General features: G+C 30.7%; 5 protein-coding genes and 1 pseudogene across 12 annotated transcripts in view; 2 read left to right on the forward strand and 4 right to left on the reverse strand.

Moving 5' to 3' along the window:
* Nucleotides 1–1,104: 1,104 nt before the first annotated feature.
* Nucleotides 1,105–4,188, reverse strand: LOC123207698 (annotated as a pseudogene).
* Nucleotides 4,189–8,311: 4,123 nt separating this feature from the next.
* LOC123207700 (protein TRANSPARENT TESTA 9-like) lies at nt 8,312–29,934 on the reverse strand. Of its 8 annotated transcripts, none has more exons than XM_044625174.1 (21): nt 29,684–29,919; nt 29,076–29,127; nt 28,914–28,990; nt 28,694–28,827; nt 28,334–28,430; nt 28,058–28,115; nt 26,934–27,042; nt 26,705–26,825; nt 26,413–26,602; nt 25,002–25,342; nt 24,411–24,505; nt 24,216–24,271; nt 23,043–23,105; nt 22,721–22,861; nt 21,761–21,866; nt 21,521–21,595; nt 21,383–21,435; nt 20,577–20,733; nt 20,306–20,472; nt 10,315–10,627; nt 8,312–8,597 (listed from the first exon to the last, which is right to left on the reverse strand). In XM_044625174.1, the coding sequence occupies exons 1-20, from the start codon at nt 29,734–29,736 to the stop codon at nt 10,346–10,348; spliced, it is 2,427 nt and encodes an 808-aa protein (XP_044481109.1). In that variant the 5' UTR covers nt 29,737–29,919; the 3' UTR covers nt 8,312–8,597; nt 10,315–10,345. The 8 variants fall into 8 exon arrangements, 6 of the variants coding, with proteins under 6 accessions (XP_044481109.1, XP_044481107.1, XP_044481108.1 ...); XM_044625172.1 differs by having other exon boundaries at nt 8,312–8,644; nt 29,684–29,918; XM_044625173.1 differs by lacking the exon at nt 8,312–8,597 and adding an exon at nt 8,890–9,175 and having other exon boundaries at nt 29,684–29,918.
* A 10,171-nt stretch (nt 29,935–40,105) lies between these two features.
* On the reverse strand, nt 40,106–41,789 carry LOC123207695 (probable aspartyl protease At4g16563). The gene has a single exon (XM_044625168.1). The coding sequence runs from the start codon at nt 41,763–41,765 to the stop codon at nt 40,374–40,376; it is 1,392 nt and encodes a 463-aa protein (XP_044481103.1). The 5' UTR covers nt 41,766–41,789; the 3' UTR covers nt 40,106–40,373.
* Nucleotides 41,790–54,225: 12,436 nt separating this feature from the next.
* On the forward strand, nt 54,226–56,817 carry LOC123207702 (cytokinin riboside 5'-monophosphate phosphoribohydrolase LOG7-like). Its single transcript, XM_044625179.1, has 7 exons — nt 54,226–54,360; nt 55,008–55,105; nt 55,617–55,647; nt 56,019–56,118; nt 56,202–56,272; nt 56,362–56,505; nt 56,601–56,817. Exons 1-7 carry the CDS (start codon nt 54,226–54,228, stop codon nt 56,703–56,705), a joined length of 684 nt encoding a protein of 227 aa, XP_044481114.1. The 3' UTR covers nt 56,706–56,817.
* A 2,526-nt stretch (nt 56,818–59,343) lies between these two features.
* LOC123207696 (2-Cys peroxiredoxin BAS1, chloroplastic-like) lies at nt 59,344–62,810 on the reverse strand. Its single transcript, XM_044625169.1, has 7 exons — nt 62,486–62,810; nt 62,003–62,077; nt 61,766–61,847; nt 61,597–61,676; nt 60,536–60,661; nt 59,708–59,821; nt 59,344–59,620 (listed from the first exon to the last, which is right to left on the reverse strand). The coding sequence occupies exons 1-7, from the start codon at nt 62,693–62,695 to the stop codon at nt 59,504–59,506; spliced, it is 804 nt and encodes a 267-aa protein (XP_044481104.1). The 5' UTR covers nt 62,696–62,810; the 3' UTR covers nt 59,344–59,503.
* An 8,416-nt stretch (nt 62,811–71,226) lies between these two features.
* Nucleotides 71,227–72,089, forward strand: part of LOC123207697 (transcription factor E2FA-like) — a 5,624-nt gene continuing 4,761 nt past the window's right edge. Inside the window, 2 exon segments of the mRNA XM_044625170.1 lie at nt 71,227–71,414; nt 71,417–71,589. Coding sequence (XP_044481105.1) covers nt 71,366–71,414; nt 71,417–71,589 — 222 coding nt within the window. The 5' untranslated portion in view covers nt 71,227–71,365.

Raw genomic sequence — 72,089 nt, forward strand, 5'->3', positions numbered from 1 at the left:
TCTAGGGCATCGAATGTTAAAATTTAATCGTATCACATAGTAGAATGTACAAATTAGAGAATTTAAACTAAGAATAATTCTTTCGTTAGAACTTTTGGATTATATATTAAATAATTGGATTTAAGTTATAAAATTATTAATATAATCTTGATCAAATTAAAGTCGCCCTAATTAAAGAATGCCTCTATGAACTAATTAGCTTAGGTTATTATATTCTGATTATGTATATATTCCAGATAGCCTAATCTCATCGAAGGAGAAAACTAGCTTTTCTCAAGAACTCTGAACTTCTTTACTTTTATTCAAGGGAATTAGAAATGATTACTTTGCAGTTCAGCTTAAAAGATATTCTACTTGGAAGCATCTCATTTGTTCTCCATTATCAAATTTATGTTGGACTTTTCAATCCCTATCTATGTGAAAAAACCTAAATTTATTTTATATAAAATATCCGACCCACTGTATTCATAAATTAAGGTAAAATAAGGTTCAACATAACAAAGTAATTGATAAATAACACACAAAAATTAGAATACCATAAAAAAAGAAGAGGTTTTTGCTGTCACATAGTTTTATCAAGAATGAGAGAGTTTGATTTTGGTCTTGCTAGTATAATTGCTTGCTTCCCAACAATTTGTTCTTACAGTATTTTAATTTCTTGTTGAGGCCATGACCGATTCATTCAAAGGAACACAACAAAGAAAATTCATATCCCACTCAGAAAAGCCGAGGAAGATTTAGTAGAAAAAGTATTCTAAAATTGCTAATTATTACATGCATGGTGATGGGGGAGGCAGTATTATGACTAGGAAAAAACAAATAATGTTATATGTATATATTTTTTAGTGTACAAATAAACATATAGGTTATATGTTGTTATGTGATTAAACAATAAAAATATTTACATATAGTTTTATTAAAAAACAATTTATTACAATTCTTTTCATTATTCTTGTAATATTACTTCATGGATCAAGAATTTCTCGAACTTTTATCTAAAAAAATACAAATAAAAATAGTCATACGAGACATGATTTTTGCCTAACTTTTTCCATTTAATAAAAATCATAATTTATTATAGAGTTGGTCTATGATGTTGAAATTTGATTTTTATAGATCTTGCTTTCTTAAATAAAAGAGAATAAGACTAGATACAGAGAGTGGAAATTTCTTCCTTAAACTGAAGGCCTTGATCGAAATGCCTGAGAATCTAAAAGCCTAAAGTGAATAAATGTAAACAACTACTAATTACAATTTGAAAATAATCCGTTTATCCGCGGATTCAAGAAGTCCCATATCGTCAATTGACTGATCCACAGTGCTATCTTCTTCAATGCAAATGTTCAAATCCAACGACACAGAAGGGCTTGTCTCCTCTGGCGTAGTGCCTTTGTCTTCATCAGAGCTGTCTGATTTTTGCCTCACGGGAGGAGAACACGCTCTTGATCTCGAACTGAAACTTTCGCAGCTTAGTATGATAATGGCATCACAAAGGCCAACTTCATCACCATTAGAATTCTTTATTCTTCCTCTTTCAATCGCCCTTTTGAATCCCTTTTTAGAACAATAATCCGCCTGTTCAACATCCTCAATGAAGAAGACTCGATGCGGATTAAATAACACTGCTTGGGCGAATCTCTCGATGTAGCTGCAACTTTGCTCATCTCTTGACCTTTTATTTCTACTATCTTCAGTGGAGTCGGCTTTGGTAGAAGAGAAACTACTCAAGGCAATCAAAACGAAGTTTAACTGGGAGCCGAAAACAAGCCGAGCTAGTTCTTTAGCGATCTTCTCTTTTGCTTCCATATTAACACCTTGAAAGAGCAGCCAAGTTTCTTCTTTGATCTCACTTTGATCTCTAAAATTTCCTCTTCTTTTTAACATACCGGACCTGCATTTCAAGACTGTTGTCACAATTTCAGGAATTATATCCTTTTGCTGCGGCACCTTCTTCTCCAATGCATTGCATAGAGTTGTTACGTTTTCGGCGTTTAACTCCTTGAAATTCTGCACATATTCCCCATTACATCGCTTAAACATGCCGAGTTTGGAGTGGAATTAGGGTTGGAAGAAAGGGTCTGTTTGAAATCCTGATGAAGCTCTGGAATGTACATTCGAAAACGGGGTTCAGGTGTACTTTTGTTAAAAGTTTCAGAAAACCAGAGATGGTGTTCCCTCCACGAGTCCTTGGGTTCAACAACAGTAGTACTCCAATCATGGCGAGTCCAATGAGAATTAGGGAATTGGTGGTTTTCATATGAGAAGCCAGAACTAGATGAAGAATGTGAAACAGAAGAGATAGCGAGGGTTGTGCTTTCAGAAAAGTAAGGTAATTTGTGAATTGAATTGCAAATTGAGTTCCACTTTTTACAAAGGTCTCTCACTGCAGAAGAGTCCTAATTATAAAAGAAAAACAAAATATCAAGAAAAAAGTTTAGTTTAACTTTTGTATATTATTTAGACCTTATATAATGATGAAAGAAGAATATATATGATTATAATTACCTTATCATTGTTATTATTGCTAAGTGTTTTGTTATCATCCTTGTATTGTTGAAGCCATGCAGGAAGGCTTGAAGTTGCAGACTCAATATTGCCATTGCTGCTTTGTAAACCTCGAGCTTCAATCTCAAATTTTGCCGAACAATCTGCACAGCAAGTGAGTTTCTTCTCTTGATCTCCACTTTCAGTTCTGTTACTTGAGGACTGACTTTGCACATCACTGTATGGAAAACCAAAAAAAAAAAAAAGATGAAATTAATTAAAATGATTATGGGAAATTAATCTTTCTCTCCTTTCAAGGAAAGGATTTGTTAATATATATATATATATATATATATATATATACACACACACAGAGATATTGTTAGTTTATAAAAAGCAAAAAGAAAAAAAAAATTCAGAAAGAGAATACTCTACATTTAGAGTGTAACATATAGAAAAAGGCTACAATTATATAGAAACTTTTACAAAAATTGTTTGGTTTTTTGTACCTGTCAGTGATGAGACTCAAGCGTAAACTTCCTGCAGGAATTGTTAAAGGATAAAGACCCCAGACAGTTTCAAGAGATGGATGGCTGGATGTCCATCTCATGTAAGTTTGGAAAGTGGCAGTCCCCATAAGCCAAAACCTTCCATTCTGTCCAATTCCACAAACCAATTTCCCAATTTCCATAATTATGTGCTTTAAAGAACAATAATGCCCACTTCCTTGTTCACTTGCACTAGCCTTATAATCAACCCATTCAAGATCTCCCAAATTCAAAACAACTCCTCTCCCAATATAGCTCCTGACTAGACTCTTGATTTCTTCAACTTTTTTTTCAACTTCTACTCTATTTTGATGCCTAAAAGAAGAAAGAGAAAGCGGTATAAATTTCACATCTCTGAAAGCCTCGGGAACATCTCCTTTATCAACTTTCTCCATCACTCCTCTAAAAACACCCTCGACACTAGCAAGACACTCTCCCACAATCACAAAATTTCTTCTTCTTTTGTTCATCAAATTCTCTATAACATACATCACGTCCTCATTCCTAATTGAATCTATCACCTTGGGTTTAGTCATAACTTTTGTTCCAATTTGAGCTACAGGAGGAGCAAACTGAGGAGAGAGGGCCAACACATTACTTTCCTTAGACTTGTTATTACTACTTACAGGACTATTTTGAGAACATATTTCTAATGATACAGCTTGTTCAACATTGGTTTTTACTTGCGTACTAGAGAAACCGGCTTCCCTCATGACTCTACTCACACTCGGATCATCTAAAATAGAGATAATAAGTTGTTCTAATGGTATCTTTACAGCTAAAAGTGGTTGCTGCTGGTTCTCAACCGAGCCGCGCCTTTGATGAGCCTGCGCTCTCTTAAAGGCGGCAACCAAAGCGTTAGAGATGGTGGGGTATTGAGAGTGAGCTCCCAACATGGGGGTGGACGTCGAGGAGGGGAGGCGATTAAGCGCAACGTTGAAGCAGAGCTCTAGGGCTTTGCATTGAAGTGGATGAGAGCGAGATTGAAGGCAAGCAGTTCTGAGAAGTCCAGTCGAAGCAGAAAGCATGGTGTTTGCTACATGAAGTGGGGTAACTTGGACGTGGCCTCGGCGTCTCGCCAGCATTACCGCTTGTTTTACGACACTCGCAGCCTCAGCTGTCAGGCTTGTTGCACCGTGCAGCCGTCTGCTCTCATGTTTCACCAACTTATTGTAACCTAAATCTAGTGAAAAAGAAAATTAACTTTATGGTGATTAGAGGGATCAAGGAAGATGATGTTGAAGGGATTTTTTCAGGATCATAAGAGCTATATATGAAGTAGTAGCGCTGAAGTAGTATGAATCTGAGAAGAGGTTTGTGTGTTAACTAAGAGTAAGATTCTGATAATTTGGTCGAGGAGGGAGGGGGAGAGAGAGAGAGAGAAGAGAGTGGAAATATATGCAAGGTGGGCTAATACTTTTCTTGTAGGTTGGGTAAATTTTGAGTCCAAAGTCGATTTTGTAGTGGAAAGTGGAGTGCATGTGCTGACAAGCAGGACGAATGCACCAGAATCAAAGGCAACTCAGCTTTGCATATCTCAAATTTGATAAAAGATACGGGTTTCCTTAGTGGGACTCTCTTTTTATGCAAACTCTTAAATAAAAATTAAGGTGACCTTGCTACATGAAGACCAAATCTACATTACTTAATTTTTCTTTATTTATTTATTTATTTTTTATTCCTAGTTATTGCTGATATAGTTTCCATGTAGATTACTTATTTCTTTGTATATAGTCTCATTGAGTTGTATATGAGTGTATACAATTCCTTTAAATATATGAGCAACCACAAACTTTCAACCCTTTGCTTTCTTTACATAGTATCAGAGCGGGGTTGGTTGCTTTTGTAAATCAAATGGCTGAAGTAAGCTTCATGGAAAAGACAACTGCTCCATCCAAGAACAAGAAGTCACTCCATTATCAGTTGAGTGGCTTACATAAGTCAGGTAACTGACTAGTGTTACTCACTCAAGGGAAAAAATTAGTCAACATAGAGGACAACTGTGGTGAATGCCCTCATAACAAAGCAACAAAGAAATGTGTTTGTCAATGGAAACCTTTCCAAGCCTAATATAGGAGACCCAAATGAAGAAAAGTGGGTCACTTGTAATAGATACTTAATTCTCTTAATGACGAATTACATGACTTGTAGTATATCAAGACACAGCCCAAGCTATGTAGAGAGAGCTGGAAAAGAGAATCTCACAGGTTAGTGGTCCAAGAATTTAAGAACTAAAGCGAGAGGTTGCAAACATGCGCTAAAGCGACATGACCATTTTGGTTTATTACCCCAACATGAAGAGCTTATGGGAGCAACTCATCACTTTCTCCAAACCACAAAAACTAAAATGTACCAGTTGTACTTGTGCAGTAATTACACAAGAAAATGAGGAAAAGCTTCATCAATTTTTAATGAGATTAAACAAAGCCTATGTGATGATTCAGTCTAATCTTTTGATGTGAAGTGAAACATCTAACGGCTAAAATAATCTCAAAGTGGTGAATAGAATTTATAAAAATTTAAAACATAAATTATAAATACAAACAACAATAATTATAAGCACAAAAATAATAGAGATAGGAAAAGAAAGTGTTCAAAATTTATAATGGTTTAAAGCTTTTCGGCACAAACAACTTATGTTATGTTTACTTCTTCAAGCAAACATACCACACCCACAGATTTGTACTAAGAGTATTGTTGTCATTTCTTACTTTGGATTTGAATTGTGCATATTTACTAATTGTCGGAGGCCTTGTATAGTTGTGCACATTAGGAGTGCATGCCTATACATGATCAGTGCAAGGCATGATGGTCATTTCATGCATGATGCATGAAGTGTTTAAATATTGAAGGATATATAGTCGTGCATAGTAAAGATGCATGTCTATATAGTCGATAGATAATAAACAATGCCAACTAGTTGCAATATACACTCATGCATATTAAAATGTATGACCATATATAGTGTTTAAATTTTGGATAAAAACATTTCTAATGATCGTAGGACATGATCTTTGCCATTAAAATGTTTGTACAACCACGCATGGAGGATGCACAATCGTGGGTGGTGTTATATGGCCAAAATAAAAAGAGGATAACATAATTTGATAGGGTTATTTCAGTTTTACATCTTCCAAAGCAAAAAGAATTATGAGAGAGGTTTTTGAGTGATTAGAAGTCGTCGGAGCAAAGAGTAGCGATATCAAAAACCAATGTAACCATGTAAAGGGTGAGCATCATCAAAAGTCAAGTAAGTATCGTGGTTGTTTTTAATTTTCAATTGGTTAAGTATGTTTGATTGCTTGGGTGATTTGCAAATATTGCTAGCCTTTTATTGATGATATTACATTGGATTAGAGTATATCCTTCATGTGCTAATGTAAACCACCATAGGAAGCATGCTAGACATATGAATTTCTAGGATATGCTTAGGATGTATATGATATGTAATATGGATGCATGTTGATAAAACAATTAATAGGGATAAAATCATAAATATAAGGACTAGAGATTTAATTTTTATGGAAATTGTGACTTTGTTTGGTTCACTAAAAAAATGTTAAAAATTTAGGACAAATGATGGTGCACAATCATACATACAGAGGTGCACAGTTGTACACACCCTAGGTAGAAGATGACCCTCTCATACATAGATGTACACCCATTAGTGTTATATAATAAGGTTATATACGATCATGCATTATGGGGTGTATGTGTGGACATGACATAAGAGAACAATCAACCATGAGTAGGAGTGCATGAGCTAAGTTTAGGGTTAATGGACTTAAATCAAAGTTAAACATTGTTAGTCAGAAAGTATGATGCATAGTTGTGACTCCAAAGAGTGTACATCTGTATATAGCCTTTTAGATGTATGGGCATGCATGGTTAGTCAAGACCATACACAGTAATAAAATAATAATTCTACCCTTATATTATGTGTTGGAATGGGGATAAGAAAATAAAATATATTTCCAAATGAGAGTTAGGAATTTAGCAAATAAAAAGTGTTCAACTGTGTAAAAGATGTTATAGACCTTTACTGAAGTAGATTCACATTGAATTTAGATAAGTTGGGAAAAGTGGAAAAGAAATTATTTACATCGAACTAGATATGTAAAAGCAATAAGATTGTAGTTAAATACTCATGAGATACATCATGTACTCAATGTCAAGATATATTAACATTTCATTTATATTTAGGTGTGTATGGTAAAGAGAATGGCACTAGTTTACTCCTAACGTGGTCAATGAGATGTTTCATATATGTGCCTGTGTTAGGTGCCATCCAAAGATGATTTTTACTTAGTAGTCTTATAGTTATGTATGCGTTAAAAAGGAGGAATTGCGATCAGATTCTTCGTGTAACTAGGGTATCAATGCTCAATCAACCCAAAGCTCGACTGACATTATGCTATGTTCAATAGTAGTAGTAAATATCTGGGATGTCATTTAATATACTTTCACAAGACATCCAAGAAGTTGAGATTAGGAGTTTGGTATCTAATCGATACCATGAACTTAGGACTAGTCATCCAAGATAATAATGCTTATGGAGTTAGGCATAAGCTATATCGTAGATTAGTCAAATGGCATCTAGGATGCCAAAAAACACTCGAGGCAGACAACATGTTACACAAGAATACTATGCAGCTTAGGAATGCTAATTAAGGTTATTATATTAATGGTGTCTAATAGATTACCTACTTACTAAATGTTGTAGCATTCATACGTTCCTCTATTTGTGATTTTGCTTGGCAGGCGAGTAGCAAGTATACAGGACGTTAGTGGTTTAGCTAGAGAAGTTTGCATGAGGAGGGGGATTTATGTCATTTTTTGTTCTCTTCTGGTTGTGTATTGGATTTTTAGTTGAGACCAAGTATGAAGTTATGGACATTTCATTTATGGATTTGGATTGTAATTCAAACGTACTGACAATATGATTTATGATTTATGCAAGAGGTTTATTTAGTATTTCATAGACACTTTTTTGCACGCATTTAAGTTTGAGTAGTATTATGTGCATAAACAATGATATATCACCATGTGATTGAGTAGTTTAAATTAAAGATAAATCAATATCTAATCACATGATGATATGTCATTGTTTTTACACAAAGTTATGCACATAGTTTTATTGATATATCATACTATGAGTTAAAGTTATTTCTATTGTATGAGTTTAAGTATAAATTTTAAGTCAACATGTATTTTCTAATCCATATTCCCTTTGAGAGCATGTACTTAGACAAGAGTATTACATTTATGGTATCAAATGATGATTTTGGAATACAAAAAGGTGATTTGATATCTTGATGCATATAGATACATATAGTTCCTCATTTATACTATGTACTCGTATGATTAGCAGGTGACAAGCAGAACCAAAAAAAAAAAAAACAGTGGAATAAATAATGAAAACATAGGACCCAAAGAGTTAGGCTTATAAATCACAAATAATCCAAAACCTTCAACTGTTTATTCTTCTTGAAGAGTGAACGTGAGAATAAGAGCAATCGGCTATATTTTTTCTCAGTCAAAAAGCTTCCATCTTTCTTTGTTGGCCTAAAAAGACATACAAATAATTTGAACAAATAAAGCAATCCCATTCCCTGTAATTGCCAAAAAAGAAGTGTTTGAACACCCAAAGAGAGAGAAGGGGAGGAGGAGAGAAAAGAAAAATATTTACACTTTACTTACAACACACCCTAACCCCTCATCACTATAAGGTTTTAACAACTTTGTTTAATTTAATCAAAGCATTAATTATATAACTGATTTAAAAGTTAAGTGATAATTATTATTAATTAAATTATAATGTGAGGATTTGGACATCACTAAAAGATGTGTGCCAAAGTGGAAGTTAATAGATCATCTTTCCTCTTCTTTCACTATCAAATCTTAAATTTTTTTTTTTCCATGGGAACCCATTGTACTGATCAGGGCACTTAACTATATAAAAATTTAAATTAATCAAAATTAGCTTCTTTTTGTTAAAGCAAAGCACTCCGTTTAAATATATTATATATATAATAGAAAAGTAAAATAATGGCATTATCTACTCAAAAGGGCCGCTCATTTTTTGCCTTTAACCTTCAGCTAAGCATCTTCCTTCTACGTGGCCATGTGGGTGAAAGCAATACCTTGAGAAGACGAACAAAATTCATTGTTTGTGAGAAAAAGAGAATAATATCACCTATTTATTTATTTATTTATCCAGACTTTAAAGGATTTACATATGGAGAGAAGAAAAGAAAGTTTGTCTAATTTTGACATGACAGCTTTGTTAATGTAAAGATGATGGAATTACGTACTGCACACTCCTTTTCTCGAAAGTTTAGATTATTTTATTTATAATTAGTATTAATTATTGGGGTTGGTTATCTCATTGATGATGTATATCAGTCGTGTTTTCTGTATTCACATTGTTTTAAGATTCTGTTTTGTCAAGTATGTGTTATTTTCTATTTTCCCTTTGAATTTCGTTTCAGTCCACTTAATTAGAGAAGCTCAAAGTATTGAATTGTCTAGTCAGATAACTACTTTTGAATGCACCTAGAGGTGTGCACAACGCAATTTATTACGGTTTCAAAATATTTTTAAAGAAAATTAAAAAATAGTTTAAAAAATTATAAATTATTTTAAATTTTGAATCAAACCAAATTAAATTAAAAAATACAATTTAAATTGATGAAAATATTCCAGTTTTACATATATATTATTTAATAAAATAACTTAAATTATATTTTTTTTAAAACATAGTATAAATATGTACAATAAATATGAAATTAAATACAATATATATTAAAAATAATAAAATAAATATTAAAAAATTATACATCTAATTACTTATTAAAAAACTCTTCTAAATATAATTATATATATGTATTTAAAAAAAAATATGATTCACTGTTTTGTTCGATTTAAAAATTATCCAAACCACACTCTAAACTAAAAATATATATATTATAATATTACTCAAAATTATTTTATCACTTCAAAATTATTCAATCAAATGTTATCATATCAAATTGTATAAATAAATTTGTATATATATAATACTACTCTAATATGAATGTGAATATTATTTCTTTAGCAAATAAAATAAATTCATTGCTCACAGAGTTACGCCTTTGCACTTGTTGATTAATTACAGAAACTTATTATTTTACATCTCTTCCTAATATATATTTTATTGTACAAAATGGTTTGGTAACAAAATTAAAAACAGGAAGAAATATAGAAATGAAAGAACTGAAAGTATAGTGGTCAGTAAACTAACCTATAACCCTTGCCCGGAGAGGTGAAGAGCATCATCCAGCTTGATTATCGAACAAATTTTCAAGATAATCATTTTGTAGGAAAGGAGAAAGTATGCTCTCAATCTGGGATCTTTGTTTACGAGTTTCTTCGAGTATCAACATGCGAGCAGCCTCACAAGCCTTGTTACTGGTAAAACCAAGTGTCCATCTCCCGTCTACTCCGGTGTCGGACTTCTTAGCATTGAAACCTCTAGTTTTACTTGCATTAGATCTTGGGACAAATTCTCTTACCCGAAGATGCAACCACATTGGATGGTCCTCGTCTATCTTTGGCTGTTTCAAGTGAAAAATAAAATGAAAATGTTACAACAGTGATTATATCTCTAACCATAAGACTTCCAAGAATATAACCTGAAATATTCAGCGGCTTAATTTTTTATATTCAGTGATGATACAATTTGAAATAAAACAAAAGAAAATATTACACATCTATGAGTTTCAGCGTATCATTTGACCATAACAGACCAACTTTATGAACAAAAGTGAATAATCATATAACCAAAAAAAAAGAAATCATAATGGCCTGCACATTGCTACATAATAGTTGAAAATTACTGTAGCACTCCTCTTGAATGTCAAAAAAAAAAACAAGGATCTTTAGTGGATATCTGAATGAATATTGGAGCTAAGAAAGTCAACTCTAAAATATGATTATCCTAAGTTGCTACTGCAGAGCCAGTCCCGTTTATGGATCTCTCTGATGGTCGCTTTGTTCCCAGGTTGTATCACTGGATTGCTGCTCTAAATAACTGAATTCTATTATGTGAGGGGAATCACAACACTCCTTAATTTCAAAATGCTACCATGCAGAAAATAAAGTTGATCCAGATTATCAACATCAACTACCGCAAAGTAATTCAACTTAAAAAAGATAAAATTCTTCTACAGGTAATTAGAAAATCAATTATGAAAAAGAAAATAAAAGACAATGGAAGAACGAGATGGAGATTGAAGAAATTTCGTGCAACATGAGAATTGCAAATGGAGTTATAAGCATATTTTCAAAATTAAGGGGGATCAACGAATATTTTGAAATTAATTAGAAGTGTTGGAATTTAATTTCAAAACATTACAATTTAACTAGTGAATGTCTTTTGATTTCTACAAAGACTTTACACATTCTAGTTTATCTCTAAGAATTCTTGTGATGAATGTGACACTTAGACTTTAATTCAACAGATTAATAGTTGTATCTTGAGTTTCCTAAGCACTAGTATAATAGGGTTCATTTTTTACCTTTGTATCAAAAGGGAACTCAACACAGACTCTCATGTATCAAGAGGGAGTTCAACGAAATCTCTAATGTATAATCTCCTTCATATAATTTGGTTATTTAGAGCTCTGCAGTAGCAACTCAGATCAATCATATTCTAATGTTATTTCAATAGATATTATCTGGTCGGATTGTTGATAGGATCAAGCTAACTATTATCTATGAAGTTTTAAACTGTTGTAGGTTTATCCTATTCTATTGTACTATTCACTTGTACTTGCTTTTCTACATAAGACCATGCAATGTTACATAAATAATGTATTAAAAAAACATGGAAAAAGAGAATACAAGTTTTTTCATGGTATTAGAACCAAGTTTTTTGTTAGGATTCCTTAATTTTAGGGAACTAAATCCTAATGTTAGGATTTCCTAATTTTAGAGATTTGACTTCTAATTTGATTTATCCTAATTATAATTGGAATATTATATTTCCTTTATTAGAATTTCCTAATTGATTAAGGATTAGAAATTCTATCTATATGTAATCTTTTGCTATTTTATCATTCTTCTGGCCCAAAAGAAAAATGGCGAAAAAAATGATGACAGGAAGAGCAGTCCCATCAGATCTTTCTCCACCATCCAATCCTACACATTTTGGATCTTCATCTGATCAATCGAAGATCCAATCCTTCCTAAATGTGCAAAGCATTGGTGATAGTCACACACACCATTCAGATATCGATCCATATGCAAAATGAGAAGAATTATAACCCATGGTCTCAATCCATGAAGCTTATTGCTGAAGGAAGAGGAAAGATGGGTTATCTTACCAATACTGCAAAGTCCCTGAAAGGATGATCAGAGGTATGAGAATGGGAGGTTGAAACAGAATGGTTATGGCCTAGCTAATTAACTCTGGTGGAGGAGATCAGCCAAGCTTATCTGCTTTCCCCTACAGCCAAAGACATTTAGGATATTGCCAAAGAAACATATTTTGATCTAGGTAATTTAGTACAATTATTTAGATCAAAGCTAAGGGAGATGAAGCAAGGTCCAGTATATGTAAATCGCTACTACAACTCTTTAACTAAGATATGCTAGGAATTAGATTTATTCTACGTGAGACAAAGTGGACTTGTTCACAGGACATTATAAAATACACAAAAATGCTTGAAAAAGAAAGGAGTTGCAGGGTTAAAATCAAGAGTTTGATGAAGTTAAAGGAAGAGTTTTAGGATAGGAGCCTTTTTCTTCTATTCGAGAGGTATTTGCTGAGGTAAGAAGAGAGGAACAGAAGGAGAGTCATGATGGTTGTCCAGGGCAGTGGTGGTTCAAGCACAATTCAGGAAGCAACATCATCTGCCCTGGGATCCAAAGGCTCAAAAAGACAACATAACAATGAGCAAAGAACTTTAAGAAAAGAAGGAAGAGAAAAGAGAAGTTGGTGTTATTATTGTCACTGGTCGAACCATAATAAAGCTAGATGTTGGAAACTTCATGGTCGACCCCAGAAGAATAACTAAAAGGTTTCATGTTGATACAGAAGAACAAACAAGTATAAGCCCTGTCCCATTTACACAACGGTAGTTGGATCATTTTAACATTTTTAATCAGACTAGTTCATGTCCTCTTGTAGAAGTTGATAGTTCACAAAAGGATCTGCATGTTAAAACTAAGTATAACAGTCCTTGGGTGATAAATTCAGGTATCTCAAATCATATGACAGGTAACTCTGGCATGTGTGTCTCCTATAGTTCAAGTTATAAAGTCTTAAAGATTAAGATGATTAATGGGTATCTATATAATATGGTTGGAAAGGAAACAATCCAACTATTAATATAATTGTATTGACCTCTGTTTTGCATGTTCCTAATTTGCCTATTCGGCTGTTTATCAACAAACTCACTGAAAAGTTGAACTGTGTAGCTAAGTTTTCTGATTGTTCTTGTGAATTTCAAGATCTATACTTTCACGGAGGCTGTTTTGCAATGAAAGAGAAAGAGAGGGTCAATACTACTTTGAGCATTCAGATCTGAAGGAAAAGCCCTGGAATCTAAAAGCCAAAACTAGCAAGTTTTATCTGATTCTAATAGGGCTATTCAGAATCACTCAATACTTGAGCTGACCTAATATCCAAACTGAAAAAACGGGTAATTGAATAACCAGTTTGGATATCGAGTTGTACATGTTCCTAAGCTAGTTTTAAAATTTGGTACAAATTTGACATTGTTGGAAATCAGTCACCCATTCCAAACCAATTCCCTAACATTGGCCAATTTTTTATTGAACAGTAAAACTAAAATCTCCAACTAGTAAAAGAAAACAGAAAAATTATATAATATGCTTTACAGTGAACACCTATTTGCACCCTAAAGGTTTTTTCCACTCAGCAACTTCACCAACTCTCATGTCCTGTTTTTCTCTAAGGCCTCCATCTTTATATTCATGGCAATTTTCCAATTCCTATCACCTAGTGACTCAGAGAAAGTCTTAGGTATGAGAATTGTGTCTAGGTTGGTCAGGAAAGCTTTCTGGTTAGGGGATAAGTGTTTGTAGGTCAGGAACAAGTGCAAAAGATGTTTGGTGCATGTTCTAATACCTAATCGAATGGAAATAGGAACATCTAAATCATTTCGATAGGGATTTTCACTTTCAATAGATTTGGGAGTAGTGTTTACCTCAACAGTTTTGGAATTAAAACCAAATTCAAGCGATTGAACCTACTCAGGTTGAGTAGTTGGTGCCTTTCTCCTTGAACACACTTGTAGTGGACAATTCATATCTGATTGTTTTTCCTTTATCAACTCTTGTGACTAAATATGAGAAATTGACTTAGAGAAAACTGGAACATTAAGAAACTTGGACTTAAGTAGAGTAGGAGATTCATAATGAGGTAAAGTAACAGTATGAGGCACAAAGAGAGTAGAGATTGAAATCGAAGAGATTGAAGAAAGGAACATGAATTGTCCTTCTCTTCCAAAAGTAATATATCCCCATAAAGAGGACTAGTCAAAAATGTTCATTTTCAACAAACATTACATTGATAGAAACATAGAAGTAATTTTTCTGAGGGTGACAACACTTTTAACTTTTTTTACTATAAGAGTAACCAACAAAGATGGATCTAGTTTGAGTATGGACATATATAAAGGACACACAACCAAAGATTTTAGGGACTAAACCATTGAAGATCCTAAAGGTAGGAAAGAATTTTGTAAGAGGTTGAATTTGACTTTAGGAATAAAGGCTTTTCGAGGGTAATTTGTATATAAGATGGTTAGCTGTCAAAACTAATGCCCCCCAATATTGTTTTAGAACATTATTCTGAAACAAAGTTGCTTTTGTAATGGCTAGAAAATGTATGTTTTTTTCTTTCAGCAGCTTCAATTCGTTAGGGTGTATTGACACATTACGACTCATGAATTATACCTTTTTTTAAAATAAAAAGCTAAAGACTGATTGAAGAAATCTTTTGCATTATTCAAACGAAATTTTTTAATTGCAAAATTTAATTGTTTGGATCATATTGTAGAAGAATGAAAAAACAGGTCATATAGTCTGCAGCTCTTGAGTCAACTATCCATGCATTTGGGTGGGTTATATCCAAAGCATTAAGTGCATGAGAAAATAAAGAAATACCTGTGAAGATCATAATACAACTACTTGTTTTGAGTGGTTTCTCAAATGACTCCAACAAACTTCTCAATTTTTCAATCTCTTCTCTATTGAATTCAACTATTCTTGAATATGCTTAAGGACCCTTTTTAGTCGTTTGATAAGTATTTGTCATGTCTATTTGTCCCTTCCCCTTTGATTGTCCATTGTTAAGAGATTTACCATAAAGTTTTCAACACTAGTCTATCATGTGACAAACCTTTTTACAATACTTGCACCATAAAGTGTCTTTATTGTCTAGCTTCAATGGGTCAGATTGCTTCTTGGATTCATCAGAATATCGATCTAAACCAAAAATTTTTGCATTTGATACCTTAGATGCCAAGGTTAAGCTTTACAGAATAGGTGACTTAAGCATTACTCCCTACTTACCTTCTTTAGCACGAACAATGGCAATGACTTCATTTAAAGAGGGAAACTTGATTTCTTAAGAATTTGTACTCGAAGTACATCTTAATTTGGAATCCTAACCAACAAGAAAATCATAGATTTTGTCCTATTCAACAAACCTTTTGAGGAGGGATGCATCATCACTTCACTTCATTTGAATTCACTTATAATAATTCATCTCATGTCATAATGTCTGCAAGAGATTAAACTACTTAGCAATCGAACGAGTTCCCTGTTTGGTAAATCTGGGCAATATCACAAACTTTTGGATATATAATTTTGATGGCCTCCCAAATCTCTTTGGTAGTACTCAGGAACAAAATAGTATCACTTATCTCTAACACCATCAAATTCCATAGCCAAAACATCACCATAGAGTCTTTTTCATCCTGAGCTAAAAATTTTGAATCCCCTTTTTTAGGTCCAATTCCAAGTGTATGACTCACTTTGCCTATTCACCTTACAAATGTGTGAACCAATTAAGACCATTTCAAATAGTTCTTTCTATTCAAACTATACGATGTCTAGATGTTTTACAACTCAGTGCTTTGAATTAAGACATCTCCTCCAACGAATGTAGTTGTCGTTGTTGTTTTCTATATGCTGCTAGTCAAGTTTGTGTTCGCATGGTTTTGTGCTTTTAAGAGTGATATGAGGAAGGGTATAGGTTTAAGATCAAGAGAAAAAAATGTCCAATCCCAGAGCAATGAACCTATGGCTCTTATACCATGAAGGGTAAATTAATCTCATTATTCTTTAGGAATAATCCTAGTTTATATACAATTGATAATATAAATATAAACTGGAAACTAGAAACTCATTGTGGAAACTAGGGACTAATTTGATTGACTTTCCTATTAAATTAGTAACAATGTACGGTTTCCTAAATAAGATGAAAAATTGTATTTCTCAACTGTTTTAGGTACCCATCCACAAAATTATCGCACTATTCACCGAAGTTTTAGTGTGGAAACTCCAAAACAAAGCAAAATATATAAACAAAAGCATAGACATCTACTAGAGATGTCTGGGGCTCTAATGTTAACTATGAATATGTCACACTATCTTTGGGGAAAGGTTGTCCTAACAGCCACTTATTTGATCAATTTGTTACCAACTTGAATGCTAAATTTTAGGACTCTAGTTACTGTTCTTACACATTGCAATCTTGATTACAAGTTTTTTAATTGTCGTCCTATTAAAAAATTTGGTTGCATTGTTTCTGTGCATCTTTCACCTCCTAATAGAAGAATTTGGATCCTAGGGCAGTCAAGTGTGTATTTGAGAGATATTCTCATACTTGCTAAGTGTTTTTGCCTTCATACTAAGAAGAATTTTGCATCTAATGATGTGACCTTTTTGGAGTCACAATTCTATTTTACCAAGACTCCTCTTCAATGGGAGAATTTAGGTGTAAAAGAGAATTTTTTTTTGGATATATCTACGTCTCTGTCAATCATCCCAAGTATACCAAATCCACATAATTATATTTCTTCTTTTGAAATAAATTCCACCATATTTGAATTGTATAAGGGTCTAAACACAGGAGGAAGGTTGACAATTTAAATCAACATGAGCTTAAAATTTATTCTAGAAGATCTAATGCTAACAGTGATAAACAACTCAATAACTCTCATTTCCAGTCCTCTGAATGAGGAGTAGAATTTATAGAGTCTTCACAATCATCTTAACCTACACTATCACTAGATACTATTCTATATAATGAAAAACCAGTGAGTGATGACAGTAGTTATCTCTCAATTGCCATTAGAAAAAGGGATCAGATTTTGTACATTACATCTTGTGTCTATGTATCCTATGACAAATTGTCACCATGTTTCCGTGTTTTGCTATGAATACCATTAAAAACTAGTGGTACCTTAGTATAGGAGGTATTCAGTGATTAGAAATGGAAGGAGGTTGAGCAAGAAGATATGAGGGCTTTGGAGAAATACGGAACATGAGAACTGGTCGGTAGAGTATAAAGCTAATGGATCTATTTAATGGTAAGACACGTCTAGTAGCTAAGAATTTCACAAAAACCTATGGTGTATACAATGAGGAGACAGTTTGCTATAATGGCTAAGTTGAATACAATCAGGGTGTTAATCTCTCTTGCAGCAAACTTAGATTGGTCTATACAGCAATTGGGTATAAAAAAACGTCTTCCTAAACCGTGATTGATCAGTGGAAGTATTCGATCTACCTCCTGGTTTTGCAGTGAATACAATCAATCAAGTAAATAGACTAAGTACTTATTTGGGTTAAAGCAATCTTCTCAGCTTGGTTAAAGAATTTTACTAAGACCACTAAGAGCTATGGCTTGTTCAAGGTCAAACTAATCACACCCTCTTCTTCAAACATAATGAGGGTAAGATTACTATCCTAATAGTCCATGCAGACAATATTATTTTTATGGGAGATGATCTCGGTGAAATAGTGTTGGTGAAATAAGTGCTTGTGAATGATTTCAAAATGATAAACCTAGGACATTTAAGGTCTTTCTGAGGAATGGAAGTGGGCCAGCAACAAGAAGGGTATTTATATATTAAAAAAAAAAAAAACATTCTGGATCTTCTATAGGTGATGGAATGTTACAGTGTAAACCTAGTGATACACCTATTGAGCATAATTTAAGGTTTGATAGTATTGATAGGAATGCATCCATGCAGAGAGTTAGGTTAGGTATCAAAGACTTCTTGTCAAATTATCTATCCTATAAAAGACAGAACGTAGCTTTTGTTGTGAGTGTTGTAAGTCAACACATGCACAATCCCTAGGAAATGCACTTGGAGGTTCTGTTTCGAATATTAGAATATTAAGGTACCTTAAGATGACTCTTGGTCAAGGTGTGTTTTTTGGAAAGAATCTTGACATTAGAATTAAGTATTCACTAATGCGGATTTGGCAGGGTCTGTGAGTGGTAGAGATCTACTTCAAGCTACTATATGTTTGTGTATGGTAATTTACTTACCTAGATTAGTAAAAAACAAGTTGTTGTGGCTAGAAGCGCTTTCTAGGCTGAATTTAGAGCTGCAACACAGAGAATCTGTGAAGTTTAGAAGACTTCTAACTGAGCTAAAAGCTGCGAGTGAGGAGCCTATAAAGCATTATTGTGATAATAAAACAACCAGTAGCATTGCACATAATCATGTGCATCATGATCGGACTAAACAAGTTGAAATAGATGGACACTTCATCAAGGAGAAACTAGAAAAGAAGATTTGTGAATATCTACTTTCCTACAAGTCAACAGATATATCATATCCTTACAAAGGGAGTACCTAGAAAAGTGTTTGAGCAACACTTCCAAGTTGGGAATGTTGGAGATTTATTCACCACTTTGAAGGGGAGTGTAAAAATTATCAAATCAGGTTGTTGATAGGATTGAGCTAGCTCTTATTTAGAAAGTTTCTTAAAATATTTTAGTTTTATCCTATTCTATGGTTATCTATTTAGATGTAGCTAGTTCATACAAGGCATTGCGATGTAACATAAATAATATGCAAAAAAAAAACACAAAACTATGAATATCATGCAAGTTGATATGGCCGAAAATCCTACAACGTCTAGAGGGCCAAACGATAGGCCAATAACATTTGCAAAATCAGAAATTGACCAAATCCAGACCATACAAAGTGGTAGTAGAAGTCTTGATTCAAAGTAAATGGGGCAGAACATGAATGTTTTCAAGGAACCCATATGTCCTACCGCTTCTAGTCTTATAAATTATTTATCTGAACTTTCCTCTTAGCTTCATAAGTCCCTTAATGTTGGGCTTATACCAGACACCTATGATCAGGTCTTGTCTTCATGAATTTAGAGGATGCTTCACAATCCAATGCTAAACAAATAACATTATTTGACAAGGTTTTTTGAAACTATATTGTAACCAACCAAAAAGTTTGAGTAATTTAATATAATTTCATTGGCCTAGATGCTTCCCTCTTAAACAAATTGAGTAGCTAATTGTCTGACAAAATTTTCCTACTTCCCCCTTCAATGCATCTAGCAAAACCAAAAACTTTTAGTTCTCTCTAAACCATGCAAGGTACCTTGAGGTGCCTCTTACCTTTTGGCCACCCAAGAGCCTAAATGCTTGCAAATGAGCCAATACAGGAACTGACATTGACAAGATTAAACCACAAATTGAGTAGGTAGTTGAACATACCTTTCCCATATGGGACTTTTGAGTTTATAATAGAGATCTGCAAAAGTCCTACATTGGAAAGGCACATATTCAGCTACTCACTCCACCCACTAAAAATACATACTCAACCCAAATCTATTGTCTCACATAGGTTAGGGTAATATGAACTACTCACTCCATGCATTATAAATAAGCTTCCTTATTTTATTTCTCGTAGCAAATAAGCTTTTATACATGTTTTCTTTTATTAGAAAATATAAATTAAAAAAATTAAAAATAATTTTTTATATTTAAAAAATTGGCACCAGCTCGAAAATTTTCAAAACCATGGCCCGGGCTAGATTAAACCGAGCTGACAATCAAGCTCAAGCCAACTCCGCCCGAATCCAATCCTACTGACTACCATGGGCATCAGAAAGCAACTTCATTTTGTGATTAGACTGATACTATGCATCTCTAAAAAGTTGACATCAGTAGTCACAAACACATTTTGACTAACAGATTTACCAATATCAGAACTTACACTCAAACCAGCCAGTGGAGCAATAGCAATTACAACACCTCGTTGACTTCGAAAGGGATGCTTCTCTGCAAGAATCAGTTTGCCAGATATTCCTCTAGCCACAGGTATCAGGTAGATATCCCTGACCCCAGCATTGGAGAAAGCAATTCTGCATGGAAATCCAGATCCTGCAAATAGTACAAAAGATTGACAAAGTGCAAATGAATATTGCATGACCCTAGAAAACATCTTGAACACTCAAAATGAAAGATGTAGTGCACTGATACCCAACCTAAAAAAACCTCTGACCCAAAGCTTGCAGATGAAAGATCTAAGGATTGGGATATTTCAGAATCTGTAGCAGGACCACTCATTAAATCTAGAAAGGGGTTCTCAGGTAAATTTCCTTTGACAATAAATGTCTTCAGTTGAACATGAAAAGTGAAAACCTATAAGAAAGAGGACAATGAGATCTACTTAGCAGCAAATTGTTGCAGTATAAATGGTAGTGTTTTCTTTTTTTTTAGCATAAATAGCAACTGCAAATGAATGCTTGCAATATGTAATGATACATTCACAGAAAAAGTAAAAACTGATTTAAGGAAAAGATGTACAAGATTGATAGATGTAATGTGTAGACCAAAGAAAGCATGGGATGCACAGCACAACAGAGTCTTTATCCATTAATTTTTTATAGCTGTGTGAATAGATTGTCATAAATAATGAGAGGAAAAGGCTTCATATGACATGTGATGAAAAGTAGCTGCTTTAGAGCGTTATTTTAATTTGATCATTGTTTCTCAGTTCCTCTCTCTGCAATACATGTAGAAAAAAATAGAACATGAATATTTTTGTTGAGCTCTTCCCAACAACTTAAGCTTTTGAGTGTCTGATTTACTTACAACAGGTATCAGAGTCAAGCTAACAAAAAGACATCGTATTTAATAACTAATCAATATTTTAATAAATTATAAAAATTTTATCTGTATTTGCCATTGGATTGGTGTTTATTAAGTATTTTCAACACATGTATCGCACCGAGTTAGAGACAAAAGATTATTTTAGTTAAAAAAAGCTGTAATTGTGAACGATAAAAACCTTCACTGCATCAACCATTGTTTCCCAAGAAAATATGGAAGAAGTTCTACTGCCTGCAGTGTGTATTAGTCATGAAGAAAGAAAGTTAATCCAATTTTGAAAATAGGAACCATAAATCAACACTAAAATGGCCAATACCATCAATTGTTTGTTGGCAGACAGCAAGCTCAAGCAGGAACAAAGGATCTTTAGATTGCAATGCTTCCTGGAGAGCTGTACACAGCATTCAATTAGATTTAAGTGTCTGAAATAGAAATATCTAGTAAGAAATATTTTCCCTCCCATCAATTCATCATTTTATTCTCTTCACTTAAGATCACCGCTATAGAGTTCTATATTTTTGCTTCCCCTCCAAAGTCAAGATTCTCTAACTCATACCTGATTTACAGTTTGCCCATTCATCCTTCAAAGTTTCAAGGATTTGATCAAACCAGCATCCATCAAGTTCTTTCTGAAGACGTTCACATGACCGCAGATATGAAGTCTGTCAACAGGAACTAGAAAATGTATAACTTAAGATTGACAGGTAATAATTGTTTAATCAGAAGGAAGATTTATTGCAAGGCAAGTGGAAGTGTTCATATACTACTTAGAACTGAATGACAAAGCATAATCAGTTCTGTACTGATTTCCACAGCTCAATTTTTTGCAACATGAAAGGAAAATTTCATATTTATTCAAACAAAGAGGCATATACAATACACCTGAATTTGGCTAATAAAAAGCCCTCTGACTCATGATACTTTGAATACAGAAAATCCCGAACCAAAAACAAATTTCAATTATACATTTATAAACTGAAGAAACTTGATTTATATATTTCATGAGGTTTCTTCTCAATCACTGCAGAAGAAAAGTAGTAGAATATATGGCAGTCCACAAGAATGCATGATTGACTGGAGCAAACTAGTGCTTAACACTTCAACTTCTGTTCAACATTTTATGAGATATTTTATAAACATTGTTTTTCAACACATTTATTAATTCTAGCTAAAAACTGTTACAAACTCTGAAGCAACTTGGTGTAATGGCCAGTGTTCGCAGCAAGAAGACACTAAGAAAACCAAGGAGGCATTCTATTGTTTCAGATAAGAGATCAAGTAAAGAAAGGTCATTACCCATACAGGTCTGGCCTCACCACTGAAACCAGACCCCAACACTAGTTGGTATGAGACTTAGCACTAAACATCATCTGGTAAATATCCCACAGTGACAATATGCATGAAAACAGAAGATATTAATTTTGACAAAACAGGATGTAACTATGTTTACAGCATTAAATCAATAGAAAATACATTTATATTAACTTCAGTACATGCAATTTCATTTGAACCTCACATCGAAAAGCTGGAGATAGTGATCATTGAGTATGTTTCCTTGAAAAAGAAGTAGCTTCCGCAAGAACCACCCAGCATGCCATTGTATTAGAGCACAGAATGGTGGTTGGCTGGCTAAAACCTTCAATAATGCATTTAAAACCTGTTAACAATAAAAAGATGATGAGTGTTCATGACATTGTCAGCTCTAAAGAATCAGGATGTGAAAGCTCCAGTTAATAAAGTTATTGTCAGATTAACATATCCTGGTGACAGATTTACACTTGACATATAAAGATGCATTTTAAAAATAAACAACACCAATTGTCAGATAAAGCCCATACCTGAGGCATAAGTCTTCTGAGGATATTGTTTTTTCCCACTTCTGAAGCTGATATATCATATCTCTGAGAAAGAATGTATCAAAAAGTACATTAAAAATTGTTCCATAATTAAAAAAAATAGAAAACTATCATATCTACAAAGCTACAAATAAAATTAGAATACACAAAATATCACATGTTTGCAAGATTTGACAGACTGAAATCTTAAAAAATTCTGAAACTAATTTATGCAATATACGAAAAAGAAAAGGCTGCTGGAACATAACCAAAAGGTATATATACTACAAAGAAACTCAAAAACCAAAACTGCAGGCACATAATTAAAGATAACAGGTTCAAATGTCATCTAAAAGATAAAACATACATAGTGATCTAAACACCGGTTAATTAGGCTTTAAAGTCTAACCATAGTATAGACTATAAACATCTTTGTAGACAAAAATTGTATCACATGGAAAAAATGTTAAAATGACCAATATGGTACTACTAATCCTTCACATGGCAATTTCAAGAACCTTGACTAAGTTCATGTACAAGTACCAAGTTTCTGTGGAAAATGTATCAATTATTAAAAAAATGTAGAATGGTAATTCATGCACTTAAATAACAGGTCACTGGAATCATTTGCTAAGTATAATACTGAAATCATCACAAGTTTGTAAATTCACAATCCTAATATTGTCTACTTTGGGCCTAAACTACGTTGTTTTTCCTATAAGAATCACCCAAAAAGCTTCAGACAACTTGAAAAGAGAATACGCCGAAAGCTCTCATGATAAATCTGCCCGGCTTATTCTATTCTCTAGCCCACAGCACAAGGGAGCTTAAATACCAAGTTGAGTCACTCACTCCCATATTATATACTATTGTCACTCTCAATACAACCCAAACAATTTTGTTTTTAGAATCATCCAAAAGCCTTCATATTATTTGAGAAAGAATTCTAAATATAAAGGTAATGTAGGATCAACACCTCTACATCATCCATCTCGCGCTTTTTACCTCTATGTTTCAAGAGTCTTGGACCTTGATTGTTACAGTTTGTTTAGATTTATAATTCCGGTGAATAAAAGATTCTTTTGCTGCCACCTCAATTTGTTAAGAAACCTTTATTACATGAATATGCCTAGCAAATATCAAACAATTAATTGAGCTTGTGAAATGATTATTTACCATTGTATCTTGCATTTCGCTTAATCCAATCGCTGAAGACATCAAACTATCAAGATCTAATCCAAAAAAGACAGAGAGATTGAGAGAGAGAAGGAAAGAGCGCAAAAAAGAAATGACTATATAAAGTAAGAAAAACATATACATATATGCAAAAATCACATTTTATACATTTGGATGCTATTTATCATAAAATACCTTTGTTTTCAGCTAAAATAAGCAATAAAAATACGGATGCAAATAATAGAATGTGATTTTCTGAGTTAATATATGCCAGAATTCCTTTCCTGCACCTGATAAGAAATTGAACATAAGTACAGTAGAAATAAATTCACATAATTTCAAATAACACAGTAAAAGAAAATAATTATATGCCTCCAAATTATTATAGCTGGATATCAGACACATTCTAATTTGCTATTTGCCTCAGATATCAAATCCAGGCCAATCAATGCTCAAATAACTGCTTATTCTTCCTCTTTTGTAGGTAATAACTAAATTCTCGATTAGCACAAGAGAAAATGAACATTGGACAACACAAAGCACAGGTGATAGTGGGCAGAATAAATAAAACATCATTCAAGCATATTTTAGACTTAACTTTTCATGCACTGGCAATAGATTGTTAAGATCTGAACCTCCAGTTACTAGATACACATGCCACCACCGTATCTTGGACACATTTTATAGGATTAGACATCTCAAAGTCATTGAGCTCTCAATCTTTAGTATAAATTTTACATTCAATACAAGAACAACCCAAACATCAATACAAAAACACAAACTAACCTTTCTACACATGTATCACCATCCATGGTGATTCTATCTGAATCAGGATTAGATGATGTAATTGCTTCCTCATGTGCAGATAGATGGTTTCCATTCATGTCTTCTTCTCCTTTAGACTTGAGAGAAAAAAATTTCGCAATTTCCAACTCATGCAAAAGGTTGTAAAAAGAACATGCATCAGTACCATCAATTGTATCTCCTTCAATAGCATCTCTGATACGTAAGGCCATATAAGGAAACAAAAGCAAAGCAGCTACAGAGTTAATCATGTTCTTTCCACCAACAACTTGAAGAAGCTGGGAAACTATATACAGAGAAGTAGCTGCAGATACATGAAATTCCTGAAAAAGTAATCAAACAATAAGTTCTGATAAATGACAAAATTCTTCCAACGAGAAATGATTTTGGGTTTATTATAGTAGGCTAATTTTTGTTTCTTTCTTGGTAATAGTTAAGTTTTTGGAGACTTAATGAGAACCCCAAGAAAACATCCCAAACTTTTACAGATAAATCCATTGGAAACTCCATGAGAGAATCTAGTAGAACCACAGCCAAACAAGGTAAATATCTATATATTCAACCTTCTGTGCACTACTGCAGATTAGTAACATACTGTTTTCAACAAAAGAAAGATATTCATAGTCAAGAGTTTCATATTGGCTTGGCATCCATGGCATTTATCCAAATCATAAATTAAACAATGTTTATTTTGATCAACAATCATTTACGCAAGCATAGAGGCTCTTATTAATAAAATGTATTCCAACAAATGGTTATGAAAACATAAATGGACCAGCCGATAGTACTGGTTTGACCGGGACTAAGGCCAATTTGGTTCGATTGAGCGGTTTAATGGCTAAGAACTGCAGTTCAACCAGGTAAACCGTGCCAATTCCCAGTTTTACCCCAATTCACAATCATGCTAATGTCAACACATACCACGTTGACGTTAGTATGACGTCATGACAAAGCCAGCATATGTCATGGTGATGTCAGCATGCATTTTGCAATATTTTTTGCAAATGTTGGGACAAAGTCTTAACATTTGCTAATGCAACGATAGCACTATAGAACCACTAATTTCATTTGTAAAATGTTATACATACATGCATACATACATATATATATATATATATATATATATATTTAAAGCGTGTTGGTTTCCTAGCTTGACAGTCATTCCAAGTGGTCGGATCAGGAAAAACTCAAACTAGGCCTTTGACTAGGTCAAGGCCCAATTTGATTATTAGAAAATTGGCCAAAAACACCATACTCAATCCTAAATTCTTCAGCCAAGCTACATTTAGATAGTAATGCCACCATCATCTCAAATAATATACCCAATCTTATACATTATTAATTATTCAATCAAAACATTAAAACAAGGAAAAAAGCTGAGTAAATATCTCACATTACTCTGCCTCAGTTGCAATGAGGGGAGCAATAGAGGAAAGACAAGTATGTTGAGAAGATCCTTGGTGACGGCTTTACTCAAATGAGACTCACTAATAGAAAGAATATCCTTAAAGTAATACATATCATCAACAATTTTATCACTTTCCAGAAGTATATCTCTTTTCTTTTGATCAGTATATGTTTCCCTGCATCAAAGTAGTTTTCCTTCAATAGTTATTTATGCATCCAACAAGCAAAGTTAATATTTGTCATGAAATAAAGTTCAGTAACAATTGATAGCAGCTTACTGTGCAGCTTTGACAAGGCCATCAAGATGAATGCATTTCTTTCTTAAGCTATGAACCAAATCTGAAAAGTATTTTGAGGCTGGAGGAGTTGTCACAAACTGATAGACCATGTCATCGCTAACTGCATAACCAAAAGGATACTGTTGCAAAATACCAAAAATATATCTTATATCCTAATTTTAATGTATCTGTTCTCTTGGGAGAGCATAAAAATATAACAATTCTATACCATTAAATATGTTAAGTGTTAATGCACGTACAGCCGTCTGAATCATTTTTTCCCCGTGTTGGGCAAATTTAAGAGCCTCAGTATACAATGGAAATGAAGTTACAGCATCCTGTAATCAGTGATAGACATGATTAAAAAAATATAACTGTTTCTATGGTCAAGTCAATATAATGAGAAGAACTGGTAACACAGAGTCATACTCAAGGGAAAAGCAAGATCCACTGTCACATGCACAAACTTATAACTGAGATCAATCTATTCTGTTAACAATAATTGGAAATGAATTGAAGGAAAGGGAGAGAATTAACCATTTGCTAAATAGCTTTGACACAGAGATCCTAAAATGATATGTCCATCTAACTTAGGGACAAAACTATCAAATGTTAAAATGTATATTTAAAAGGCACAGGTTCCCCAGTGAAAGTTGTATCTACAGAACTAGAAAATAAACAGCCTCATATCACAATTTCATCATCACTCATCATATTCAGCCTTTTTCCAAACCAAAAAATACTCAGCAGCTAATTAGGTTATATAAACCAGTTTAAGTCCTCCATTGTAGTTCCACAGAGATTAACTTCACAATTTGTCACAAGGAAATCCTATGTCTAAAGCTGCACCACCGCACCTCAGGGGACAAGTTGAAAACCAGTGGCCTCCCTCTCTAGCATAAAAAAATGGGTTGACCTACCAAATGCTTGAACAAAAGAAAATTAATCCTCAGGAACCCCTGTTGTTTTTAAACATCATGGAGAGCACACGTTTCTGAAATTTACCCATCTTTTTTTAAAGCATGTGGTGGGTCCATGATGTTTTGGCAAACCTAAAGGGGATCCCTGAGCTTTACCCAAGAAAGGATGTGTAAAAATTACTTATTTCATGCTTCCAACAAATCAAATTGATCAGCATACCAAAAAATGTCATCTGATTTCTTATATTATTAAAAAGATAAGGGGATCGAGGAATATTACATAGAACTAACAATTCAAATGCCTTGACCTAACTTTGATCACCACATCAAGACAAACCACATTCCTAACTACTTTATAACATAATTATACCAAAAACTGAATGGCGTATTAAAATGTTTACAGAATATCTCATAAAGATGAACTTTAACTTACACTATCAACCTTAACAAGAAGACAGAGGGTGTCCCTGTTAATTTTGTTGCTCACTGCTCTGATTTACAAAACAAATAAAAGAGAAGGATGAGTAAAAGAAAAGGAAGACACGAAACGCAGCACGAATTGGTCAGAAAATTTATTTCCCTACGTAATACTCAAACCAAAATGGCCACAGTAAGAAAGAAACAAATTGCAAGTATCTAATCTTGAGCAAGGATGAAAATCAAACTGCTATCCTATATAAATTTATGAAGAGAGAGAAAATATCAAAACCTCAAGAAGGACATGTAATATGGAGCCAGGTCTCCTGCCTCAAATTCATACGTATGTTCTATGATGTTGTTGATGTAGTCATTACTTAAACAATAGTCTGCATGATACAATAGGCACATGCATCACCAGTATTATACAAGAAATAGGAGTAACAGGTAAAGCATCAAAGTGAAGGACAAGAAGAAAAAACTTTTAGCCATCTCTCACTGTATGGTGGAATTTGTGTTTCAAAACAATCATTGCTTCTGCAACCTCCCTCCAAAAGCCAAGTGCACATCCACAAGCCAATATATAGGGTGATAAAAAGACACTACATATTCAAGAAATTTACCATAAACATTAAAGGAACTTGAATCTTACATATTGCATGTTCACTACCCATGTTTTGTATCATTATACTCAAGTATTGAAGCAATGGTGCCTCAATTCTTGAATTTCTACTGATCTTTAAAACACGGACAAACTCTGCCAGAACTTGATATTCCATAAAACATCTGCTCAGATCAAAACATAACTCCGATGACATCATTGCTTTAGTGAGAAGCACAACCACACAAGTAGTATCAAAAACTACACATACTCGAAAATCATTGGATCTTGCCGATCACCATATGTAACAATCTCCACTATGGATTGTAGTAGATCAATGACGACTTCCTGGAGGAAAATACAAATAAATAAGATAATAAAAAGATGTTAGTGTATAAACCATTTTCTTACATAACATGAAAGCCAAAATTACCCGGTTATGCCAGTCCACAGCTTTGATCTGTCGCAGTTCATTGATCACATATCTATATCCAGAAAATAAATTACAATGATGATAAAGACAAAGACAATAACCACAATGATGCTAATGACAATTACAAAACTAGAAGCAACAATCAAAAAACTCATCAAGGAAAAAAATTAACTACAATAATGATGGTAAACACAGCAAATTTATCCTCCATTTTACTCTTACTTTCTCCCTAAACCAAAGAATGACTCCTTTCTCCGAAAACACACATTACAGGTAAGAAGCAAATCAACTTCCCCAAATTTATTCTATCATATAAAATCTGTTTCTCCACTTCAATTGTTTAACTAAAGTGATCAATTCTGCTTCAGTAACATTTAAATTTTAAAAAATAAAATAAAAAAATTGAAAAGACAGTTAGTGACTCAAAATAGAAAGAACAATGGTCAAAAAATTGAAATTCAACTATCAAAACCTACTAAAGCCCCAAAATGATTCCAAATACACGAATTATCAAAACTAAAACAGCATATCGCACATCACCAACTGCTTAGAAATTAAGAGAATAGAGTATAAATCATGAAAAATTCAAAGAAATTTAGTAAAGTTACTTGAAGTGCTGGAGAGAGAAGCGATCGATCGATCGCCAAACAGAGCGCCACATAGTGAGAATGAGAGATCAAAATGCAGAAGTACAAAACAGCCAAATCTCGCAGTTCAGTGCAGTGCAGTGCAGTAAAGATAATTTATTCATTCACTGAAAATGTTTTTTTTTATCATTATTATTATTTTGTAAAATGGTGAGCGCGCAAGTCGTATCAGGTTTGGCCGTTTGGTGGCGGTTATAGGGTTGGACTTATGGCAACAAACCGTCAACGTTTTATACATGGTGTTTGCTTGATTTGATCTGATTTTCCCTTCTAACCTAACGGAGAACGCTAACCAAATAATGCCTCGGAAATAGTTTTTTTTAAATTAAAAAATAAAAATATTTAAATGTGCTTTAGAGTTGCATTATTTACAGCACCTCTTCCTCTTTTTTTTTTAAACGCCATTTTGAAAATGTATACCTAAATATTTACGCACTCAAATATATTATTATATGGTTAAATTATTTTAAATTAATAATAAAATAATATATAATCACATAATAAAATATTTATATATTTATATATAAAAAGTCTAAAATTAATTTAGAGTTATATTATATTCAAATAATTTGGAGTCTCTAAACTATTTGAAGATAAATTATCCAATGTTTTGTATGTCATTATCTATAAGCCATTATGAAAGAGTGAGATGTGTATATGTCTTCTCTCTAATTCTAAATTATTGATATATTTTTCGTCATCAACTAATATACATAATTTAAAATCTTATATAAGATAAATTTTAGTAGCATTCATTAAAGTTTTTGGCAAACTTGAGTAAGTTTATTATAAATATGTGAGAATTTAAAACGAAAAACTAATGAATATAGAGCAAAAAAAATATATGTAACATTAGAGTTTTTACGTCATTCAACTTAATGATCGGTATAACTATATCAACAATATTTTTGTTAGTTTTTTATATAGTACACAAGAATGATACTTCTTCCTCTTTTCCAATTTTTTTCTCTTTTTTATTTTTTTTTAAAGGAAAAAAAGACTTTCTAAATACTCACTTCTCCACGTGACTTGACGCATGATTTTGAGTTTAAATAGAAAATTTTATATTTATTTTGACAATTTTATGTTTCTGTGAAATTCGACGTTCAGACCAAGGCACTTTCATGGAAATGTTGCGACTTGAGATTTGGTCTAAATCTTTAGTACCTGCCAAAAAATCTTTTCCAAATTTTAAACACGCCAAAGTAAGGGGCTGATTAATGAATATTCATTGTCTTAAACCAATTTTACATATAAGGGTAATTTTGACAAAATATATTTTCTTGGCTTTATTAGTTTAATACATGGAAATTTGGTTAATAATGTTTATCTGAATTAAAAATGATTATTTTAATTAATTTAACTCAATTAAATTGTGAAATTTTACTTAGTAGTTTTTTATCCATAATTGAATCAATTAAGTTTTGTTCATTTTTTGCCTGTTAAATCAAAGATAGGAGAAGAAATAACTTGACACAAGGTCTTTCATATTATTTGCTCGGTATTACTCATCCAACCATCAAAATCACCTTATGGAGCGCTGATTTTGTTTCAAAAGAAGCATGACAGTTCCCTTCGACTATGCATCAACTACCGAGCTCTCGACCTTTATCACCATGAAGAACAAATATCTAATCCCTCTTATCACTAATCTTTTCAATCAATTTGAAGATGCCCGTTAGTTCACAAAATTTGATTTACGATTTGAGTAATACCCAAAAAAGCCATGTCCAAAACAAAATAACACTTATTATAAAAGAAGAAAAATTAAAAATTTGACCTTTTTAGATTTTAAAAAAAAAAAGAACAGTATTAATTATATATCATATCAAAAGAAAATTTTGGTTCATTACGATGAGCTGAGCCATATAAGTTCTTTAAAGCACATGAGTAATCCCAAACTCTGTTTCTCCATTTCTCCCGCAAAGTGAAGTAAATTCACAGATATTTGTCATTATCACAAAACTTTGACTGGCAACCTTTCATTCGTTATCGGAATAATTATCTCAAGTATCACTAAAAGAATTTATAGCCAATGTGACGCAGTCTATTTTAGCACCGGATCTGTGCCAGAACAGGAGCCTTACTCTGACACCACAACAGTGCGTAATATAGATCACTCACGTAATAGCGCTGTAATCTTAATTTTTCAGACAGAATTATAACGACGCCATGGCCCAAGCCGTTTTACAAGTCTAGTGTGTAGAGCGACGCCACTATTGCATCAGAAAAGTATTCTGACATATGACGAAACATATGTCCCACCCAAGTTTTACCCTAATTTCATAATTCCACCATGTTAGTTCAAAACCCTAAAGTCCCATCCATCAGTCGTTAATGTGAATGTTATTTGTTAGGGTATTGTTAAAATGACAAATTTACCTTTACAAAGTGAACTAATAAAAATATCCTTCAATGTATATAGTTAAAATGAAATGACAAAAATTCCAACCAAGATTTGAAAACCTATATTTCCCCCCCTAGGATTTCAATTTTTCAAGCAACCTCTCCCTCTCTAGCAATCAACAATCTTCAACCATCTCTGTCACTTCTTCTAATCTCATTTTCATCGGAGAAAAGGAAACTTTATCTGAATGAACTCATCTTAATCACTCAAAAATTAAATCTCATCGTCTTCGTAACTCGAAGATTAAGTCTCGTCATCATTTCAGTCCCCTCATTGTTTTGGTCTTGTCGTCATTTCAATCTCATCGTAGCTCGAAGATTCGATCGCATCAGTCACTCTACAAAGATGAGAATCATCTTCATCGATTCGAATAGAGAAAGATAATTTGTCTTCATCCAAACAAAGTTTTAGTATTCTTTAACGAGGTAGAGACCGAAAAAAGGGAGAGAGATGGTTAGAGGCTATCAATTGCTGGAGAGGGAGAGGTTGCTTGAAAATTTGAAATCTTAGGAGGAAAATATAGTTTTTTAAAGTTTAATCATATGATAAATTATTAGTTTTCTAAACTAAAGGAAAAAAATTATATAAATTTGTAGGGTTTAGTGATAAAATGATAATTTTATTCTTATTGTTAATAAAAATTTTAAATAAAAATTAGTTTATAGATAAATATTTAAGATTTTTAACTGTCGTAAATATATTTTTCAAACTAAGCTAAAACTGAGTGGGGAGTAGTCCTTTGGCCTTGACAGATTGCAACGTGGCATGGTGACACAACAGAAGCAATTGTGTACTATAACGTCTACCTATGCATCGTTGTAGCCCTAAAATTTTATTATCTTGGCTTTTATAAATAATTATCTTTGTTTAAGGTAAAAATCATAAAGAAATTTGGTTGACTGGGCTTTTTGATTTAAACCTTGATTGAATAAAAAATATATATTATTATTATATACATAATTTTTACATACAATTTTATATATAAATAATGATATATTATAATATAAATAGATAATTAAAAATTAAAAAAAATAATACATAATTATATATTAATATATCATTATTTATACATAATGAGAGCCTAAAAAATAACCTAAGTCATGAAAGAGTGTGTTCTTTAAGCTTCATTTAAACTCTTTTAAGCTCTAGAATCAAATTTTAATAAATCAGTTATTTCAAAATTGTTTTTTCCTATTTTGTTATTTCTAAACTTTTTAAATCTTCTTAAAATTTATGATTTTGTAATAATCATGGAAAACCATAAAGCCACAGTTGGATAAAATATTTATTGTCGTGCTTTTACAAATAAGATCATAAACGAGAAATTGTACTAAATCTAATAATATAGTAGATATTTATTAATAATTAAAAGTTCACATTTGAATGAGAGTGATATGTGTTTAATTTGCTTAATTTATATTAAGCTTAGACTTCAGTTAGAGACTTATCACACACAACAATCCAAAAACAAATTTAGCGAAAGCAAAATAAAAACAGAAAAGTAAAAAGGATTTTGCAATTTTTCCATAGTTTAGGCATATTTGATATCTACGTCAAGAATTGTATTTTGTAATTGATCAGTCTAGCAAACCTACAAGAAAAAAGATAGAAAAAAAAATAGAGAACAAGGATGACAAATCTAATATGCAAACAATAATGAAAATGACCATCTATGTGAAAAACAATACTGAAAATGCAATTATTCAATTCAACTCAAAACAAAGAAGAAGGTTGGTTTAAATACTCAACTCAAAAAAGCATGATGATAACACTTGTCCGTATTGTAGCAATATTCAAGTCATATCAAAACTAATTCATATAAAGAGAACAAGATCTATCAAGTGTGACATATGAAAGAGTCAATTCAAATGCGATCACAAAGTGTAACATGTGTGCATGCATTGTTGCGTACATATAAAATCAGTATTCACAAAGCATAAGCCTATGATAGATATATTTCTTAAAACGCTCTTCAACGTGAGGTGAATAAAACGCAAGGCATTTGTTAGACAAACCTAAGGTTATTTTTTCTTACCCTTTTTCAGCCTAGATGAACTTTTTCCTCTTGAATGGTGCAGGCTCAAGTTAAGTTGACATAAAAGGGGGACTTATTTTAATTGGGGTAAGTTTGTCATGGTCAGAAGCCATGAGAGTAGATGATTGACTCAATACATTATTTTTATCATTTCACATTTTGCTCTCCAAGTTCCTTCAAAGTGAAATTTCTTAAACTCATATGAGATCAATATAGGTTAAAATAAGATTAATCGGGAAAAGATTGTTTTTACAATGATAGTGATAATGGCCAACACAAGGAACACATCGCACATAGAAAAATGCTTCAAAAGAGTGTGACAAAAACCCTAAGCAGGGTTTATATACTACTCAACAAAAAGCCAACAAGTGACTCAAAAGTAACATTTAATATAAGCAAGATGCAAGGATATTTTTGTGCTAAAAATAAACATAAAATATACGTAATGGAAGTTAAAATGTCATAAAAGTACAAAAAAAACCCAACCCATAGTTAGGGGTGTGAATCAACACGAAAACAAATTAGAGAAAGAATTAATACACATGTTTGTCATTTGCAGCTCCTTGTCTTCTTGATCTCTCTGATAGAATCCTTCCACAATCTTTCCAAGTGTAAGAAAGTATCTACTCATCCACATGGAGCATCCACATTATCGCACAATCAATGGAGAATGGCAGTGGAGCTCGTAGACAATGCTAGCTATTCTTCTTCTTGAAACAGAAGCTTCCAACTACTTCTTTTTGTTTGTTAAGAATGTCTTGTAGTCTCATCCAATGGTCGGACTTGCTACAACAAAAGCATACTGCCTCCCCATCATTCTTTCTGACGCCACCAGTAGATCATTCTTTCCGACGCCACCAGTAGGCTGTAGAGTGGGCTGAGCTTGTGCCTAATGCTTGGACTTGGGTTTGGGCTTGGTCTTAACCTGGCCCTTACCCTTACCAGCTTTAATGTTAATTAAAAGCACATGCACAATATTCTCAATGTCTTGTTTAATAGTCCTCAACATATTTGGAAGCTTAGTAAGAGATTTCTCAATCCTACTCATATTAAAATTCATAAGGAATTAGGGGTAAGACTTAGGCAAAGACTACAAGACCAACTTTATGGATAGGTCATTGTCCATGCAAAAACATAAGGCAACAAGCCTCTGAGTATACCTAATTATCTTGAGCACATGAGAGCCCACCTGAGCTCCTTCTTACATTTTGCATCAGTATAGGGATTTTGACACCCCGTACCTCTCATGTTGAGCATGCACAAAGCATAGCTCTTGGAGATGTAAAAAGATGGATCTAGCATTCTTCTTCTTATACTACTTTTGCAAATAAGATTTATCAAGAAATTTTGAATGTAAAAATGTTACACTTGTGTGTGAAACGTCTAGACATTCCTCATTGCCAACCTGAAATTGTTGTTATCCTTTGTAAGTTGACTTCGTAATAAATTAATCGAGATTAGAGGTCACATAGTCTTTTACACTAGAATCCATGTACCAACTTCGGATCTGAAACTGTTATAGAGGGATCGGCTGCAACATTGGTTGCTGGTGCTTGTGAAATGGTTGGGTGTGGAAAGGAAAATTTTTGTGTGGTTCGATTTGACTTAGCTGAGAAAATTTGTCCAACAGCAATGGCATTGTGATTGTTACAATCTGAAACTGAAGACTTATTATACGATGCATATGAGGGGGGATTATTGGCACTCATGGTTTGTGTGCAAGTGGGGTTTATGTGTGAACTAGGCTGAGACTATTTTGGTGTTTGAAGGAAAAAGGAACTAGAATAAATTTGTCTAGTATTCCTGCTCTTAGATGTCAACAGTTGTTATATCAAACTTATGATAACAATGTAGGGCAATGTGTCCCATTTTTCCATAGACTCGGCAAATAATTCTTGACTTAGTAAAATTCTGCCCTCGACCTTCACCCATGATTCTGTCTTATTTCAGGTTGATTACGAGCACTAAAATTATTGTTTGAGACATACTGACTTTGTTCTCCAAACTTTCTTGTTTTAACCATTGAATTAGCCATATGATAACCATATCTACTGGCGGGTTTAATCTTCCTATTAATCTCCATATCTCCAAACTTAAACTCCTAACTTGAGTGGGTGAGTTTGCCATCCCTTCTTGAATCTCAAAACCCATAGTAGTTTCTGTTCAACCTTCGTTCAAACTTTTGTAACACATATTTAGCCTCAGACAAAGTAATTTTTCCAGCTGGTGAATCTAATTTTGTTGTATATAAACAACAGTACAGCAAAACTCTAGACCTATTCCATCTATATAAAAAAAATCATGGTTGTTGTATGTAAACACCCATGGTTTTTTTTATTATTTTATTTTTTAAAAACTGTATCATATAATACGATACTCGATACACGATTCAACTACTATATTAATAAAAGATAACTAATAATAACATGTTTGAAAATTGAAGTTCTACTATATTATAAATTCTATCATATAAGAAGAAATGTATACCCTAAGAAGAATTTATAATTTTATATATATATATATATATATATATATATATATATATATATATATATATATTAGTTGCTGAGTAGAACTGATTTTTTTTATGTCATTCAAGCAACTCATCCTAATCATAGAGGTTCAATTGTGTCATTAACCAAGTGAAAAATGAGTCAAGTGCATTTATAAAATGCTGGCTTAATAAATACTTGACGCCATTGATTGATAATTCTAGTTTTGAGAAAAGCCTCTCCCTCATCTTCTCAATCTGAAGCAGGGTCTCTCACAACCATTAGACCAGAGATTTATACCCATGTCTTCTTATACATGAATCCTTCTAGGGCATCTTCTCAATCCCTTCGTTTAACAGACGCTCTCTCCAAATCTTTTAATGGACGGCAGCCCTAAGTAATGGTCTCTATATTTAAGTCTGAAATATGACAGCACATAGTCTAATAAGTGTTGTCTACATAAACTCAATATTAATGTAATGGATAAATACCAAGAAAAATATCGAGGCAGATAGATACAGTCGTAAATATCTTTTCATGTGTCATCGATCACGAGGAACCTCAGCCTAAAAGTAGTTGCAATTTGCTTTTCATTTGCCATCTTCACGAATTCATATTAAACATCTCCTACTTTTAGTTAACCTACAAACAAAAATATAAACCACATGAAAATTGATTTTTTTAAAATTATTATTAAGCATGTTGTGGTCACCAAAAATAAATAAAGACGAAGAGAACCAACTCTTCCAATAAAATAATACATGACAAAAGAAAAAGAAAAATGAAAAAAATAAAGTGAAAACACCACATACATCACACCCCATTTTATTCTTATAATGGAACGGTGAGTAAAGAGTCTATTTCATTTGTCATCCATGTGCTCTGTTTTCTTCCTATTCATTCACTTTAATTTTTTTTCAATATTTCATCATGCGTTTTCTTTTTTCTTTTTCAAGACTTTGTTACTGCGTGCTTCACTTTGTTGCTTTTCCATTTGTTTGGTTTGTGTACTGCAATTTATAGAGGACAATACTAGAAGTATCTATTTTAGATATATTTTTATGTGTGATTATATGATTAAATATTATTTTTTAATTCAAAATCATATAATCACATGATTATACACATAAAATATATATTTGTTTGTATATTTAAAAAAGATATGTAGAGTTCTATTGATTCTAGAAAAATTATAATAATTTCTTGGAAAAGTAGTAATAAGCTTTTATATGATACATTTAATTATAACACATTATATGATAAACTTATACGGTAAATTGTCATTTTCCATTTGGGGTATCGTTTAATAATAAATTAATCCTTTGGGTACACCATGTGTATTAATGTGTTATTAACTCTTATGGGAAATTTTTACCAAGACCATATTATTTATTCAAACTGGCCAAATGGGTTCCTCTACATGAAGTTAACGACAAATGGATGGCTAAGTGCATTTGAATTTGTTGAGAGTGGTCAGGTCCTCATGATAAAAGAAATTTTTGTTTGTATAAATTTTATTAATTAAACTATATACATATATATATATCTATATATATATATACATACACACACTCAAAGTATATAGATTGCATCTAATCAAATTCTAACAACTTACAAAACTTTGTCTATAAGACCTAATTTCTCACCTCGAAACAGCTTCCATCAATCGAAACAAGTTATTTTTTATTCAATAATAAATTATGTGTCTTTTGACTCTAAAAGTTAATAAAACTAATGGAATATTAAAACTTTTAAGATAAAGGTCTAGGTTCGAGTTTATGTTATACTTATGAAACCTTGACTTATCTGATACAGTAGTTATGGGTCTGGTTATTATGTCCTAGGTTTATCAATCCAATAAATATAGGTAGGGCCCCAATTATCAAAAAAAAATGGCGTGTCTTTTTAATAATAATGTATCATCATGTGATAGGATGATTTTGAATCAAAAATAAAGTAATGTATCATTATATGGTAACACATTATTATTGGGTATCAAATTAATACTCATTAGAAGTACACATAATATCACTTTTTTTATTATCATTGCTCTTTATTTTCTTATTTATTTAAGCTGGGATTTTGTTAGAGTTTGTAGAGTTGGATTATAGATTTTGGCTGCTTATGAGGAGTAAACTAGATGATTTTTAAAATTTGTTTTGGGAGTGATAAATCTTATATCGATCACCCATAGTTTTGATATACTATTCAACAAAGCCAACAATTATCATATTGATAACGCTAATCAAAAGATTACGTTAGGTTAAGTCAAACTAAGTCGATTGGTGTATAAGTTGTTCTAATAATCTCAAGTTAATGGATCATATATATCATCTTCCATTATAGGATTTGTTCCATAAACATTGGGATTATTATCTATATGGAAATCTTATAGCGAGTCAGTCTAATAAATATGCAATAATATGCACTCATGTATTGCATCAAGTTGTTATAAATAACTTTGACATATAAAATTTATCATTACTTTTCGGTAAAGTCATTTAATACGATGATAACTTTATCACATCATTTGTGTCTTTGGTTAGGATAATGTTGGGGCTACTAACATTTTTAGAATGACCACTATATGTGCGTATAAGGTCCTCATGATTAAGATACACTTTGATTTTTTTCTCACAGTTTTACCATTCTAAAGGCATTCATCACATAAATAATATGCATGTGTGTGTGTGTGAGATAAAGATGAAGAAATGTCATTTTATTGAATATAGAACATGATACAATATCTTAGTATTATTACGACATTAAATAAAGTGATTAGTGCATGTGTGTATAAATAAAAACTATGTGTGTATATTTTAAATATACAAAATAGGTATATAGATGTTGTGTCATCATGTGAATAAATGATTTTGAATTAAAAATAAAATAATATTTAATCATATAATGCATCATCTATGTATTTAAAGTGTGTGTGTGTATATATATATATATATATATATAAAAGTTAATTTTCTAAATTTTTTATTTTTAATGTTTTTAAGATTTTACAAATGTATAACATGTAATTTAAGTTAATCTATTACAATAATATTATAAAGAACATAGATAAATTTGATCTTTTAAAGGTTAACGTTGGGAAACAAATGTTAACGTTGGAGTTGAAATTCCACAACGGCAAACAGATGTAGTCAATAAAAAACTCTAAACCCAAATGTATAATAATAATTTTTTAAAATCAACATTAAAATTATGAAAAAAATCAATAAAATTATCTTCAGACATTTTTTTATATATTATTATATAATTAAATCATTTTAAATTAATAAAAAATAATATCTAATTATATAATAATATATTATATTTATATTAATTTATATATAAAAAAAAATAAGAAGACTTCATCGACAAGAAAAGGAAAGGACAAACACCACCGGAAAGAGGGTTTGGTAAGGTTTTTCTCGCCTAAAGTATGAAAGTGGAAGAAGTATTTCAACAGTTTCTCTTTACATCACAATTGACGGTTTCAAAGTAAACACAAGTCCCTTTATTCCTTTTTGCTAGACTTAATGCATCACAAAAGTTAAGTAAAATTTACCAAGTCACCATCATCTTATCATTTTCACAATTTCATCCCAACTAAATACACCCACCTCACTGTTTTTCATCCATCTCTCTTCCAAATTCATCCTATCAAATTTCAATTGCAATGTTTAACACAGAAACGGCACCGTTTTATTTTTCACATGACGACAATCACTTTTGCCTTCCTGAGCAATTTTTCCTAGCGAATCCGAATTTTTCTTGAGCCAAATTAAACTCCAAGTAAAAATTCTGCACCTGAAAACTCCCCAAAATGATCGCCGGTCCGGTGCTGCTGATCCCGGGTTCCACCGAATTTTCGGTGACAATCGTCAAACAAATGGCGCTTTTATTACCATAAAACGCAAAATAATTCTCCAATGGTAAAGCCATTTTTGATCCACCTTTGAATCGGAAAGTCAATTTCGGAATATTAACCGATTTATCGCCCGAAATCTTGAAACATGGCCTTAAACCGGACTCAATTTCTTCCTTTGGTGCCCTGCTATCGTTCCCCACTTGTTTTATGAATTCCTCTGCCACAGCATCAAAAACGGGTTTCTCCATGAAAGTGAACGTTGAACCCGAATCCACAATGGTTCCTCCGTTTCCGTCGGATCCGGGTGACGAAAATCGGTACGGAATCTTAACGCGCCGAGTTCCAACGACAATTTTTCGTAAAAGCACATAATAATATTGTCGAAAAGCAGGATCAGCCCCCGTTGGGTTCTTCAAAAACGTTGTGTAGCTCACATGTGAAGTCGTGGAATTACCCGAATCTGACCCCATATCCAAAACCAGGTTACTACTGACCGACGTGTCGTCAAATTTACGGGAAAGTAAACAATATGAGAATTTACCCACACCCAGTTGAGACGGTAACGATTCCTTCCCACGACCAAACCCGGCAATGCCCGCGGGTTGTCGGGTTGAGACAACGGAGCATCCGGATAGGAAATCGGGGAATTTTTTGTTGGGAAAATCTAGAGTTTCAGATAACAAAATTCCAGCTGTCGAACCTAAACCATATTGTATCATGTAAGAAGGACAAGTTTGGGAACATGCAATTTCCGACCCTAAAATCCATGCACATTTCGGATTCTTGCAGCCTATAAGCTTTGAAGTAGAAGAATTTTTGGGAATGAAAGTAGAGATGTCAGCTGGGTCAACGTTGGGGAAATAACAGCCAAAACAAAGATAATGGGCGGTACATGGGAACCAAACGAGGCTGCTACCAGTGTCGAAAATGAGAGTCACTAATTGAGGAGGAGTGCCGAAGCTGAGAGAAATGGAGTAGCCGCCATAGCTGTGAGAGCTTAAAGGAGTTGAAAGAGAAGAAGAGTTGGTTTTTGTTTTGATTGGTGATTTTGATTTGAGGTGTTGGGCTCTGGAAAGCGAAGAAGAGGCTAATGAGTTGAGGAGCTTATAGCCATAGGAATCGGAAGAGGCGTGCTTTATTTCCAGAGGAGTGAGTGGGATAGTAATGGTGTTGGCGGCGGCGGTTGTGGCGGTGGTAAGGAGAAAAAGCACTGAAAGGAGATGAGAGAGAGCCATGAAATTGGTCATGAGAATGCGTTAGTGAGAAATGAAATGATGGGATCCTTTTAAATTAGAAAGTAACGATTTAACCCCTCAGTGAAGAAAACACTTTAATTATGTCCCATTAAAATGTTACTTTTTTATTTAAGTGAATAAAATGATTTTACATAAAGTTTTGAACTTTAAATGTCATTATCCTGGGAATGAGGCAAGTTGGTAACGGATAGAAAGACTTTGGAATCAAGTTCGATTTCAGTGAAAATATGTTTGGCTTCTGAGATGATAAGAACTAACAAAACATGCCATCTCAGCTAGCGTGAAATGTTTTCGAGGGTGTTTTTTTAAGGCAGAATCTCTGTTTACTACACAAACTTTCATGAAATCACCTTTTCCATAGTTAAGATTGAACAGTATATTTTATCACCCATCTGTCAATTCCCTTAGTGCAAACCATTCGATTCACTTTAAATTTTTATTTGCCTTTTTTTAGTAAAAATATAAAATTACCTATCAATTACGAATTTATCTTTACTTTTTATTAATTATGTAAATACTTTATACTGAAAAAGAAACTAAAAAAATCCTAACTATTTTTTATGGAAGAAGATGATAATGTACACTCACATTCAATACGGTTAAATATTAGATATTTATCTCTATCATCTTAGATATTGACACCACCACTACCATTACATCATATTATCACCCTCATTATCTTTACCAATCATATTTGTTTAAGTAATTACAAATATTTATGTAGATTTATTTCAACGATTGATTAGTTTAACCAATCTTGACTCTAAAATACGAAGAGAAATAACATAAGTAAGCACAGACCTAATGCATAATGAGGATAGGCCTCACCCTTAATTTTTGAAGTTATTCGATTAGTCCAAATATTCCCTAAAATCCTCCAAAATCTTTACTCCATGTAATACTTAGTCCACTTCTCCCCTCCAAATTTCCAATATTGCTTCTTAAAACCTATTTTTAAAGTGAAATGTTTGATTGTTTTGTTCCAAAAATATTATTCTCATCATAAAATTTGTACAACAAAGTCTTAAATAAGTAATTTACGTATAATTTTAATGTCTTTTTTTTTTAATTGAATGATATATATATATATATATATATATATGTGTGTGTGTGTGTTTGTATATCTAAATAATCTTTTTTTTTTTTTTGTCCTCTCAAATTATCTAAGATATATTCAAAATAAGAATTAAAGTTTTGGATATATATTTTCATGCAAAAAAGACATGAGATTTTGACAAAATACCCAAATTATATTCAAAATAAGAAATATGATTTTTTGATACACCAAATTACCAACGAAGATATCATTGAGCACTTTCAAAATATATAGAAATATAAAAACCATGTTAAATTAAAAAACTTTAGTTATACCATTATAAATTATTTTCATTTTTAAATAAGTAATATTTAACCATTTAAATTTTCAAAATATAACATTCTAACTTTTTTCAATTGGTAAATAAAGGATGTATAGATTTTTAATCCAAATAATTAAGTTTTGATTTTGACAATTGGATTTGGAGTTACAACATGAAGTTTGATTACTTCTTCAATAATACAAATCTCTCTCTCTCTCTCTCTCTCTCTCTCTCTCTCTCTCTCTCTCTCTATAGATATATATATATGTGTGTGTGTGTGGTTGTTGTAAACACTTTTAATTATATTAAATTTAAGTAAATGTTTTTTTCTCTCTTTCACATGAAGAGGTTTTTTCATATAAAAATTGTTTGTATCATTATATTTTTCTTCTCAATTTCTTGATATTGTATTATTTTTTATAGTGTTTCAAAAATTTTTATTAATTGATTGACGAACAATTCAAAAAGTCCATACCCAATAAATTTTTGGATCCATCACTAAGTGTGATATTAAAAAAAGTTAAAGAGAAGTTGACTTGTTGTAACAAATTATGAAAAAATGGTTAGGGTTTGGAGAATACGTAAAAATATTTGTTCCGATTATGAAAAAAGAGAAAATGAAAAAAAATAAATTTGAGATGTAAAAGGATAGGAGAAGTTGAGACAACAAAAAAGAAGGAATGGGGATATTAAATGATAAAAAAAAGGGAGGGGGAGAGATATTAACTACATATTAAAATTGTAGAGAATTTCTTTGGATAAAATTTTTGTGTTCTTTCAATTAGATGAGTTCATTAATAAAACTGAACCACCGCCTATAAAACTTGGTTCACCAGTTTTGGTGGGAATAGTCTCATTCAGCTTTTTATTAATTAATACAATTATAACTACCAACTTGTAACCATCAGCTTTTGGATTTATATAATATGTTTAATGTAATATAATTTTTCGTAAAGTTATGTTTATCTATTTTAAATAAATAAAGAAAAAAAGATAATTTTTTATCCAAATTTTAATATAATTTCAAAATCTTATTCACAACAGATAAAAAACTTAAATACTTATCTATAGACTAATTGTTGTCTAAATTTTTAGTTAAAGACGGAGATAAAATCATTATTTCACTTATAAACTTTAAAACTTTAAAATTTTTATTATTTTTTTCTTTGGGTTTTAAAAACTAACACTTTAACTCATTCTCAAAGTTTGAAAAGTTTAGATTTCATCTCTAAAATTTGCTTTCTTCTCTGACCACCATCATTTCAATCGACAGTCAATATTTTCTATTGATTTTCCATCTTCGATTACAAAGGATGACGAATGACCATCTTTTATCATCCAGATCTGAACAACGAAACGTCATAGATCTAAAAGAAGAGAGAAAAGACAAAATTTTGTTATCACTTCTAGACGATGCGATGACGAAGATCTCAAAGAGAAATAAGATCTGTTATTTCTAATGACTATGTGATTTATCTACAAGAGTTAGGAATTGATAACAATTTTGTTTCATTTTCACAATCCATGAATTGTGATGGTTTTACTAAAATGTTAAATGTTATGGAAGTTGAGTTTGTGGCATGCTTTGATGACATTATTCATGAATTATGGTTGTGGAACTTTATTTCAAGACTTGGGTTGTCGACATTATTTCTAAATTGCTGAAAATTTAACTATGTCATAGTTTTCTTGTATAAAAAATGATTCAAAAGTTGTTGAACATATGTATATAAAATATTTTGTCGTTAAAAAATAAATTAAAAAACAAAAACTATCAATTGAACACATTAAAATTAATCTTATGATTACAAATCCTTTAATAAAAGGATTATCTCACAAAACATTTAATAAATATATTCAAAAGATGGGTATTATCCAACGTCATTAATAATATAATATTATGTTTATATTAAATTTATACATTTGAGACTCTAAGTTAATCTATATGTTTTTTTTATATTTCATGTTTTTTATTTGTATATATAATTGTTTCAAAGTAATATTAACAAGAATAATCATATAATAAAGACATCAAAATTGAATCATTTTGATTATTTTTATTAAAAATTAGTATTGTGATACATAAAAAGGATGTGTCGAGAAAATAACATATACCCACCATGACTTACATTAATATTTCAATTTAATAATAATAAAATATTAAAACTAATATAAGCAAGGTGTTGGTATAAAATTTTTTGCACGTCACATTTTTTTATTAAATTATAAAAATAATATCATATAAGTCAGGTATTATTAATTTTTTTTTTTTTAAAACTAATAATTATTAGCCACACGCGCGAACAGAGACAACCGTTTCAATTTAGCTTCGAAGTCAGTTACTTTTACTCAAGAGAGCCACCCCCTCGTGCGTGCGTTTTGTCTCTTTCTGAAAACCGTTGTAACTTTTTGGGTTTTGCATGCTTTGTCATGTGATCAACAGAGCGTTTTTGCAGAACGTTACACGTGCACAACCACACGTGTGTACTCACAGGAGGGGTGATTAGTCTCTGCATAGTTTAAAAAATTGGATTTACACAGATTAATTTCACTTAAAAATTGTTTTTATAATCAAACCAAATTAAATTAAATTAAATCATTCGAATCATTTGATTGAATTAGATATAAAATCAAGTTTAACTTTGTATATATAAAAAATTTATTATTAAAGTTTAAACTTAAAATTTTATTTATTACATTTGAATATGTATAATACTATTAAACTAAGTTTATTTTAATATTAAATAAATCAAATTATATAATTAATCATAAATAATGCAAAATTTTTTAATAATTAATTAATATAACTATCGATCACATCAAATTATCTTTTATATTGAATCTATCTCTAATTCAATTCTAAAAATAATAGTTCTTAAACAACGCATTTAAGGGGGGAAGAAACCATACAAGGATTTCACAAAGTCTATAATAAATAATAGTCATATAATAAAGATATTAAAATTTATGACTGACTTACATAATATTAAAAAATTATTTTATCAAATATAATTGTATTTATTTGATAAAATAACTCATTTTTACATAATAAAATTTTTAATACGTAAATTTTATTGACTGATAAAAAAATAACTCTTTATAATAAAAATATGTGACTCTTTATAATGATGTAACTTTCGATGGTAAGTTACACTTAACTATTATAAATAGGAGTTTTGCCTTCTTTCTACCATTGACAAGAATTTACAACAATAAAATCTAATAAATAGAAAATTTTAAATTTCTTTTTCTTCGTCATCAAGACAACAGGTTAACGGAAGGAAATTAACATCCTTTGAATTTTTCATCAATTCCTTTTATGTTTTGTACGTGTCAAAATTAGATATTTTAAATTATTTATCAGTTCTTTTTATGTTTTGTACGCGTCAAAATTAGATAGATCAAGGTAAGTTATCGTATCTTTAAACTATGTGAAAAATATAAAATTTATAAACGTGATAATTTGATGTTTCTTCATAAATGTAATTATTACTTACACGTTAATATTGTTCTTTTTCATAAATTACAACAATACACCAACTTAAAAACAAAAAGTCAGTCTATGTTGGTCTTAAGACTTGAAATTGCTGATTATTCTTGCTTGAATTTGTGTTTTATATATTAGATTTAAAAAATGAGAGTGTAAGATAATAAAAATGAAAGTTTGGGTTGATAGATGTTAGGGTTTTGTTGAAGGGGTAGGGATGACTACAAAATTCTATTTAATTTAGTTACTAGACTGTATTGGTTTAGTATTCAACCTCTTGACTAATTCGAATAAATCCCTAAAAAAAATTATTTTAATCAATAAACTTTTTTCCTTTTTTTTTTTTTTAATACATATGAGTATTGTTTATGTAAATGTGAAGCGAAATTTAAGTTAATTTGTATAGTTTTATATCATTTAAGTTAAGGAAAGAAACAAAGTTACTGTTCAAAAATTTGTAAATTTATTAACATGGAAAAGATCTTGTTTATTGTATTTGAACATGTATATTATCAAACTAAACATATTTTAATGTTAATTATGTATAATTATATCATTAATGACAAATTATATAAAAAAAAAGTTAATATTATTTTTAAATAAATATTCAGTCTAATCACTGGTCAATGATCTAATTACTGATTGAACTAGAGTACCTCTATCACTTGGTTAATATCCGATCTAGGTTAAAAACAAACTAAATGTAGTTGACAAGTTGATTCATGACTGAAACACTTGGAATCATGAATGATAATATGCGTACCCATTTAATGCATATAAATTAGTACACACTTATATGTGTTTCATATGACTGAGTATTATTTTATCTTTAATTTAAAATTATATAATTTTATAATGATATATATTAAATATATACTTATTTATATACTTAAAATGAATATACATAATCTTACTGTACGCTCAGTAATTTGTAAACAAGTCTTTGATTGATTAGGTTTAGCGGCTTCAAGGCCTACAACATATGTCAAAGGGCTCGAAGTGAAAATGTTGGACCAACAAAAAACCCAATTCAAACATGGGCTGTAAGATGATAATTGCTCCGGGCCAATTCTGTAGAACTTATAAGATCTTGGCTCCCATTTTTTTTTTTGTTTTTTAATTTAACCGCACCCTATTTAAATAACATTATATTTACAAATAAATAATATTGGTTTAGTTATTCAATATGTTGTACTAACATTCAATAGAATAATTATGAGAGAAAAAATAAATAATTATATCACATAATTATATATGATTTTGTATTCTATTTAAATAATAATATAATTGTAATAATTAATTATATTTTTTCTTAACTACATTTGTTTCAAATTTTGTACTGGCACACAAAAATAAATAAATAAAAACTTTAGGATAATCATAATTCATAATAATTATTAAAAAAACTTAAGGTTTCTCTTTTGCGCAAGAGTTAATAATCATATATTATATCATTCAAAAACTAAAGAAAACGCAACCATCTTTTTTTTGAGTTTATTTTTTTGGGTTTTTTGTTTTTATTTTTATAGAAAATTGTTAAGAATTACGTTATTGTTATTAAAAATTACGTTAATTTTTCTTTCATAAAACTTACTAATTTTAAAGTTTGACAAAAGATTATCAAAATTAAGAGGAATAAAAATTATATTTTATCACTCAAATAGGCAAGTAAATTAATAACAACATCCATAAAAAGATAATTTAAGTTATAAAAAATAAGATTTTATGTATAAAAAAATATAAGTTTAAATATTCTCTAATAATATATTAATATCAAATTTTTAACTTATTTGATTTGGATTTAGTAATTGTGAAATTATTTATTGAATTTAAAATTTATTTTATTTAATATGATTGATTCAATCTTATAAAAATAATAATTTAATGTGGGTAAAATTTGTCGTTACTGACAAAAATTAATAAATAAAATTCCCTATTTTTCTTATCTCAAGAAGTTCTTCCAACGTTTTATTTTTAGATAAATAATGGAAAGAGCGTTTTCTAGGAAAGTCTCTTCCATTCTAATGAACCAAACACGCCTTTGAGTGATGATTTTAAATCGAATTTTATTATTTAATTCCATGTTTATCGGTTTGCATCCACTCTACTGGCAACAACTCAACAAGAATCCCAGTTGGATTTGAATTATTTATTTTAGATTATTACTGATAATTTATTAATTAAAATAAATATTTGTCTAATTAAGTAATCAATTTTTAGATTTCTCCGAGGAGAGAAAAATCAATAATGCACAATGGATAATGTTTCCTTTAATTATGACGTAAAATAATTGTAATAAAATTATATGTATTATTTAATATATTTAATTATATATACATAATATTATTCAACTTAATCAACTTGTAATTATTTATGGGATTGATTTAATTTTAATTTAATTTGTTTCATGGACAAATTGGAGTACAGCAAACCGAGCTAATTTCATAACAATTTATTTTTGGTAGAAATCCACCTACTATCACAAGATACATATTTCAATTTCAATTTGGCCTATTTTAATCAGTCGATTAAAAAAATGGAATTGGGATCCAGCTAGATTGAATTTTATTCCTTAATCCTTAATTAAGACGGTTTATCAATAACTTAAAATCTGCCCATTAATCTATATATCCACCAAACCCTACTTCATGTTTTAGAAATTCAATATAATAAATATTAATTCTTGCCAAAGGGCTGGCTTTATTCTTGAAATTAGAGGGTTTTATTCTTTTATTTCTGTCTATGTAATTGGCATATTTTCATTACCATTGGATAAAGTTTTGAAGGAAGAACACTATGCTTTGACATAGATATGTATCGTTTTATACCTATGTTATTTCGTATTGTGTATTATTTGATGAAGATAACGATGTTTTATAGTTGAATGTTTAACAAAGTTTATTTATCTATTTTTATTATTCTTAATATATAGAGTTTATTAATCGAATTTTTTGTGAAAAGAAAAAGGTATCAGATTGAAACTTAGGCCAAGAACTGCTGAAATCACGATGAGATGGATTTAGACTAATTAACAAAGAAGGATGTACCATAAATCACGATGAGTTTTGAGGGACCATTCAAAGAGCCATTGTTGTCTTGGCCTTTGAGCTTATCCGACAAGAGGGCTCACAACATGCCATCAACCTCGGCCTTTATTTACTTATTAAAATGCTTAGTATCAGATAGCCTTAAAAAAAAAAAAAATTAATTTGGTCGAAATTCACATTATTTAAAAAGTATTACAATCATATAATTTATTTTTGTTTTTATTATTTTACAAAATGAAAAAATATTGATAAAATTACTGTTTTCTTTTCTAAAATATTTCAACTGAATTGGCACAGGCATAACCGTCAACATTTGGAGATAATCTTTCAGTCACATTGCAGATCTCGAGAAAACGGCACGTAAATGTGAGCGAAACGACAGTGACATCGGGCGGTATTGGCAGTAATTTGACCGAAACCAAGACCAGACCGGAAACCGTGCTCACTTACACATCAGTTTGTGCCGTGTTCTTCTTCGGTTCCCACTTTTGCCGGCGGCTCGTCGCACGTGTATTCTGTCACTACGTCACACTCATTTATCAGCGCAGGTCCCGATGCCCTCGGCTTTTCCCCTGTTAAACTTTATTGCGAATTGACATCCACGGTCTGAAATCCTCCAGTCGGGACTGCGTGATGAAGATCTACGGTGGAGTGTTGTCGGCAAATTAAAATTATGCACATGTTGGCTGTAGGCATTTTCACTTGCTTTGTTGTGAAAAATGTCGTCAACATTAACTTCCTTCATCATAATAAATTCTAACAGATGAAGTTTTTATTGGGTGATGGTGTGTTCTCAAAAAAAAGTATGGGGGTGATACTTTTTGGAGGTGGGGTCAATTTGTCAGATTTTAGAGTTAGGTGGGTTTAAGGGAAAGGGTTTTGGGGGTTAGAAGGGCATAAACGGTAGTTTTCATCCTAACATATTATTATTAAGAGTTTTTAACGGAATGAGGGTTTACTTGCTATTTCCAACACTGGAGGGTCTTTAATAATTTGTAAAAACTATGGGGTCGACTGAAAATCCCTATATATATTTATGAAAAGAAAATTGGGTTTAATTTTAGACTTTAAGGGAGAATAAATTCCTCTCACATCAGTCAAATCAAATTGAAAATTTTGATATGGATAAACGGTAGTTTTCATCCTAACATATTATTATTAAGAGCTTTTAACGGAATGAGGGTTTACTTGCTATTTCCAATACTAGAGGGTGTTTAAGACAATTATAAAAACTATGGGGTTGACTAAAGATCCCTAATTACTATATGGTTATATATATACACAAATATGAAAAGAACATTTTGGTTTAATTTTAGATTTTAGTGGAAGAATAAATTGTCTCTCACATCAGTCAAATCAAATTGAAAATTTTGATATTATAAATAAAAAAATTTATTATTAAAAATTTTCCTTAATATATTAAATAATTATAAACACCTTGTCAATAAACTTAATTAATTTAAGCCTTTTTCAAAGCCTAGTAAATTTCTACTGTTCCTAATACAATGCTGTGACTTTTAAATATTTGGATGAATTAAAGTTACTACTTTAAATTAGATAAAATTACCAATTTTTAAGTTGTCAAATTAAAATTAAATTAGTTAAGGGGTATGACACTTCCAAATTTTAAAGTATAATGCAATTATTTAGAAATTATAATGAAAATTTAAATAATAATTTACTTGTACACTTATTATATCATTAGCCATAATTAACTTTGATTTCTTTTATGAGAAAAATCATTAAAAAAATATTGAAAAACGTTTCATAAAATCTATCTAAAATGGACTCTCTCTCATTCTTTTTACTCTCTTTTTTCCAAGGAATAAAAATTACTAACAACCGTTTTAGAGTTTATATTTACAATTTATTTAAGCTAGCTATATGATTTCATCGATATCACCTTAAAATCATATGATTTTTGTAACTTACCAGTCTTCAAAACCTACTTTATGATATAAATTATTAAAAACATTTAAATTCCAACTCAATATTTTACCCCCCAAAAAAATAAAAATAAAAATTGGGTCCGAAAATAGTTGTTGCATTAGTTATAATTAATAATCTATACTTTATCAAATAAACTTAGCATAGAGGATTTTAGTTTTAGAACCTAAAAACTGCATGTTCTATTGTAGAGAAGACAAATATATTCTATTTTTTATGATTTATAAATATATTTATTTGTTGATGTGCAAGTCTGCATGAACAAGAAAGACATTAAATTTGAGAGATTCGGACGCAAAAATAAATATAATAGAACAAGTAAAAAACCTGTAACTTTTATGTAGTTCAATAAGAATGATCAATAGTTAATATCTTTAGTGTTGTTATTATCTCATAAATGCAAGATTACAATATGATCAGAAAATAGAAATACTACTAAGTGTCTCTGAGGGGTCATTTGTTTAAAAATGGTAAAAGATTATTTTGATAATTTATTTTTTTATTAATAATATTTTATTTAGTTTATAAATCATAAAATATTATGATAATATTTTATTATTGATAATAATGTGATAAGTAATATAAAAATATAATAAAATTACCAATTTTATCATATGTATTAAAAAATTACTAAGATAATTTTTAATTTGTTATAATTTAATTTTACTTATTAATTTTTTAGGATAAAAATACTCTCATTTTTAATTAATATAACAAGTTATATGAATAATATTTTTAAATAATTATATTAAGAATATTTAAAGAAAATAATATCTTAGTATTTTTTATAACATAAACACAATAATTATTTATATCTATAAGTATTTTTTAAATATAATAATAATTTATATCCAATAATCTTTTAAATAATTTATCTTTTTAATAATATTTTATTTATTATTCATACCAACATTCCATGAAGGTAGCATATTATATCTCTCCTCCCTCTCTCATTCTTTATGTTTTCTTAGTAGTGAAAGTTGGGATAACATGATTTTAGGTTAATTTAGTGGTCAATGACAATGGCAGATGTTGTCCTGAGCTCCATAGATATTGCGGGGAGAGTCATTATATTTTAATTGTAATTATTGAATTTAACAATGATGATTCCCTTTTAATGGATATACTAATTTAATATCAAATGATTGTTATTATTGTGACAAATTTAGATTTTATTTTCTGTTTGGTGACTTATTAAAGAAAATATATGAGACTTATCCTATCTATTACAAAATTAATATGAGGCTTATTTATGCTTCGCTGCTAAAAATTTCATTAATCAATTTTTGTCCCCTTGCTCTTGGAAGGTGGCTCTCAAATTATGACCATTTTTAAAAAAATCAATTATAGTGGGCAAGTTCTTTAAGGTGGCTAACATTATGTTCCCCTCTTGTGTTTTATTTATATGAATAGGAAGCTTAAGGGAAACTCTCCTATTTTATATAATATTTATTTGTTATGATTTATTAATCTGAATTAGATTTCTTTTTAAGTTATAATTTCAGTCTAACTTTTTTTTTTATTTGAATGTAATAAACTTGATAAATTACCTTATAAGTGTTATTTAACTTTTTTTATTTATTTAAAGTAAATCTAATGGGATAAGAAAACAAATAAATAAATAAATATGTATAACATATTATTATATAATTAGTTGTTATTTTATAACAAATTTAAAATTAATTAATCATATAATGATATATTATATACATCTATTTATGTATTTAAAAGTGAATATAAATTAATTTTATTAAAAATGAAATAGAGTAATATTATATGTATACAATTTGGATATATAGATAATATGTCCTTATGTAATTTGATATTACTTTATTTTTTATTCGAAATCATTCAATCACGTGATAACATATCATTTACATATTTAAATTATGTACGAAAAATGTATATACATAATTTTATAATTATGAATATTTAAATTTGAACATTACCAACTTTCTGTTAAGTTGATGTATTTTTATCATTTATTGTTAAAATCAACCATGACAACTGACAGTATTAAGGGAGTGGCGTGAAAGCGATTAAACCAACTAATTAGCAATTAATCAAGAAATAAATTATTTCATTTAATTTATAAATAATAAAAAAATTTCATTGTCACCATTAAAATTTAACAAGGTGCAAATATATTTTACTAATTAATCTCCAAAATCATCGGAAAAACATTTCCACAAAAAAAATTGTAACAAAATCAGCCTATTTTCAACTAAAACCTTAAAATTTTAAAAAATGAAAATGCTAGCAAAGAGTGAGACTCATAAAATCTTGAAACTCCAATATCCACGTGGATTGGTTGTTGAACCAATAAAATTTCTAACATGTGAAGTAGAAGATCACAGCTCTAACTTTGTTAAGACTTGTAGGCTTGTAGTGGTATTTATTTATTTATTTATTTTACGAAGAAAACTTCTTCTCAATAAAAAATATTTTCCTTCTCTATAAATACTATTAACTTGTCGAACGCGTTCTTGAGGTTGAGAGTAGTAGTTCGTATAATAAATTATTATTATTAGAAAAAAAAAACTACTCACTTTGTTCTCATTCTCAACACTCCTCCCTTGATCCCTGAGATCATTTTTTCCCAGAGCCAAAAGATGCAAAAACAAACACAAAAGAGAGATATGGAGGTGACAAAGTCTAGATTCCGAAGAATCTGTGTTTTCTGTGGTAGCAGTTCTGGAAATAAAACTAGCTACCAAGAAGCCGCTGTTGCGTTGGGCAAAGAACTGGTAATAACTCAACAACTCTTCATTTCTTTCCATTACTTTCGTAAAATCTTTTTCACAATTTGAAGTTTTTATTTTGACGAGTCTTTGCAGTTTTGTTTCATTGGTGCAATACATTAATTTATGTCTTATAATTGAGCAAGAATTTTCTGTTTATGAAGAAATGATTTTAATATCGGCATTGATTATTGTTTTTGTTTTAAATTTGTTTTTATTAAAATGAAAGAATTAAAGGTTATGAACGTGGGGTTATATGATTGTTAATGGAGAAAATGTTAGCTTAAGAAGAGAAGGTTTAGGGTTTACGTTTAGCATGAATGAATGAGAGAAGATGAATTGATAGCTGTAACCTGGCTGTCAGTTGAGCAGCCTTTTTGCATGATCTTTAGTTTGTGATTTTATAAGTTTTGAAAACAAAAAATTATGAAAACCATTTCTCTCCTCTCTCTCTTTCTTGCTTTTCCCTAGAGATGAAACAAACGTGCTATCTAGATATCATGACTCTTTTGAGCGTGTTCTTTGCATCGTTATTCTTATTTATGGGTTCAATGAAAAATGATTTCGTTTTTATTTATATATAATATAAGATAAATGAGTCATTATGTATGGGATTTGTGAAAAGTGTGTTGATGGTTTGGTTTTCAATGAAGGTTGATAGAAAAATTGATTTGGTTTATGGAGGAGGGAGTGTGGGCTTGATGGGTCTTGTTTCTCAAGCTGTTCATGATGGTGGGCGCCATGTTCTAGGGTTTGTTCCTCTACATTATTACTCTTAACATTTTCTACTTTTTTTTTTTTTTAATTTCATTTTTAGCCTTGAACCATGCAAGTTTTTCTACTTTTTATGAAGTGGGTTCTTAGAAAATATGCTTCTTTATATTTTAAAAAAAAAATCGTTCATGTGAAAAAGTTTCTGCTGAAACATGGTTTTTATGGTTAAAAAACCTTGAGTCTTATTAAGATTGTAAAGTTTTTAATCCTTGAAATTATGAGTCCTCATTGGTATCTTCCTCTTATGAACATAAGACATTGAAAAAGCTAAGTTGGATATAAAGTTAGTGAACTTTTTAGGAGCGCATCTTTTTCCCCTTTTATTCTCAAAAAGCAACACAAAATCCTGCTTTATAAAGCGACTTTTTGCACCTTGGGGCCCAAATCATTGAGTTTTGCATTGTTATGTCCCAGTCAATTCGAAACCCTTAAAAGGTTTTGAGCAAATAATGGTGCTAATTATTCAGCTTCTTCATGTTGTTTTGCAGAATTATTCCCAGATCTCTGATGCCTAGCCAGGTAAATATATTGAGAATCTCTAAAGCTACTAATCTCTTCTAATTTAGATGTTTGTGTGTGTAATTTTCTGTATAAAGAAATGGATTGTGCTTGACTTGACTGTACGAAAGGAATGAAAATTAAATCAATATGTTAATGGTAAATTACTTCTCTAATTCCATTTTTTTTATCCATTTAGATTCTCAACATAGTAACTCGACCATGTCAGTAATTAGTTATTTGTGAGCATGTGTTTGTTTATCTAATCAATGTTCTGAAAAAAAGTGTGAAATGTTTTAGAAAAATTAGCCGGAAAGCATTGTTTTTTGTCAAATTAATTATAAATTTACTTAAATATTGATGAAAACTTGAATGGTTTTCCATTATCATAGATAACTGGGGAGACTATTGGAGAAGTTAGAGCCGTCTCTGACATGCACCAGAGAAAAGCCGAGATGGCCCGACAAGCCGATGCATTCATAGCCCTGCCTGGTCTGAGCACCGTCCCTTCCATCCTTTTGTCACATTTTGAATCGTATTAATATAATAATTGGAAATCAAATTTTAATTAACAGGAGGCTATGGCACCCTCGAAGAACTGCTCGAAGTCATAACATGGGCTCAGCTTGGAATCCACGATAAACCTGTAAGCAACATCGCCATAATTGTTTCTTTATATTTTCCATTTCATAACCTAAAAAGCTGTTTGTTTCTTCTTCTTTATCCTTGTTGCAGGTTGGTCTTTTGAATGTTGATGGCTTCTACAATTCCTTATTGTCTTTCGTGGATAAAGCAGTCGATGAGGGCTTCATCTCCCCAACCGCCCGTCGCATCCTCGTCTCCGCCCCGACTGCAAAACAATTATTTAGACAACTCGAGGTAAAGATTATATGCATAACAAAAACTATAATTTTATAAATTTTACGTCAAACTTTGGTATAATTTGGACATTTTTATTCAATCTTGTTTATCAGGAGTATGTTCCTGAGTATGATGAAAAAACATCAAAGTTGGTGTGGGAGGAGGAAAGGCTTGCTTATGTTCCTGAATCCGGTGTTGCCAGGTCATACGTTATATGATTAGCACAGAAATGACATCCCTTTTGCTTTTTGCGTACTTGGTATATACGTATATACGGTCCTTATACCGTCGATGGCGAGCACAGTAACTTCTACTTCTTTTTGGAATTGAGGCAGCAAACTGTGTCTCTAATTCTATAGGAAAAAAGGGCGTGGGTCCACCTCTTTTTGTGAGCTATTGAAAAAAATGAATCATCATTAGTACTAATCTTAATATATAATATTATTTACTTAATTATTATTTATTTTAGCTAAACAGGAAGCATGATCACCATTTACCAGGCAAATTATTTAATAATGCTGTTTTATGATAACTTTCAATGCCTCTTAATTGCCCATTTAATTATTGGATCCAGATCGAATTAGTTTGAGTTTAAAAGTTAGTTTGGTTTGATTCGATTCAATTTAAATTTATTTATTTTGAATATAAACTAAATTCAAATTAAGCAGTTTGTTTCATTTTAAAATTGAATTAAATTCGAATTGTATAGAGTTTGGTTTAGTTTAACTCGCGAGTTAGATAGATGATTTGATTCGATTTGAATTTGACTTGTTGTTAGATTCAAATTATGTGAAATAATTATTAAACGAGTGAATGAGTCGTGAATTTGAGTCACATATTTAAGTTAAATTCAAAGTGAATTATTTTTATTTGAATTAAACTTAAACTATTTTTAATGTTGGTTTAATGAATTTGAATTAAATTTGAGTTGAATTTTTTTTTTTTTTGACCTAATTTTGAATCAAGGGGTGTTTAGGTTTGGTTTGGACTATATCCACCCTTAGATTATAGTACTGGGAGAATTTATAGGAGAGTTGTAACATTGATTGGTAGATTTAATTATAGCGTGGTGTGGGTTATTGTAGATAAACACATAGAGTGAAGGGAAGATTAAGATACATGTAGAGTTACAATACTGAATTAATAGATTTATTGATAGCATTTAATTGGAAGACATGATATGAACCATTCATTGATAAATTTCCTTATGAGACGGTAAATTTGTAGGGAAGGGTGACATTGGGTCATCATGAAAGGATTATAAAATATTCTATAATTTAGTCATTTTCAATATTCTAACAAAAATTATTTTTATATTTTTGTAGTTGAAGTACTAAATATTATAATAATTTATTACTAGTAGCTAATCATATTGTAACTTTGTAAATTTTCATAGGGGTGAAAAAGATCCGAATTGATATGATTTAAGAATTTTTTTAAATAAAATAAAACAATTTCAGATTTCAAATTAAATTAAATTAAACTAAAAAACTATTATATTTTGGGTTTAAATTATGTTTTAAGTTATCTAAAATATGAAATAAATATGTAAAATAAATATATAAAAAATATAAAGAAAAATAAGTTAAATAAATCTTTAATTTATTATATTTTATTATGTTTTATGGGATATAATTGTTATTTTTGAAACTATTACAAAACATATTAAAATTTACAAAAATTTAAAAACACCTTTTAATTTTTTTTGAATTTCCAAAAACCTTTGAAAAAAGTCATTTTAAATTCGTAAAAATTTATACAGTTATAAGTCATTGGCATCTTTATCTATACTTGTATTTACAATTTTTTTTTCTTTATTTTCAATTGAAATTAACGTAAATTAAGGATTAAAAAATTATTTAATAAAAATTTGAGGATAAAGTGTCATTTAGTTTGAGATTTTTTAAACCTTTTTAATAATTTATTAAAAATATTTAGTAAGTTTAACATATAAACGAGAAAATGGTTTTTATTTTCAAACTGAAAAGATGAAAATATATCATTTTATTAAACTTTGGTGGGAAAGTCATCTAGCATATATATATAATTTTAAAAATATAATTTACAATTTGGTTTGGTTTGAAAATTATCCTAATCATAACCTAAATTCTAAAACGGTTTTTCAAAATTTATCAACTTAAATCAAACCGTTTTATAAATTGAATCAAATCAAATTATAATATTTGAATAGTTCAATCTGGTTTTATAGGTTAAATCAAATCATATACATCTCTAATTTGCCCTTTATTTCAATCCAATGTTTAGAAATAAATAACTAAATTGCAAACTTAATTAGAGCCTTTTTTATACCTCCTATTTTCTTAATTACTCTTTCTGTTTTTACCTTGATTTTTCAATTTTAAATTTGAATTTTACTTTTCCTTTTTCGAATTCACTAGGGTGATCACTTTCTCCATGGAAAAGGTAATATATTTTCATCTATAAGAAATATTGAAATAATAAATATTTGATAATTTACAAGATTTAGAGTTAAGGTTTATGAAAGGATTATAATTTAAAAATCAAAACAGAAATTTTAAATATAATGTAAGTGTATTTAAAAATTATAAAGTTATTTCTAATAGTTCTCATTAAGGTTAAAATCATCAAAATAAAATAATATCTCAAGCTGAAGGATATTAATCAATTTAAAGTTGACACTGAAGGTTAATAAAACTAATAAAATATTAGAATTTTTAAATAAAAAATTTAAATTCAAGTCTCTGCCATGTTTATGAAACTATGAAAATTTTATTTTACGGCTTATAAGAATTTCTATAATCAGTGAGTGTTATTTCGAGATCAGAACAGCATAACTCATCCATTCAAATACAGAGACTCTGTATGCATTCAACATGATAAACAAGGAATGAGTTTCATTCAAATCCAATGAATTTATTTTCATAGAGTGCCTCCAAAAACTCACAATCAGTAAATGATATTACATTATAACAAAACTCAGCTACAACTCCCTAATCAACATAGATATGCATCTGGTATATCGGTGATAACCCCTCTATATTGCGGCAAAGTATTCCTTGCTGAGTTTTGGGTCTGGCTTCATTGACTTCTCACCAGGCTTCCATCCAGCAGGGCACACTTCGTCAGGATTTTCTTGCACATACTGCAAGGCCTGTAGAATGCAGCGAAGCATTAGCACAGGTAAACAATAAATATCTAAATATAGTTTGAAGGTTTAGAATATATATGGGAATGTCACCTGGAGCGTTCTCATTGTCTCATCTACACTTCGGCCAATGGCAAGATTGTTGATGGTAGAGTGCTGGATTATTCCTTCCTTGTCAATAATGAAAAGTCCTCTCAATGCAATCCCCTGTGTTGAAACCAAAATTATAAGACTGTTTATACTAACAACAAGGGTATACATAATGAGGGAAACTGCTAAAAAGAGATAACATTAAATTTCAGATTTTGTATAAAGAATTTCAAACACAGACAATCAGAAACTAAAAAGTCTTTAATGGTGATGAGAAATTACTTCATAACTGAAAAACCTAGGCTAGTTCTAGTAAACACCAAAAATCAAAATGAACATCTCTTCCTAAAACAACAGATAATTGTACAACTGATTTGTACTCTAATACTTGACTACATATTTTTGAGAAGTGAACCCTCCTAAACACTAGACGAAGTATGAAGATTTTGCTCAGATTATGGAGCATTAATAACATCAACCTTGCAGTGCAAGATCATTGCATCCAATCACTTCTAAATGGAAATATGGTTTTTAATAATTAAATTTAACTAGGAACACTTTGATCAATGTCTGAGAAGAATCTAGGATAAGATTCTTCAGACTACATATGTCATTAAATATGCTGACTCTACTCTCTATCAGAAGAAGGTTTATAAACAAACACTGAAAATTTGAAAAAGGTCCTACGCAAAAGATGATGCATGAAATAGGGCAGTACTAATGATTAATAACCAAAGAGTTTCCATTCAATCAAAATGATCCACAGGACATCAAGGACATAGGCAAATCCATCTTTAGTCTTTTTTTGCACAAATTTAGGTCATCTCATACCTGATCAGGGATCAGAACTCCAAAAGACTTTGAAATTGACTTGGTCACATCAGAAATTAATGGATATTTCAAATCACCGAGACCACCAGACTTCCTGTCAGTTTGAACCCATGCCAAATGCGAGAACTGTAAAGTAACAGGAGACGATCAAGTTATATATGTGTATCATACTTCAGATCCAATGGTTATCATGCAAGAGATAAACACTTCAAGTAAAAATTTCAAATTCAATTCATAATTCAGAAAATATAACTCTTAAAATATGAAAGTCATTTATAGTCTCAACCATTAAATAAATGAAGCTAGTTACTTGGTTCACAAATTCCTAGCTCGGGCAGAAAGGTAATAAATTATATTTACACAAAAAAAAAAAGATTTTTGGTGATGTAAAGTAAACCAGACTTCTTCAAACATGCAGATATATTTTTTTCTCTCTTTTCCTATTTCTAAAATTCTCTCCAGAAACTTTGTGCTTTACTCCATATTACTTGGTAAAAGATCTACTATACACACAAAAAACAAGTATGTCTGCTTTTTGAGGAAAACTTGCATCATCGATTTCTTACTATATTTTGCATGCAGTTGTTTTTTTTTTTTTACCATTAGATACAAAAATATCAGACAAAAACAGTCAGATACACAATGACTGTTTTCATATTATATGCATATCTATACATCTGCAAGCAATAACTACACCACTTCAACTGACCAGAACAAAATACAAGCAATCAAAATGAAGCATATCAGATAAAGGAAAGCCTTAAAGCCGATAACTCAATTTTGTGTATAATCAACAAAGCAATAATATTATCAAGCTAAGGCAATGATTCATGGCCAGACATCACCAGCAACTGTCATTTTATTAAGATAGACAAACAAATGAAAAAAGTCACAAACGAGGGGAGAGATATAAATAGGAATGTGAAGAATACTCCCAAAGGCAACTCTTAATAAATTGTACTGCTAGAGCAAACTATATGCACACTGCAAACCTTTTAATACTAGTAAAATATGATTGTAAGAAGGTAGCACCGGAGTAACATAAATAGTTTATAACTTACCACACTGTCAGTTGAGACTCCCAATATCTCTGTGTTTAGCTTCTCAAACTCTGCATAACGGTCACTGAAGGCAGTAATCTCTGCAAGGAATAAATAGATAAAGATAAGAAATTTTGCACTTCCACTGTCATTGAAACTTCAGCTTTAATCAGTTCAAACTTAAACTAACCTGTGGGACAAACAAATGTGAAGTCCAATGGGTAAAAAAATAGAATGACATATTTCTTCCCAATGTACTCTGAAAGTTTGACCTGAAATGACAGTGCATCAGTAAGGAAAGAACTTCCGCATACAGTAAATGATATGTATTCACCGCATAAATCTAATTCAATACAGGATATAACTTTTCACGTAGAAGCCCAGCACAACCAAGAATACAAGTTAGATGGTAGAATATTCTTCTAACCTTGATGAACTCCTGATCGAAAACAGCCTCTGCTTCAAAATCGGGTGCCTTATTTCCAACCAATGGCGCATCACCCTGCAAAAAGAGACAAGAAGCAACAAAATCAGAAGGTAAATCAATGTCATATAGGTAACTTTAAAATCTTATATCCTGCATTAGACATCTTCTCCCTCGGCAATCTTGCACATTATATCAAACATTTATTTCACATACATTACCCGTATCAGCAATTAAACTGCAAAAATGTTCCAAGTTCAACCACTATAAATCATCCAACAGGGCATTAAATGATTAAAAACTGCAAAAATGTCTAATTCAAATGGGCTTCAACCAACCTAAACTACACAAACAAAAATTTAAAATTTATAGATTCCACAACTCCGAAAATTGATAATTCGCACACTCTATCCAATTCATTCAACTAACCAAACATTCCAAAAAAACAAAAGCAAATTCGCATTAACAAAACAAGAAAAGGCTTACGATTGCTTTCACGACAAAAGACCTTCTGGAATACGACCCACGTGAGAAAGAGAGGGAGCGTGGGACCCAGGAGGAGCGGAGAGGGTTACGAAGGCCAGAGAAGGAGTGAGGGATGGTTAGGTTTCGAGAAGAAGAAGAGGGGAAGAGAGGTCGGGTGGGGCTGGAGGACATGAAAGAGGCGGTGGCGGTGGTGGCAGCAGAGCAAGCCATTGAAGCAGAGAGTGAGTAGAAACAAAGACAGGAGAGGAGACTATCTTAGGTGGAGGAATGTTCGGTGTGCAGAAGGATAATAAGTAGAAGGCTTTGCCTTTGGCGGGTGGGGTTTTTTTTGACCTTTTTTGGTGAGCAAGGTGGGTGGGTGTTGGATGAACAGGGGATGATTAGTCAAATTTCTCAACAACAAAATTATAATTATGAATATTTATTTTAAATATGTAAATATTTATATATTTGATATATATAATTTAATAATTTAATAATTTTAAATAATAAATAAAATAATATTCAATTATATGATAATATATCGTATATGTATTTATTTCATATAATAAAAAATAAGTATGTATAATATTACTTTTTACTATATTAGAGAGGTTTATAAGAGCTTAGTCACTATTTCAGAATTATACAAATATAACTAATAGAATGAAATTAGATGAATACACCACAATATATAAAATAGGTTTTGACTGAAGTTGATTGTATTAAAACTTCACACCCGACAAACTCAAAGAATTTCTAGTTAAAATATAATTATTCGCTAATCACATTTTGTTGAAAGTGGACTTAAAAGTTAGTATAAAATATTTAATTCCTTATTTTAGAGTTTTTTTTTATTGTGATATTTATGACAAAGGGTTTAAGATTTCTTTTTTGAACAATACTATACATATATATTTTAACTACTTAAATAGGTATACATTTATATGTGTTATCATATGATTAGATATTGTTTCGTTCTTAATTTAAAATTATTTAATCTTATAAAGACATGTATCATGTATGTACTCCAAGTATAAATGTATAGTTTTATCGTTTTTCTTAATATGAATTATGTGTTTTTTAAGTTAAAATTGGCTCATCATTGATGAAAAAGTGATCAAGGTTGTAATACCTATAAGTGTATTTCAAAGACAATTTGGTCATTTCATATTTAATTATCAGTTATGAATCAATTGAAGATAAAATATCTGAATTATTATAATTGAATTGAGTTTTAATGGTGTGTTTGTGTTTGAAAGATTACTTAGGATGAGAGGTTAGGTTTGTGGGAATAGAAATATTGCCTAGATTGTATAAAACGATTGTTCTATAGGTTTGAAAATCTTTTCTATATCTAGTCTCTTAAAACAGTCATTGAAACAACCATCTTAGTTTAAAAGAATAGAGTGCCCATTTCGATGGATATAAGTCGAGTAATATATAAAGGAACCCTTACCCAAACTTTTTATTCATTTCTCATAATTGCCATACGATTTAGAAAGCTTTAGATCCCAAAATTTTCACTCCAATCCCTTAAGACTTGCAATCCAAAGGGCATCTCAATAGCAAAGCTCATTTCTTCATGGATTAAAGGTAAGTAGAAACCTTCTTACTTTATTAAGTTAAGGACTTATGAGTTTTCTTGTGGTTGTTGTAGATTGCTGATAGATATAATTCTTTTTTTTATTGTATTTTGAATGATATGATATGATGAGTGAATATGCCATGAAAGATGTTACGAATATAAAGGTTATATTTATCACTAGGCTTAGATGGATGTTTAAGGAGAAAATTTTGATGGAGCAATAGATCTAACGATAATCACGATAGAACGCCCATTCCAAAGCATGAATGACCATTCCAAGATTTATGATAATGGCAAGAAAAAACGATTCTAAGGATAAGAATGATCGTTTTAAATGTTATCCTATAAAAAATGGATTAATAGGTGAAATGATTGTTGACTATAGCACTTGTTTCATGTCGTCATTTTGTATAAGGAACACTCATTCCCTATGTTGGGAAACACCTATAAACTCAAAACGTCATACACAAATCAAAATATTGAACATAATATGCATAACAATCATAGAGTGTTTATAGAAACAATTTGTTACATTTGGAGGCTATTTCACTTTGAACTTGGATCCATTTAGTTTATCGTTATCCAATCTAAGTGACAAAACTAAAGTAGTCAACATGGATCAAGAGGCACAAAGACTCACCGAAAGGTTTAAAGGGTTTGTTTGAACTCCTTAGAACATGAGTGCTATATATAGTGTATGTGGTTGCAAAAAGTTCTTTAAAGGTCGCATAATCGTGTCTTTATATACACAATATTGAATGACTATTTCAATGACAATCCAATTCGAACAAATGTATATCAACTCATTGGAATTATCATTTCAAGGTATAAAGCAATCGTTCCAACAACCTTATAGATGTCCATAATAATAAACAGTAAATGCACATGGATAAGGAATGACTATTCCAACGACTTAAACATCCGCTCTAGTAACCTAACACTTATCTAATTTTTTAAATTATCCATATCTATTTTGGATAAGACATATAGTTAGTTTGGTAGATATGCATGCAATATGTGTCCGTATATTACATTAGATTGTTAACAAACAACTTTGACACATGAGATCTAACATTTAACACAATAATAACTTTACTGTATTATTTGTGCCCATGATCAAGATAATAAGTTACATATAGTTCTCACGGTCAAGAGACATATTGATTATTTCATTACGATTCTACTATTCTAAGGAAATTTATCAATCACATACTATACATGCAACACCATAATGAAGAATTGCCATTTTTATTAATTATAAACATGATACATGGACATAATACAAATGCATTCACCAAAATGATTTGACTTTAGAGTACCAATTATAACAATCTCTCACTTACATTGTAATTAATTAGTCATCTCTCTAATGTCAAATGACGTTATAGGTCTATAATACTTTTATTATAATATATATTTTATAAGTGATTCGATAATATTATTATATATGTTAACATATTTCTAGTGTTAGATGTTTTTAATGAAACTATATATACATATATTTTTGAAATATTATATTATTTAATAATTTTAAATTAAAAATAAAATAATGTTATATTTATATTTATTTTTTATAATTAAAATATATACATATAATAAAATTATTATTTTCTTTAAAATGCAGATAAGATATATGCAAACCAGCTACTGGATGGTCTATCGGTCAATTGAAGCCAACAGTAAGTGAGATTTAACGGCTGAACACTGAAGTGAAGAGTAGGAAAAATCATTAAAAGGCTGTATGTAGCCAAGCCCACGTTAGGTGTTTTTGGCCCCCAACCTAACCAAGATTTGCTTGGACTATCATTAAAAGTCTCTTCTTTGCGGCCTTTGTTTATGCTGATACATCTTTTTGAGATCCTCCCCCGATTCGAGCATTATCAGACCTTCCATTGCACCTTCTCTACCGTTTCACCGCCTCGGATTTGCAACAGTAAGTAAAATTTTGTACCATTATTCGATTACATCAATAATTAGTAGTTTTTGAATGAATAATATAATTTTTTATTTTTTATTTTAAAATTTTTTTAAATTAACTTTTTAGCATTGGAATTTTTTCCCTCTCACTTCTTTCTATCAAATCAATAAAACCATTTTCTGTCTGATCTCTTCAAAGTTGCAGTCAGAAGACCACTTTTGGTTGGCCAAAGGCCTATTTCCCGCCCAAATTAAAATATTTACACGTACTTTAATTTTTGTTAAAAATTTAAAAAAATATATAGATAAATTATTATTTATTTAAAAAAAATTTAATTAAAGTTTTATTATTTTTTATATTTAAAAATCTTCTAATTTTTCTTCATTTAAAAGTTTATAAATTTTAAAAAATAATTATTTTACTTCTAAATCTTTAGTTTTTGTTCTTCCTTCTCTAATTACATTTACCATCTAAAGATAAGGTAAAGAAATAAACCATTATTTTTGTTGATGAAAAAAATGAAGAAGGGAAAATGACTATTTATCACCCAATTTTTAGACCATTTGCAAACCTACATCCACGAAAAATGAAAAATTCTTATTTTTATCTATAGACAAACTTTTGTTAATTTTTTCTGTTAAAAAGAGGGATAAAATAGTCATTTTATTGTTTATATTTAATGTTATAAAGGTTATTACTTTTCACCCCCTTAAGTTTTAGAAACTAAATTTCACCTTTACCTAAAGTTTTTAAACTTTGAAAAGTAATATTTTCACCTCCAAACCTAGGGTTTCCATATTTTTCAAAATGCAGCCGCCCCCCATAACTTTAAAAAAACAGTTTCACCCCCATTCTTCAACTTCATCTTCCGACATAGTCTCCGACCTCCTCTTTCTCTTGGTGCAGCGGTGGTAGTGTGATGAAGAGACGAAGATCTCTTCGTCGCTCCACCCAGATGATGAAGGACGACGTTTCGTCGTCCTTCGTTGCTCGTTGTGTCGTCTAGACTCGACGATAAATGACAACTTCGTCTATTTTTTTAGATCTGGATGACGTTTTGTCATCTAGATCTGGGTGATAAATGGTCATCTTTCATCGTTCTTTGTAGTAAGAGATGAAAGATCGGTGGAATGCGTCAGCCGTCGATGGTGGCTGGAGAAGAAAACAAACTCTATGGGTGAAATATAAACTTTTCAAACTTTGAGGATGGGTTGAGGTGTTAGTTTTTAAAACTTGGAGGGGAGAAATGGTAAAATTTTAAAATTTTTAAGTTTATAGGTAAAATAACGATTTTACCCCTGTCTCTAACTGAAAATTTAGATGACAATTTAGTCATAAGTGAAAGTTTAGATTTTTCATCTTTCATATGTGTGAGTTGAAATTCGGCTAAAAATTGGACGGAAAATAGTTCTTTTCCCAAATGAAGAAGTGTCACCTCTTTATTCGATGTTTAAGCAGAGATGGAGATCTCCTGGACAAATTTGCACTTGGAAGATCATTTTGGTACACATACTCTGAATAATCTGGAGACACAATCTTGGGCGAATAATGGTGGGCACATGTACACATAAATGTATCATCTGAATAATTAACATGCAATAAATTTGGAAATGACATCCAACCTATTGAATTATACAGCTTGTTCCTTCTTATATAGAGGTTTGGTTGATGTCAAAATTAAACAAGAGTAAGATAAGTATCTTATACATTTATTTTCTTCAATCAGGTCTGGTTTGGTCAGTGAAAATGCCCTGCAGAATCATGAAATCCACATTACAATTTGATGATAAATTCGAAACAATTTCCAAAAAATAGATTAGACTGAAAGTCTTGTTAACCGATTTAACCAATCATGTGATATACGACTTTAATTATTAATTATCATTTTAATAAGAAACTTTACTTCTTTTCGGAATTTTACAAAATATAATAATTTAACTCTCTCTATGAATTTTTGCCTACTTTAAGAAATTTAGAGGATATTATTCAAATTATGCCGAGAGTCGAAGTTAGGATTAGATTCGAATCGAGTTTATTCGAGTTTCAGTTAAAGCTCGACTTAAACTAGCGCGAAACGAGTTAGCCCTAAGCCAGCTAGAGCCAATATTTTTGAGCTCGAGCTTAATTGTCAAAGTTTATAAATTAAAATTTTGGATACAAAACGACATCATTTTGACTAATATATATTAAAACGACGTCGTTTTAATAACGAATACTCAAATTCGAAGCTAGCCGAGTTAGAGCTCAAAATCAATTCGACTCGAATCTAACCCTAGCCGAAGTTGACAAATCAATAAATTGATGCAAATAAATTTAAAAAAATAAAAATGTTAGGAATTGGTGAAATTAAGGCCAAAAGACTTGTTCTCACTCAAGTTTTAATACATTCTCAAAGTTTCACCTATAATGTTTAAAAAACCCAAAATTTTATTTGTGAAACAACTATCGTTAAAATTTTCTATTAAAGTTAAAGATAAAATCATTATTTTACCAATAATATTAAAATATATAATTTTATTTCATCCTCCTCCAAAATTTGAAACTCACATTTTACCTTTAGCTCAAACTTTGAAAAGTAACTTTTCTCCCCTAAATCTTTAAGGTTTACTACAAACTTCCAGCGATAGCAACAATAGGGGCTAATTAGTTTTGACATCGATTGATTTTTTGTGTGCCTCCCTCTGCTGTCGTTGTCAATGTTAGACGAAATGCTGATAAAGCCCTGATGACAACGAAACCCCAATCTACAAAAATTTCGATGAATCAGCTCTAGATGGCGAGAATCCTTCACATTTGTGGTTGGAGAACAGGTCTTCGTCGATGATCGTCCAAATTTGAAGTTGAATCAATGGATTTTGGTCGTGCAGGGCCAATTCGATGAAACCTCTTTGTCTTCACGCTTCGACTTTGTTAGGACTTCGTCAACTTTTATCTGGAATCATCGACAATAATAGAGGAAGACACACGAAAAGTCGATTGACATCAAAACCCATTGGTCCCCATTGTTGTTGAAAGTTTATAACAAACCATAGAAATTGAGAGAGAGGAGAAAAGCTACTTTTTAAAGTTTGAAATTGAGAAAAAAATACAAATTTTTAAAATTAAAAAAAAAAAATATATATATATATATTAATAAAATAATAATTTAACCTTAATCTCGAATAAAAATTTTAGCCTGTTAATTGATTTAGATGACATTTTAAAGTTTTCAAATGTTATGGATGGTCACATCAATACTGAGAGATGGGAATAAGACCTTTGGCCTGAATTAAATTGTATGCAACTGATAACGCTATCCATCTTATCGACCTTTACACGTCTTTGATACGTACGTGCCATAAATATTTTTTATATTACGGACAATCATGATTTCTCCTAATGCTTAGATTTTTTTCACAACGGTTGTGGTTTTATTGTGGTTATGTTATGAATTTAAAAGCACAGCACCGGCTTTGCGTGCTGCGTGCGTGGTCCCCTAATCTTGTGCGCTTAGGGTTTTAATGAGCCATGATTAAAATGGAAGGCGCCAATCCATGACAAATAATCATACGTGCTTAAGACAAGAAAGGCGGGTACCCAAACTTTTTTATTTTTCCAAATTGCCTCCAAAAACATTGTCTTAAATGTTGCGAACGATATCAATTTTGTTGAACTTATACGGGATTGTTTGATTTTAAAATTTAAATATTACTTTGATAATATATTTTTTATTATTTTATTATTAATAAAATATTATAATAATTTTTTATTATTAATATTGATATGATAAATAATATAATTAATAATTTGATTACTATCTTTACCTTAAGTATTAAAAGATTATTAAAGTAATATTGATTTTATTATAATTATATTATTATTTATTAATTTTTGAGATAAAAATAAATTTATTTTTAATTAATATAAAAAATATTTATATTTAAGGTCATTTAAGTAAAATAATTTACTAGTTTTTATTTATTACATTTAACTAAACACAATAATTATTTATATCTATCAAATTTTATTAAACATAGTAATCATTTATAATTTATTTTCAATGTAATCTTTCTATTTTGGTAATAAAACATTATCCAAACTAAACGCCTCCTAAGAGTAAAATTATATGCATAATTTATATATATATAAATAATAATATATTATCAAATAATTTTAAATTAAAGATAAAATAATATCAATTATTTAATAATATATCATTATTTATATATAAAATTGTGCATATGAGTTGCATACATAGTTTTATTGGCAAGAGTAAAATTGAAATTATTTGACAAGAGTAAAACTAAAATTATCTTACTTTCTTAAAGTTTAGGATTTTTATTTGGCTGAAGGACTATTTTTCACCTAAGTTTTAATGTAAAGACAAATACATACCCGTGAAGTTTCAAAAACTCAAACATCCATCTATAAATCAATTGTAGTTCAAATTTTTTGTTAAGACTAAAATAAAATCGTAATTTTATCAGTAATATTAAAATATATATAATTTTATCTTTGAATTTTGAAAACTTACATTTCACCATAGCGTCAACTTTGAAAAGTAACTCCCCTCTTCCCAAATCTTTAGGGTTTCCTCCCTTATTCGGCCCTGATGACGATAGTCGATATTGTCTCTATATTTAGCCTAATTGTCTATTGAGGAGAGAGACCGTTGGGTTAAAAGTGGAGAGGGTGGTGGCCACTATTGCCATTGCCATTGTCATCATAAAAAAGGGAAGAAAACCTTAGAGATTTGAGAGAAAAAAAAAATTATTTTTTAAAATTGATGTTAAAAGGTAAAATATGAATTTTTAAAATTAAAAAAAAAGATAAAATTATATATTTTTTAATAATATTAATAAAATAATAATTTCATCTTTAATTTTAATGAAAAATTTTAACAACAATTAATCTTTGATTTTTATTTTTAAATATACTTTTTTAATCAAGGTTTTGCTGTCAAGTTAGACAAAAAAAATTTTATTTATGAAGGCTTCAGTATTGTTAAAATTATTAAAATGGTAGATAATACATTCAATTTCATGATCTAAAAAAATTAAAATCAATAATTCAACCAAATTATTTTTTATTTTCATTTTTAACATTTCTCATGTATCATTTTTTAAATTTAGAGAAGTATTTAGACATTAGAAAACCAAAAAAAATAAAAAAAGATAAGAGGCCGCTTCACAATTTCACAAACAAAAGGGAAAAAATTAAAAATAATTTCCGCAAAACTTCCCTCCACATCTATCCGAACTAAAATTCCCTCCTTCCCTCGTTTTCTTCTCTTCTCCACTTCGATACCTTCACTTTTTTCTTTTCAGATCTCATTTCCTTTCCTTTCTACTCTTCTTTCTTCATTTTTTTTTTAAACAATATTTTCTTTTATTTTCTTCTCGTAATTTCTTCCTCCATGACCGGCGTCGCCGCTAGAGCCTCCACTTGCCCGGCTCCGCCGCCCCCAACGCGCCGCCCGCAGCCGTCCCGATCGTTCCGCCAATAAGGCGCCACTTGGCTTTCCTTACCACCAAGCCTCCGTTTGTTCCTTCCGATGATTACCATCGGTTCTCCTCTTCCGCCGCAACTGCTCGCCGAGCCGTCGATCACGAACCTGAGGCTATTGTTGTTAGATCTCCTGTTAGTTTTTATTATTTTAACTTACATTTGTTTCAGTGAATTCTTTTGCTGTAATTCTTAATTTGGAAGGCTTTTGTTCTTGTATAGTTGTTTTGTTTGACTTTGTGAATGCATTGGTGCGTTTATACTCGATCTTTTTAACATTAAGTTAAAATTTAGTTGTGGTTCGTTTTTGTTTTCGTTGATTATGAAGTAATGGCCGTTTATTTGCTTTGATTATTGGGGTTTTATTGCTTGATGACAATTAAATTCAGTGGAGTTCAGCTTGTTTGTTTGCTGATTTGCTTAAAATACTGTGCAGTGAGTAATCTAAGCGCTGTTATATTGCCGTTTCCTTTGATTAGGAGTAACTTCATGTGTAAAATTCTACATTGCTAGTGTGACAATTGCTAAGTCAGCATGAGGCCTTTTGATTTGAAAATTTTGAGAGCAAAAGTGTGAGGATCATGTTGCCATCTTGTTTTGTGAGAGCAGGTTATTAAAATTCTCCTGTGATGCCT

Source organism: Mangifera indica, unplaced genomic scaffold (genome assembly GCF_011075055.1).
Source record: "Mangifera indica cultivar Alphonso unplaced genomic scaffold, CATAS_Mindica_2.1 Un_0095, whole genome shotgun sequence".
NCBI lineage: Eukaryota > Viridiplantae > Streptophyta > Magnoliopsida > Sapindales > Anacardiaceae > Mangifera > Mangifera indica.

What these genes read in the sequence shown, in the direction of transcription:
- LOC123207700 (XM_044625174.1), bottom strand. Translation starts at nt 29,736, where the DNA reads ATGTGGCGCTCTGTTTGGCGATCGATCGATCGCTTCTCTCTCCAGCAC. An exon ending in AACACTTAACATATTTAATG is followed by an intron (nt 26,826 to 26,933) that starts GTATAGAATTGT and finishes TTGGTTATGCAG; the next exon opens with TTAGCGATGACATGGTCTAT. An exon ending in TGGGTCAGAGGTTTTTTTAG is followed by an intron (nt 20,473 to 20,576) that starts GTTGGGTATCAG and finishes TACTATTTGCAG; the next exon opens with GATCTGGATTTCCATGCAGA.
- LOC123207695 (XM_044625168.1), bottom strand. Translation starts at nt 41,765, where the DNA reads ATGACCAATTTCATGGCTCTCTCTCATCTCCTTTCAGTGCTTTTTCTC.
- LOC123207702 (XM_044625179.1), top strand. Translation starts at nt 54,226, where the DNA reads ATGCAAAAACAAACACAAAAGAGAGATATGGAGGTGACAAAGTCTAGA. An exon ending in TTGCGTTGGGCAAAGAACTG is followed by an intron (nt 54,361 to 55,007) that starts GTAATAACTCAA and finishes TTTTCAATGAAG; the next exon opens with GTTGATAGAAAAATTGATTT. An exon ending in TGCATTCATAGCCCTGCCTG is followed by an intron (nt 56,119 to 56,201) that starts GTCTGAGCACCG and finishes TTTAATTAACAG; the next exon opens with GAGGCTATGGCACCCTCGAA.
- LOC123207696 (XM_044625169.1), bottom strand. Translation starts at nt 62,695, where the DNA reads ATGGCTTGCTCTGCTGCCACCACCGCCACCGCCTCTTTCATGTCCTCC. An exon ending in TCGATCAGGAGTTCATCAAG is followed by an intron (nt 61,848 to 62,002) that starts GTTAGAAGAATA and finishes CTGTCATTTCAG; the next exon opens with GTCAAACTTTCAGAGTACAT. An exon ending in GAGTTCTGATCCCTGATCAG is followed by an intron (nt 59,822 to 60,535) that starts GTATGAGATGAC and finishes GTTTCAACACAG; the next exon opens with GGGATTGCATTGAGAGGACT.